Here is a 70,853-nt window from a genome sequence, read left to right on the forward strand (position 1 = left end):
CATGTCACTTTGAAATTCCTTTTCAATCATATTGCTAGCTTTCTGGTTTTTCTTTTCTCCTGTACTGCTTTATGAACCAGTCTGAGTGAAATGGAAGTCAAGGCAAGTCAAAACAGGAGGTGGAGCTCCATGGATGAAAAGGGAAGTGGAATTCTATACCCTGATGAGTGACTGCATAAAAGCACCAGTCTCACTGTTCTTTCTGTGTAGGGAAATATTTGCACACATTTGAGTTTCTGAGCCTGGAAGGAGTCACTTCTGAGCACTCATTTCAGTCTGAGAACAGTTTGAGAGCAGTTTGCAGGGGATGGGTGGTAATGGAACCTCTGCTCAGCTTCATGCAGTTGCAGAGTACTAAGAGGATCCAAGTCAATGGTTTTCCAGGCTGAGCCAGGAATGTCTATTCCAGCTGCCCTCCACGTGACTTCACAGATGGTGATGTCTCACAGTTTACAAAGAAGAGTTACACCCCCACACAGTTCTTACTCAACAGGCCTCGGAGTGAAACATTGAGTAATAAGAGTGAACATTGCTGGGGCATCAATGCCACAATCTCAGCTGCAGTGCACTAGAGCAAAGTTAGATGCTCCTGAGCTGAAACTAAAACTGGAATCACAACAGCTATTCCACTCTTTCAGTTTTTTGGGTCCCTTGTGTGAACACACATCTCTGCATCTGTCTTCAAGCAGCTGAGAAATCCAATTCTTCACTAGGTGTAAAAATTTATACACCAATAAAAGCAATCCTTCTTTTTAAACAATCAATATATATTTTATTACTTGGGCCTGTGGATTAAGATGGGACTAGTAGAACATCTTTGCTTGATAGCTTTTCATGAAGTGGTGTCAGTCAAACAATACTCTTAATGTTATGTTGCAGCACATTAAATGCATAAGCCCACAATATGAGTAGAGCCATGTAGGTGTTTCTCCAAGATTTTCTGACTGAAGTGTCTATTTCATCAAAAGGGTTGCAGACATTGGCTGAGAGATTACTGTAAAGGATGGAAATAAAAAATAATTTAAAACCATATAAAAAGTTATGGTGAAAGAATCTATGTTTAGGCTGTTCTGGTGATGACTGTGCACTAGACACTTTGGGATCCTAAATTCTAAGAGATCACAAGGGCATCAATGTAGCTGTTGCCTGAGGGATCCCATGGACATGATTAACAAGCTCAGATTATTTACTGCATAAATGCTTCAATTATGTTAACAAAGCACAAGGATTAAGACAATCAAAGGAAGGAAACAAATGTGCTTGGCACAGCATCACTAAGTCAGCCCACGCACAAGCCCTCTCTTGTTTGCGATCAGCAGAACAATAAAAATGTCTCTTGGAGAAAAAATAGTGATACAAGTGCTGGGATGAAATTTTCAGCTTCCTTCAAGGCATGTCAGAGGATGCAAGACTTGCAGTCTGATTCCCATCTGGATACAGATAGCTTCTTCCTGTTGCTTTTGGCCCTGTCTGCCTACAGCCTTCAGATCTAAGCTAACCCATCTTCCCTTTCCAGACTTTAATCAGATAAAATATTTTAGCACCAAGACTAGATAAATCAGAGCACAGCTTTGCCTTCTAATTAAGTCAGGACACATGGAGTCATCTTAACCTCCACTGAGGGTTAAAACAATTTCCTCAGGGACAGCCAAGGAATAATCAACGAGTCAAGGAGTAACTGACCTAGCTTCAAAGTTTCCTTGGTATTGAGTGGGAGCTGGACCAGGTCATTCCCAGAGGTCATTCCAATCTAAATTATTCTCTGATTCTATTAGAATTAGCATGTATGCCATGCTGTACCTCAGAAAGGGGAAAAAAATACTCTAATGAAGTATTTCTGAAAAATTACATTGGTCATACAGTGGAATTAATTCTTCTCTAATGATAGTCCTTGATTGATGCATAAGAATTGATCCACAGAGTTAACTTCTCTCAAACTGGTTTGTAACTAAGCTATCACAGTGAAATGAAAGCCAGAAGACAGTGTTATGATGCAATAGGGTTTTAATACAAACAAGAAGCAGAACACATTCTTGAAGAGTAAAGCGATGCAGAGAGAAAAAAATGTAATTTCCATTTCAACAGGACTGCAGTTCATCACTTGGTCAGGGGAGCACAGGGCTCACAAGACGTTCTTCTTTCAGCTGGACACTTTCACACTCAAGTCCCATTACTTGTTTTACTCTCTTCAGAAAGAACAAAACGTAACATGCACAAACAACAAAGTGAGGCAATGCTGGGATCATAAGCCTTAGATGAAACACAGTGCAAAGAGATCCCAAGCAACCCCAGCTCCTACTGACATTGGCTGGAGCAGAGGCTGCTTGGTATGTCTGATTTCCAGGTCTATATGACATCTACTAGTTTCTATCTTATAATTCCTACAGTCATGACAGTTTCTGGAAGGTTTAGAATGGCCCATAGTTTCCATAGCGATACCTATAATATCCTCTGGAAAAATAGGGGTAATAATTTCTACCACATCCTGCAAATGAGTTGCGGTAAAAGCTTCCAAAACGGTAGATTCCAACACCACATGAGCTTTCCCCACCAATACTGCTGCCTCCACCACAGGAACCACCAGAGCCCATTCCTCCACCCCCAGAGCATATTCCTCCACCCCCAGAACCCATTCCTCCACCTCCAGAGCCCATTCCTCCACCTCCACCTCCAGAGCCCATTCCTCCACCTCCAGAGCCCATTCCTCCACCTCCACCTCCACCTCCAGAGCCTATTCCCATTCCTCCACCTCCAGAGCCCATTCCCATTCCTCTTCCTCCTCCTCCCCCTCCACCTCCTCCTCCTCCTCCTCCTCCTCCTCCTCCTCCATGAATTTCAGGAAGGACTGTTCCCACAAGACTGTGTTGAGGGCAGGAGCTGATAATGGGTCCTGGAAAAGTCACGACAACAGGTGGTGCATACACAATTGCTCTTGAGTCTGGGCAGGAGCTGATACAAGGTTCGTTGCAAGCCTGGACATTAGGTTCTGGGCAGCTCACTTCACATGGATTAGAACAACGGGCACTAAGCAGCTGTCCATACAAAGACATCTTTCCAGAAGGCGTCAACCTGAAAAGTTGTAGGAAACAAACAAAAAAAAAAAGTTGCAGAAAGTACACCAGGCTGGTAAAGTCACAGCCAGAGGAGAGAAAGAACAAGCTATGTTACAGTCATGTGAGTTACTTAGATGTGTTCAGTGATATTCATCTGAGCAGCTGAAGATACAGATGTCTGAGTCATCTACACCAAACATAAGAGGTAGTGATTGAAAATTATCAAATAAAAAAAATAATCACCATTTCTAAGGCTCAATCCATCCGACTCTAAAGTAGACTCTGCGTTACAGAGCTCACCAGTCAAATGAGGTGAATTCTTGGGAAAAAGCTTCGAAGTCTACTCTCACTCCTCTCTAGTGCTCCATTGCCCCAAAACTGATCCCCAAAATGAATCCTGGGAAGAATGTCTCTCTGTACTTTTCTCACAGAATTGTTTTTGCTGTTCTCTTTCTCTGGCAGTCAGTCCTATGCCAAAAATATCTCCTGTCTCTGCAGACAGATGCTCACCTCCTAGGAATCTACTTTTTTTTTAAACTCCCATTAATTTTTTTCCCCCCCAAATGGTGATGCTGAGATCTCCCCTACTGGCAAGTTGTAGTTCTTAAGTTTCTTCATTTGAAAGAATAAGGTCCTACCCTAAAATAGGGCAGGAGTTAAAATGTCATCTTAATGCTCCCCATAAAACCACATCTGTAATTAGGAACTGATTCAGTTAAATTCGACTTACCCAGTCACCAAGAATAAGTCAGCAGAGTCAGCTCCAGAGACTTGAGTTACAAGCACTTTTATAGGCTGTCATAGAGAACAGAAATTGGGAGATACCTTTACGCAATCATCCTCTACATCTTGTGAAAGAGAATGTTTTCCCCTGGTGATGCTTCCTTTGTTGCAACTGTTTTGATAACAGCTCTGATTATTAGATAACTGCCAGTCCCACAGAGCACGATGCACCCATTTTACCCGTTTTGTCTTCTAGTTGGAAAATCTCATGGTAAATTGAGGTTGCTTTTCCTCTTCAATAGTTGCTAATACTTGTGCCAGTGGCTCAGAGGCAGGCAAACTACATGCTGGCAGTAAGCACAGGATTCCAGTTTATCATCTCAGTAAGAATAACCAGTGGCCTTCTGGATTTTTCTTCTTTAAAGGCAGGAAAACTTTTTAACATTAAATAGCCATTAGGGTCCATGACCATTGTGTAGCCACTCCAGGGGCCTTGGGACTGTAGTTCATGGCTTAGGACCATCCTTTGGACAGATGTTTTCCTGCAATGTCCCAAGTAAGCAGAAAATAAGAGATACCAAAAGCAGTTCATGGACTCTTCTTTGAGCACTAGGGTCAGGCACAACAATCCAATTAGAAACTCAGCTAAATAGAAGCATCTAACCCAGCCTTTACATTCATCCCTTTCCAAGGTGCTTTCTGAATAAAACCAAAAAAATACTAATGAATACAAAGAAATTGAATTTTCCTTTCTCAGTATGCTTGTTGGAGAGGAGAGGAACAACATATACTCCCTATGTGACCAGAAGACCCAGAGGAAACATTACCTGAAGTACAGGTCTATAACCTCAGCTGGAATCAACATGAGGTCTGATAAATTCCAATACTGTGATTCACCTATTCACATTTTATAAGTAAAATACTCCTAGCTATGTTACTGTGGACAACTATGAAAATGAAAGCTAACAAAAATAAATAAACAACTAAAAAAACCCTGACAAAGCCCCAGATTATTTAATTTACACTTCAGGACCATGTAGAGATACGACAGCAAGCTGCACAGAATAATATGACTCACCTAATTTGTGGGAGAGATGAACCCAGTAATTAGAGCAATCGACCACTGAAGCAATTAAAGGAGACACCATGCCAAATATTTTATAAAAGTTAATGAGGATCTCGTTGTTGCTGAGGTTTTTTTCCCAGTGTAGTGAAAAATGATTTAAACACATCTTCTTAATACACACACAGGGCAGAAAATCACACCAGGCTGACCATCTGTACAGTCTGTTTTTTCTAACTGATTCTTTTCCCTGGCAGCTTGAAATAAGGGGAATTCATGTTTTACATAAGGCAGAAAGCCATAGAAGCAGATACACTCATCTAAAGTCAAGCTGTAGTCAACCTCTACGGATATTCTTTTAAAAATATAGGATACAAAAGAAAAAAAAAATGGAGTTGGCAGTAGGCAAATATCTTTTTCACATCACTTGAACCACAGCAAATTCTTTTAAAGATAAAGAAATAAATATCCTTCCTCATCAGGTGAAAGCTAAATACATTTGAAAATCACAAGGAAAAAACATCAGGGATTATGCATTTTCCTCTAAAGAATTTATAACTTCATCTATAGGAGCAATGAACTCATATAAACCAGCACTTTGGCCTTGCTGAGGAATCCCAGGCTTGGTTGCTACAGCTTTAATGTTAAGTTCACCTCACATAAAGCAATTTGGAAGCATCGTCTGCAAGATGCTTCATCTTGTTTTCCTTCTAGCATGTCCTTGTTGGTTGTTGTTGTTGTCTTTATTGATTTTCTGGTTTCAAAAACCCCGGTGCTGTGCTCTGATCCTTACAGAGCTGCTTTGCATTCTAAGATTTAATCTTCAAGAGGAAGCCGGTTTAATTGCTATTGCTCTCACCTGTGCCATGCTATAATTTTCTAAATTGGTCTGAAATCACTTGTTTGAAGGGAAATAGACTATATTATTATCACAGATTGTAGCAAAACATTATCTTTCATCTTCATTTTTCCCTAGATTTCATCATTGCAATTCCAGGCCCAGTGTGTGTGTAAAGAAAATAACAAAACAATACGAAGCAAAATAAAGAGGTTAAAACATGGGGAACATTGTGCAGGAATCCAAACTTAAGGCTGCTTCATCCTGGATGATGGATGATGCCTGGACATCCACATTTTGGCATCGGTTTCCCATGTGGTCTAAAGAAAATCCTTTTAAATCTGTTTCCAAACCTCCTCAGACTGGATGGTCAATGCTACCAAATGGAAAGACTAAAGATAAAATAAGGAACTGGATCAACCCTGTCTGCTCTTTCATTATCTAGATATCCAGGGCTATAATATTGCTAAGACCAGAGCAGTATCTCAGCTTTGTATTTTTATGTTCAAATTATGTTCATTATAAGTTCTATATTATGCTTACTTTTTTCTCTTAATTCATCCCTATAAAAAATGATGATTTTTTTTTTTCTTTTTTTTTCTTTTGTTTTTTCTTTTTTGCAGCCACCTCTTCTCCCTCAGTGTTTGGAGCTGTTGGAGATGATTTACTCAGACTGTATTATTGTAAGTATAGGGAACCTTGTGACTGTGGGCTGAACAGAGCATGACAACAGGAAAAAGAAGAAAAAAAAAAAAAAAAAGAAAGAAAGAAAAAAGTCTAAATTGACTATGGAATTTGTGGTTTTCCAGAAAATAATGGATGCTTCCACCAGCTTTCAAAAAAGGAACTTCCTAGCTTCTTAAAATCACACCCAACCCTACCTTCCCTTTCTCAGATGTTTGATTCATGATGATCTTCCCCAATCATCTTTTATTAGAACCAAACTCCCTCCTGCTTGCTTGTCAATCACTCCATAAAGCAAAACAGGCCTGAAATCTGGACTTGGTTGTGTAACTTTGTGGTTGTCACAGGGGAAAGGAGGAGGTAGGGGTTAGATTCAGCTGGAGATTGAGACAGACACACTCAGGTGTCCAAAAATGCACATCTGGCTTTCTCCTCCTTCAACAGACACTTTTGGTGGAGCCTGGGGGTTCATCCATGCGTTCAACCTTCACATCAACACTTGTGTTTTATCAAGGGGGCAGTTTTGCCACCTCTCTGAAATCCTGTCTGTCCTTTGAGGGCACTGGAAGTTTATAAAAACTCCACTGGCATGGAGCTCCTGTGTCAGGAACAACTTCATGTTTGTTTCCATCAACACTGAGGCAACTTCCTTCTGGTTTCTATCTTTCCCACACTCCTCACTTATTCCCCTTTCAGCAAAATTCACTCAGATCCCAGGGGGAATTTATAGGTAGTGAACCCACTTTACTCATCTCAAAGTTGCATCCTGACTACCTGGTCTCACCTTCTGTATTCAATGGCAAAATGCAGCTCTCTCATTAGATGGATTTCCTCTCTTAGGGACAGGCTTGGTTATGTTTTCTACCTACGGTTCAACAAAAGGTGGTGATTAAATAATTATGCACACAACTAATTCCGAAGCTGAAGAATTCTTCCCCACCACTAAATGAGATTTGCTCAGAGCTCAGAAATAATTACACTATGGCAATCTTGCCAGGAATCTTAAAACCAAAACAAAATGAATGCTCTTTAATCCACCAGCACTGCTCTGTTCCATAAAACCCAAGGGTATGGGAAATTGCAGCCCAAGGTGTAAGTACAGATTGCATGTTTGTCTATAATTTAGCTTTGTATCGACCCTGGCCCCAGGGTGCACACCACATACTGACCACCCAAGCATGTTCTTCAGGTCAGAGCCACCTTGCTTGACCAGAAGCTGGGGGACTCCAGGGTTCCCAGGTCACCTGAAGTCCCCAGATGTGAGTAAAGCTGATGTAACCACATTGATAAAGCTGCTGAGTTGCTCCATAAATCAGCCCAGCCCTGCTCTGCCCCACCTCACCCCACCCCATAAGACCCAGGCTCTGAGGAGGAGGCCTGTACATTCTTCTCTGAGTTGCTGCAAAGAGGTGAAGGACCTCAGTGAGAAGCAAGAGGCTTGTAGAGGTGAGGAGGACACAGTGATGTGCACTGGTGTGTATTCAAAGAGAACCTGGGACAGCACTTTGGTCCCCTGACAAAGGAAATGGAAGGGGTCTGGGGTTAGTTGGGCCTTTTTAAAATGTAAGTATGACAGAGATGTGTATGGACTTGTTTCTTAGTTAGGTGGGTACTCACCAGTCCAAGTTTTGGGTTATTTAAAATTTCCACCCTTGTAAATAATCCAATTTTAAATCTTTGGTAGTACTTAAGGTATGTGCTGATACTGCCAGAATGGATTCATGTTCCTGTATTACCTCATGGCTCATAGGGGTGTGGTGCTAATATCCAATTAATTATTTTATTAATTCTAAAACTATTCATTAAATCTTCATTCTAGTTCATTACTTAATTAAGCTTGCTAATCTCAGCAAGAAAAACTGACAGCTGCCTTACAATTCCTTTGAGGCTATGAAACTACCAGAGTGCTGATTTGGTGCTACAAAACTCTGTTAAGTGAATTTATGGTTGAGCTTAGAGATCAAGCCTCTCCTCACAAGAAGAAAAGGGAAAGCAGAGCTCTGGTAGCCAGAGGAAACATCTGAATTATGGTGCCAGGTCTTCTTCTGCTGAAAATATCTGTACAGCACTGATTCTTCCAGCTCAAGTCAATGGGGCCGAAATTTCAGCTTGGGCAGAAAACTGCCACAAAGGTCAGTAAATTCCTGCCTTGTTCCAGATAACTTAGGTCACACCTTGAAAAGGGATTTCAACAGTAGAAGCAGCCCTGCCCTAGCACCTTTTCTGCGCATGCCATGCAGGATTCATTCTGCTCCTTCTTCTGTGTCAGTCCCATGCCTTGGTAAATTTGCTTAGCATGCAATATTGTAATTATAATGACAGGTTATAAGTAATAAAACTAATAATAATTAGGTGTGTCTAAGCCTTAGATCCACCCTTCCACACAGAGTATCCTTAGACAGGTTCAGTGACTTGTGGGCAGCAGTTATCCCCTAAGAAGATGATAATTGCTCCATGTGACTGCAAAGAGGGTTTACAAGAAGCAGTGAGAAGATGTGTGGGATTGTTGTTGTGGCATCCTTTAAAATGACCAAACCAGCAGGAGAAGGTAGAGGAACAGATGGGCTCCCACATGGGTGGAAAGCATTAAAACAGTCTTAAGGGAAAGAGATGAAATGTGCTCGTGGGAAGCCAGTAAATAGCAGGCAAAGGAGGAAAAAAGGGTGAATTGTAAGTGAAGGGTGAATTGCCAGAAAAATTCAGCATTTCCAGAAATACCAGGGGGGTTGCTAGGTTGTTATTCAAAATGTCTTGAGCTGTGGCTTAGGCAGCTGAGGAGAGAATGTTGATGGTTCTTTGAAAATAAGATGTGTCAGCACACACTGCATGGACCCAAATGACACAGCAGAGCACTGGGGTGCATAGTAAGGATAATATCCACAGATCCTTCAATAAGGATCAGGCTCCAAGTTTTTAGGCTGAAAGGCTGATGGTTCTTCTCTAAAAAAGGATCTTGGAGGACAGATTACCTTGGGAAAACTGCTTCATTCTCAAGAACCAAATACCCTTCATATTTCTGAAACTACTCTCAATTCAGACTTCACTTTTGGTCACTCCTCCTTTTTACTTTTAGGCCTGTCATTTTAATTTATTTTTTTTTTTAAAGGAATAATTTACAAATTATCTTCAGCAGGTGAAAATCACTTCCCAAATTTCATTACACAGCTAGATTATTAAATTCCCTGTACTGCTGGGCTGGATGGGCTTGAGATAATGAGTCAAGATGTGGTTTTTTGGGCTTGGAGGCTCCACCTTGCCAATGACCTCATTACCAAATTTTTCACAACATTTTTTTTTTTTTTTTTTTTTGCCTGAGCCAGGCAATCAACAAAGCTTCTATCTCTGCCCTGCCTCTCAGCTTATCTGAGGTGTGACACTGAGTTCACAGGCTGATCTTCCACGATCTAGTAATTGCATCTTCATGCTGGATTGATAAAGTAGGGCACATGCTAATGCCTGCAAGATAAACAAGCAGATTTACAGGAGTTTCCATCTTGTAAAGGGGAAAAAATTAAATGTGTGCCCAGTAAATATGGGAAAGGCTCATTTTAGTAAAAAAAAAAGGCTTCCACAGGGGGAGCATGCATGGATGCTCATCTCCCAGGAAGATGTCTGGGTGAGCTAGCTGAGCCAACAGCAGATGACAGCAAAAGGGACACCCTGGGGGCTGCATGGGCAAACTGGCTTCACAGAGGCTGGAAGCTGCCCAGGCAGACAGGGCAGGAGGAGACTGGCAGGGCTCCAGGCTGCTTAGCATATTTTCCTGTGATGTTTGACCCTGGTTGTAAGTTTTCTGAAATCGGTTTTCTCTTTGAAGAAGCCAATGGGAAAGCAGAATAAGATGCAGGGTCTGATGTTCATGGGCATTTTCTCCACAGAGGAGGAAAAACTGAAGTGGCAGCTCTTAGGATTCACCATCCCAACCCTGGGGAATGAGTTTAGCCATCTCCACGTTTCATTTTGGGGGACAAATTTACCAATTGAATTTTATTTTGCTTCTGTTCAATTGTTTTTGCAAAGCCTGGCAGAAGTGACCAGACAGAGGTGCAATAGCATTCTTCTTGGGACCAAAAGGGTCCCAGGTTTCCAGGTTTGCAGTTAAAATGTGTGGAAGACTTTAGAGGGGAAAAAAAACTTAGAATTTGATGGGAGGTAGAGGGAGGAGGAACTGGAGGGGTTTTCCTGTACCAAGGTAAATAATAAAAATGTCTCAAGGTGCCATTCTTGTACGACTACTAATTACTTTTCAAGCTACCAACTCTTTAGATCACAAGTTGTATTTAACAGGAGTGAAAGCTGTGAGATGAAAGTGAAAATGAAAGTGTCTCATGCAAAGGCCGAGTGGAGAGAACTGAAGAGGGCAAGGGGGATGTGGGGGTTTTTTTTCACCTCAGGGATGAGCAAGACAGACTTGGTTTTGATATTTGCCACCTCAGTTTCACTGGCAGGTACCTGAAAATGGAGAGTGCAAGAAAACAAGGAAACCACAGTGATAATGCAGAATAATTTTAATGGGAAGGGAAAGGACAGAATGAGACTGCTAGCAAAAATAACAGCTTAAAGGACACAGTTAGAGGTGCAGATCTGTCACCTGTATCCTGCATTGACTTCTCCATGCAAGCAATACATTTTATCAAACACTTTTTCTTTTTCTTCAGTAAAATTCAATATAGAGAGGCTCAGTTTCTTAACATCCCCACCCCAGACTTTTTTCCTGCAGTGAAACTGAAAGCCAGAAACAAATTACATGGGTGTGTGTATGTGTTTCTCAAAAGGAAAAGTGAAATCCTCTAAAGTGCTAAGCCCAGTCTAATTAGGTCTAGCAGTGAAAGAAGTTTGTCATGCCTCAGCTGACCACATGTGGGGTGTCCTTGACACAGGTGCTCGTCTTCATCCTTCTGGAAAAAAAAACCCAACACCCAAACAAAAACTAAACCCAAACCAGACTGTTCCTGAGAATTGGATCTTGTATGTTGCAAAGGTTGAGTTAACATCATTTAGGGCAGGGTCGTTTGATTAATCATCTCCCTGAGAATGTACATGAGGAAAAAAACTAGGAATATCAGGTAAAGCATAACTTAAAGAAAACAGAGGTAGCTTTGATTTAAAGAGGCAATAGGAGCCTACAAGGCCTTTGAACTAGGACTTGGGGTTGGTGTGATCGTGTTACACTTCTAAGGTCTCTTTGTCCTCTTTTGCTGTATTTGTGGTTTCCATTTCTGGCTTCTCCTTCTCTGGAGCATTCTCTTCCTTCTTGCTCTCAGAGCGTTGGTAACGTCTGTAGCTGGGTCTCGTGCAAGGGTGCATCCAGTGGGAAGAAAACACATAGGAGCAACGTCGTGAATCCTGAGGTGTGTATTTGGGGATGCAACTCCCTGCAGGTGGCTCTGAGCACAGGACTTTTGCCCCCAAAGACGTCGCTGGGGCTGCCGCGCATCCTTCGGGGACTGGAGAACTTCCCACCACGGCCTCCTGTGGGCACGTGCTGAGGATTGGCCCCGGGAAGGTGACAACCACGGGTGGGGGGTATATGATGACTCTGGAGGTGCTGCAGGATACAACACATGGCTCATTGCAGCTAGTAGCAAGAGGCTGTGGGCACTGCACATCACAGGAGTTGAAACGCCGTCCTGCATCCCATTCCCCACCAGAGGACATCTGGAAGAGATGGTGGTGAACCTGCAGTAGACAAGGGAGAGCAGACAGAGGTGTGTTTCTCAAAGCCTTTGCAACTCACACTTCGTCCTTCACACCACCAGAGGGACTCCTGCTCCTCTCCTCTGCTTCTACCAGGGAGGGTGAGGCATGGTGCTGTGAAGAAACTGCAGGAGGCAAGGGATGCAGTTCATGTATTTTATTTCTAGAGATTGTGCAGGTAACACAGGGCCTGTAGCAGAGCCAGCGTCCACCTGTGATCTCAGAAAATGAAACTTATGGGTTAATACAGGTTCCACTCACCCCATCCCCATCACCCCGAGTCTTTCTAACCCTACCTCCATCCTCTTTAAATGGATCCTTGGGCCTCTGGGTTTACACAGAATCACAGAATCAACCTGGTTGGAAAGGGCCTCTGAGATCATCAAGTCCAACCCATAATCCACCACCACCCTGGTTCCCAGCCCATGGCACTCAGTGCCACATTCATTCTCTTCTTAAAAACCTTCAGGACAGAGAATCCACCCCCTCCCTGAGCAGCCCATTCCAATGCCTGATCACCCTCTCTGGAAAGAATTTTTCCCCAATATCCAACCTAAACCTCCCCTTGGCAGAGCTTAAGCCCATGTCCTCTTGTCTTACTGAGAGCTGCTTGGGAGAAAAGCCCGACCCCCCCCTGGCTCCAACCTCCTTCCAGGGAGTTGTAGAGAGTGATGAGGTCTCCCCTGAGCCTCCTCTTCTCCAGGTTTAACCAACCTCCATCCCTTGCTGACAGACCACATCCACCTCTGCCCTTCCACAGGCCTCTTTTCCCTCTCCTATTTACAGTTTCTGTCCTGGGCAGCCACCAAGAACAACTGGAGAGTTCCTGGAATGGCAGCCAATGACCAGCATAACCAGTGCTGGTGCCCCAAGGTCACTGGGCATACAGGAATGGGTATTTTCTAGCCCTGTACTGGGGAATGTCCTTGCCTGGGATTGTTTGTCTCAGAGATAGAGCACACCCAGCCTTCATTAGGGTAATCATGTCTAATAGGATTCCTGTGTCTCTGCCTTGATAGGATGGAGCCCAGATTAGGCAGAGCAGGGAGGAGAACACATTATCCCAGCCCTTCAAGATGGGATGGTGGGAAGACCATATTTTGGTGCCATCCTGTGTGTAAGCCCCCAAACTCCTAGGGAAATCTTTCTAGCTGCTTTGCAGAGACCATTCATGGCAAAGGCAAGAACTTCATAGAGATTTTTGGTCCTTGCCTGTTTGCCTAGATCCTGAATCCAGCTTGTAGGTGCTCCAGCTGGAAAAAATTACAAAAACATACTGTGGGATTTACCTGTCCAAGTTAAAAGCTGTGTGATATAGACTATCACCTATAAAGTATCACTTTATTTCTGTCCCTGGAGAAAAACAGGCACTGCAATCAAGCTGATTCAGAGGTAGGTGCTTAAATAAATGATGTGAAATGTCTGTTCCTGTCCCCCAGTTTTGATCCCATTATTTATCTGGTTTAGCTTTTTATGTCTGTTAATGCTCAGCATCAGCTGCTCTCATCAGAAAACCTCTCAAGTCAGTGAAACAATTGTCCTTGCAGAGTTTCTTCTTCCTAATAGTGATAAAACGAAGGTGATAGCTCCAGCCATGAACAGATCTCCATGAATGACTTGCTGAAAATTGGGGAGGTACCACTTCATAGTGAAGGAACTCTTTGTTTTAGCTGTGTTTGGATGCCAACAAGATCATTCTGGCAGGAGAGGAAGAAGGCAAGAAGATTTGAGGCCGTTTTTGTCCCTTTGAAAATTAAAAATTGGTGATTTACGAGTAAAAACTTTGGGAAAAAAAAAAAAATCAATGTCTCATCTTCGATTTAAAATGAAAAAATACTTTTAGTAATGTTTCTGAGCAGTTGGATTTAGTTAAAGATGCCCCTGCTCATTGCAGGGGGTTGAGCTAGGTGGTCTTTAAAGGTCCTTTCCAACACAAAGTGCTCTATAATAATATATAATAATATAATAATATAATAATATAATAATATAATAATATATATCTAAACGCCACCTGCGTAGAGCTTAAAATGCCTTTTATATTGGATACCACATAGTAATATACAGTGCACTGATAATAACAGAATTTATTCTGTTATTTATTTATTCTGCTCTACTTTATTCTGTAATAAAAATGCCAGTCCCCAGAGACATAAAGACATAACTTCTAAGAGGGTTTGTGAGAAAGAATCTCACTAATATCTTTAGAAACCACAGAGTGGCTTCTCATTAAACCCCAGCTCACGTTCAAGCAACGTTTTACTCCATTTAATTAGTTTGAGGTGAATGGGACTTACCAGCTGGTCAGGAAGAAGTCAAGAGAAGTGGTCAGGGGAGCCCTCAATCCTTGGAGTTTTATAAGCTTTCTTGATCTTCCAGAAAGATGAGACAACCTTGTGCATGAGGTCTTAATTGCTTTCCAAACAATTTTTCCTGCATGTGTAACACCTGTAATTACTATAATTATTTTAACATTGTTTACCAGCAGCATCCAGCTTTCTATGGTACATACTGTTACATGCTGGGGGGATCCCTTCCTCCCAGTTTTTGTTATGATCCCAATTAATTGATGGGATTTTAGCACTTCTGTTTGTACCAAAGCAGGGATGCAACCTGCTATGGTTTTTTCAGCTTTGTCTTAAAACACAGGCCAGATGAGTGGGGGTTTGCAGGGCACAACAAATGCACTGCAGACACCTTGGCTGCTGGGTGGGGGGTTTGAATTCCTTCCCCTACATCATTTAGTTGGAGGCACCATGGGATCCATCCCTGTAAGGGGCTCAGAGGAGTGAAGAGGGTTTTGCAGATGGCACATACCTCGTTTTTATTTATATTTAAATTGTTTTCATCCTTGTTTCTGTGGCTGTTTTCCTACCTTCAGCTGGAGGACCTCGTTCTGCTTGAGGATCCCCATTCCTACTCCAGGTACTGACCAGCTCCTAAGTGTCTGGCTCTGATCACTGGCTAAGAAATAACCTCTGAAGGATGCCTACCTACAAAAGGAGATAAGGTAATGGATTATGCAGACAAAAGCTGCCAAAGTTAAAGAATTTAGCTGCCTTTTCCACATGTTGAGGACAAGAGAAGTCATGGACTAAAAGTGCATCACGGGAGGCAAGTTTGGGGAAAAAAGTATGGTATAGAAATCACTGAATTTTGTGGAATCTGACTTAATTTCCATGGCTTGAGGTGGATTCTCAGAGTGAAAGGTCCTTCATCCACCACTCCCAGGCTTAGCAGAACCTGCCTTTTAGCCCATTTCAAAATGATTTGGTTTGAAGGCACACAGCAATGGGTTGTTTCATGGAAATATGAACCACCTTAATCTGCCAAAGCTGTAAAACAACATCCTGTTTATGAGAACCACTGAGACACAGCCATCAGAAAATGCATATTATAAAGTTGCTGTTAGCCCAGAGGTGTTTGTCTCAGATAACATACTATTAATATTATAATGATACAACACTTTGCATGCACGAACCACTAATGAATATTTTTGAAATGTTTTGACATTCCCTGTTGTGTGGAAATCTCATCTCACCAGCTGCTAATTGATGGGATTATTTTTCCCATCCTCTTAGAAAAAGCAAGGAAAAGTTCACATAAGGTTATCCAAAAAGCCAGGCCCCAGATTCACAGCTCATAACAGAAGCTAACTCCATTGAGATCTGGTACTACAGATTGCTGGCAACTTATGTTAAAAATCATATTTCATGTCCTTTAAAAAATTCAGGTAGTTTATGAATCTCCTTGTGTACTCTGAACCAATTTCTGATCATACTCTTCCTCCTTAAAAGTGAGAAAAGTGTCTGGAAAGATAGGAATTCCTTTTTCTGTGCCATTTTTCCTGCTGAGCATCCAAATACCCCAAACTCATTTGCACCTCCCAGTATCTTCATAGGAAGACAAACCAGCAAGGTTCCCATTCAGTTCCCAGATGTTATGATGTAAAAACACCTCTGGAAATGAGAGTAAAAATACAACCCTAAGCATCTTATGCCTCTTAACTTGGACAAGGTGGAGTTTGTCCAGCTGGGAGAACCTCTATCCATAGAAGGTTACATGGAAAAGCTGTGCAAAATAAGCCCAAAAAAAAAGAAAAAGCCTCTTTGGTAGCTCCACCTTCTCACTGTCCACCTTGGAGTGGAGCTCAAAACACTGATTTGGTGGGTAAAATTAAGAATAAGTTGACCCTTAGTTGTTTTCTTCTCCATGGCACCCATTCCCAGCTCTCCATCCTTCTGTCACCCAGTGCCCTTCCCACCCTGCAGCCTCCCTTGGGCTCCCCATGGCTCTTGTGCTGAGCACCCACAACTGGACCTGGAGGTCTGTATGGGACCTCTGTAATGTCATCCAGAGGGGAACCAAGTTTTTTCTCTCCTGGCTTAGCTGTGACTCAGGCAGCCCGGCCTGCAGTTGGCTTTTATTGCCACAAGGATGCAGCACTGCCCCATGGCATCTTTTGGGCCACCAGGTCCTTATTTTTTGGCAGCTCTAGTGACCTGTCCATGAACTGATCCCATCTACTGATCTGTTCGATGAAAGAGACCAGGGTCAGATATCAGAGCAGGGAGAGAGATAACAAAGTTCATGCACCATTTAGTGGTTGCTTTAAGATACTTTTATATGATCATGTTTTTATATGATCAGTTGTCACATCCTCCTGATGAGGAGCAAAGTCACAGAAACAGAAGCTTCGAGTTATAAAAGGAACCCTTTTCTGTTCATCTTTCCTAGAAAGGACAATCTGGATCCTTCGGGGACCAAGAGCAACTGAAATCAGCAGAACCTCTGAAAACATGCAAGTGGGATGAATTCAGGTAGGAGAGTTTGCCCCGGGCCTGGGCTGAGCCAACCTGGTGCCTTTAATTATAAATCTCCATCACGTCACCACCCGTCCTGAGGGTGCTGGTCCCTGGGGTGAGCAAGGGCAGGGAGGAGCCAGGTTTGTAATAGACTTGGTATAAAAAAGGGATTGATCCCACATGAGGTAGTCAAGAGGGAGCTACTTGCTCAGGTAATTCCTCTTCTTCAGCTCATTCCCCAGAGTTAGTGATTTACCAGAAGTTAAAATGAATTTTCTCTCTCCAGGGGGGAGCAAGACTTCTCTTAATTATGGAGAATACTGGTAGCATCAGGCTGTGTTTTTTCAGGCAAATCTGTCACTTCATTAGAAAAAAAAGGAGTCTAGAAATCCTGGTTGGACTGTTTGGATGCTGCAGAGGAAGCCAAGAAGCCAGGAACTGGTTCTCCTGCTGGGATTTGCCCAGGGAGCTGTCTGAGAAGAGCAAGGCACCAAAGTAGTGATGGGAGGAGCTGCTGGGTGTCCAACTGCACCTTCAGAGGGTGTCAGAGCTTCTGCTTCCCTGGTGCTACCCCAGCAGCACCTCTGGGGAGAGGCTGTGGTATAGGGTGGGTGTGCAAGGACAGGTGCTTTGTGATGTTGCACTTTACCATGTGCATCCAGCAAAATCCCAAGTATGAGAGCTATTTCCTGCTGTCTAGGAAAATGTTAGTGTCAAGCTTTCCCTCTGGTGGAAACTGTGCAACCAAAAGCCATTGATGTGGATCACCTGGCAGATGCAAACAGGGCCAGCTCAGGGTGACAGCATCAGAAGCGATCTCCTGGGGTGTCCTCCTGCTTTGCCAGCAACCACCCAACCCAGTTCATCATCTGCTGGCCAGGGCTTTGCCCAGGGGCAGGGGACACCTGGGGAATGCTTGCCCTGGTCCCATGGTGAAGGACTGGGAGCTTTCAAACATGACCTGTGTACAAAGAGGGTGGAGTGTGACCTAAGCCTGGATTGATGGTAAATTCCTGCTCTGAGGCTGCTCATGAGCTTTGTTACTTTATTCAAGCCTCCTCCTCATGAGCTTCATTACTTTATTCAAGCCTCCTCCTAAACACCACCCTTAGCTGCTGCTTTTACTATGTTTCCAGGTAACTTTTCAGCACCAAGATCTGTTCCAACAGATGGTAAATCTAGACCTAGAAGTGCAATTAATTCCTTTATTTTATACAGTGGGGAGTCAAAACAGCAGGGGATAGTTGTTTTTTTTCTAGTAATATGCATTAGAAACAGGGTTTTTTTAATGGAAAAGAAATCAGTCAGAACAGAAATCCACCTGCAGCCTGTGTTTAATATGACTGGTACAACTGTTGAATATAATTGATCCAGTATCAGATAATACCTTTGGGGGGGAGACAAACACAACGACCTTGTTACAACAAGGTTGCATTTGTTTAGAGTAAAAAGCCTGAGCACCTGCTCAGTGTTAAATCACTTGGCACCAACAACTTTTTCGTTGCAGGAATAATGTGTGGTCAAAAAAGAAAGGCAATACAGCCTATGAGTATAACACGGATGCAATAAGGGGTAAAATAAGGCCAAATCTTCTTTAGGGGTTAGAAATGGGCATAGGTGGAGAGAAATAGCTTCAGACCTCTGCTACATAGCTTGTTGTTCTCACAACTGCTTCTTTTTTTCTCTCTTTTTACCACAGGCATTTATAAGCACAGCGACTCTTCTTGGAGTGGCCGGAACGTTTCACTCCCCCCGAGTGGTGATGGGACGAGTGCTGGGTGGCCCGTGGGTGGAGGCACTTGGACTTGCTTTGGTGATGTGTTCCTGAGCTCTTGTGCTTGATGCCCTCCTGAGGCTGTGAGCTCTTGGTTGCACGGTACTTGTGGGAAGACTCCTTGACTTCCTTCCCTGGAGGACACTTGGTCTCGCATGGTCTCGGGGGGCACTCGGTTGCGCAGCGCTGCGCGGCGTAGGAGGTGACACACTCCTGAGTGGGGTAGCCCTTCATGCACTTGTGCTGGGGGAACCTGCTGACGTACTCCTGCAGGTAAGACTGGGTGACACACTGCTGTGGGGGACACTCCGTGACACCCCGCAGGGGTAGGGAATAGCCACTGCTCATCCCTTTCATGGACCACAGCTCCGCGCCGTACCGCTGCGACGAGCGCTTGGAGATCTTCTGCGATCTGCACTCATCCTTGCACGAGGAGGAATATTTGATCCCACATGGTGGAAACTTGAGCTTGGTCGGTTCTGGGTACCTGGGTGCACACGGGGGGAGACTCTTGGCCACCCGTTTTTTCACGGGGAGGTTGGTCTCACAAGGCTGGAAGGTCGACATGCTGCTCAGCTTCACACTGGGCTTCCTGCAGGGCAGGAGGCGAGCGGTGTCACAAGGATCAGGGTAGAGCAGGACACATTGTTGGACGTAGGGCTGGCAAGACAGCTGGGGTGTCTGAGTGATGCTTGGCTGTGGGCACACGTAAGTGAGAGGCTGAGTGTAGCTTTGCCACCTTGGCACTGGGCTCTTGATCACGCTGATGGGTTGGCACGTGTTGCTGCACGCATCAGGCTGGGGTGTGCAGCGTTGGATGTTTTCGGTGCCACAGCCCAACCCCGGAAGGTACAGATGTTTATACCTCTCCCCATAATAGTGCATGGTCGTGCAAGGCACTTAGGACTGAAAAGAAAAAAAAAAACAAAAACAAAAAACAGGAAGAAAAAACAAACAAAGAAAATAGACAGACAGTTCACATAGGCATTGCCTGTTTTTTCTGGTGTCTAACCTGGAGTTTGCCCACAGGCAGCTCTACATGCTGAGCCCACACCCAAGCTCTCCTGCAGGTCAGAGACTCACAATCAGGCTGTGAATGGTGAGATGAGAAGAGGCTGCTCTCAGCTCCTACCCTGACTTAAGAATCCAGAAACAAGGAGCCAGAAAACCCAAGGAGTTTTCACAAAGCCTTTCAAAGACCAGCTAGGTGTCCATCAAAGCATTTCATTAATCAAAAGTGACATTATGACCCTCTGTCTTCTTAGAAACCTTTGTGTCTCTACTGGGAAAACCTTTCAAGTTTTGTCCTGCAACTCCCAAGCAGGAGGGATGAAAGACAAGCCCAAATTAAAGGTGTGTCCATGCTGTAATCCTCAGGTGTGACTGCAGTTCAGACAGGCAAACCCAAGCTGAGGTTAAATTACCTGGCTAAGGGTAAGGTGAGGGTTGGCCAGCACAGAGTCCAGCAGGTACAACCTGCCCAACTGCTAATTCATGGGCCCACAGGGGCTGCTGGGCTGGTAGGTTGCAATTACAGGCTCTGAGCTCACTACCATAGCATCTGCTCAGCTGCCCCTGCAAGCCTCACAGCCCCTGCATCATCCTATTTTGGATAAAGAAAGAAAAGAGGAATTACAACAGGCTTGGTGGAACCATAACAGGGAAGGAGAAGGCAACATCTCAGCTGCAGTTAACTGGTCAAGTTTCACTGGGGTGAGGAACTACACCCAGCCTCCAGTCCTGTGCTACAGTCCTACCAAGCCGTAGTGTCCTGGTTTTGGTCTGGTAACCCAAAGACCCAGTGTCAAAACATCTGGCACAGCATCTCTGATAGTGAAATGTCCTCCCAGCAGCCCTGGTGTGAGCAGCATGAAGGGGAATCTGTAGAGACCGCAGCCCTGGGGAAAGGACAGGGAGGCACCACCTGGAGCTCCCCACTTTCCTCCTGAAAACACTGTGAAATGTCTCACTTTGCCTTGACCCCCAGAGTCATAGGAGAAACCACCCCACTTGATTCCCCAGTCTGGAAAATAACAATTTCAGGAGGTTCTCTGAGTTTTTAACTGGATTATTTTGAGTATAAGAGGTACTAGAACCACCACATGTGAAAAGTACTCTGATAAAAAATGTTTTCAGCACTATTTGGAGATTAAGGCATATAATTAAACAATTCTGGTAAAGAAACTGCATTTTCTGAGCATGCTTAGTTCTGACTATAATTACAGTGAGGTGTTTTATCTTCCACAAGCTTATCACTGGGTGACTATTAGCAACAACAATGCTGTGTGGTCCTATCATTAGGAAAACTTATTATCACTACAGGTATAATAATCATCAACTAATAAAAACAACCCATTGAAAAACAATTGTTGCAGTTGCTAACACTGAGTGTACAATGCTAAACTATCTGGTGGTGCTCAGAAAAAAAAAAAAACAACAAAAAAACTTCTATATAGTAGGGGGGTTTATTTGTTTCCAGGGTGTTGTTTGCATAGCAGACTCATTTTTATCCTTGTTAGCCTAGATCAAAATTTAATTTTAACATGTTCAGACTCAGCTAGAGAGCCTCTCTGCTGGCTGTCACATTGGTACTGAGGTTGATCAGATTCTTACACTTATCTGAGAAGCTGCTTTGTTTAAATCCCACAAAACAGAACAAAATTTCCTTTAGAGGAGTTGCCTTTGTGTGAAAGGTCCCACCTGAGTCCTGCCAGCATCGAGCCCTTTCTGTAGTCAACAGCCTTCTTTGGACTAGAACTAACACCAAGTGGAGCAAAACCCACACATCCCACTCCTGACTTCACAGTCCATCTGGAATTGCTTTCCCAAGAGGCTTCAGTTTGGGAGATGCTCCAGCTGTTAGAGCTGTGCTGGTGCTGAAGGCAGCATCCCCCAGAAGATGTTTCTCTGCCAGCACCCAGGCAGGACCTCTGCCTTCTCCGGCCACCCAGCAATAAAACAGCATTTCAGGAGCTCCATTAAAAGCCAGACTTACCCACTTCATCAGTGAGAACAACCGGAGAGAAGTGCCTTGGAGAGCCCCGGGATGGCAGAGCTTTTATACAGTGAATAAATGCCCTAGGGGAGTGAGGTGGTTTGGCTGCTCTTTGGTAATTGCCAGCCCTGTCCCCAGCCACGTGCAGCTTTGTGCTGGTGGGAATGGCTGGCCTCATTCTGTAGGGTGGCCATTGCCACCTGGCACTGCCAGGACATCCAGATAACCTGTGAGCTCTGGGAGAGGGAACCTTCTGATCCAACACAATGAACTGGGAAGCCCCTGGGAGGCCAAGGACTCCTTGTGCCAGGGCTGCTCCTGGCCCTCCTGCTATGGATCCCATGCATGGTGCCAAAGCATCCCTGTCTACCCCTTGCAAATCCAGACCAGCAAAAACCCCACCTTTCCACCCAGAAAAAGGTTGCAATTGAGCCCACCAAAGGGACTGCCCAAGGGACTCCAGGGGAGCTGCATGCAAAGTCCTTTCCGTGCCTTTGAAGGTCCAGGAAGGACTTTTAGTGGCTTTTGCAGCCCATAATTACTGTGGCACGCAGACTTCCTTCACTCAAACAGGGAGCTCAGTGAAGGGACAGATGATTGAGGCTGAGAAAGCCTTGGGCTAAGGGCAAGCCAGCTCCCAAAAAGGATTTGCCATGAAGTGGTGACGCTTTTCCGGCACAACAAAGAGGGGAGGGGATGAGCAGGAGCTCTGGGGTGGCCTGGGGAAAGGTGGCTGAATCAAACCATGTCCTGAAAACACAAAGCCCATTTCCTGCTCTGCTGAACATCTTCTGCACCAGTCATCCCTCTCTTTGTTCCCTGTTTATGCCATGAATAAACCCGAGAGAAAATTAACGAGGGCACGAGCCGACAGGGAATAGATTTTTACATAGTCACATCTGCATAAACAGACTTGGTATTATTTTCTTGTTTTGCCTTTAATTTAATACCTAGGAGCTGGGTGCCACCCTGCTGGGAATTCAGACAAGGTCCCACACATTAAACTAAAAAAGAGGTAAAATAAGTTAACTTCTAATGAAGTAAATTATGTGGGAAATCTCTCACCCATATGAAACACTGGGGATGCCACAGGGTTGCCATTCCTGGACATATTTAAAAGATGTGGCCCTGATTTTAACATGATTAGGACATGATTAATTGGTGGACTTGGCTGTGTTATATTTAGGGTTGGAGTCAATGATCTGAAGGTATTTTTTTCCGAACCTAAATAATGACTCTATGAACTGAAGCAGAATATTGGTCTCTGGCTTATGAACTGCTGAGTCAGTTTTCTATTTCTGTTGTCATCCAAAAATGCAGAAACCTGAAGTTGTTCATTATTTAAATTTCTGATTTCCCAACCAAAAAAATCTCCCTTGGTAACACAGAAAAAGCCACAAAGGAGATGTTTTCCCAGTTAATTCTAACGTTTCAAGAGCTCCATAAAAACAAAGAGGAGAAGCCTTTCTCTAGACAGATCTTATCTTCCACACCTGAAGACAAAGATAAATCCAACATGGATTTCTCTAACTTTTATTGCATTTCATTCCCCTGAACTACAACGCCCTTTTTAATGTTAAATGATCTGACCCAAGATTTTAGGAGTCAGGCTGGCATCAGAGAGCAGGTAAACAGATTAATACAATCTTTATAAGCTTCTTAAATCCCTGGGCAAGCTCCAGCTCAAGTAGCCTTCAAGTAATGCTAATATTCAGTTTAGTGTTTCCAGTGAGGTAAAAAAACATTAACCTGATGATAACATCATGCCCTGTCATCCAAATGTCCTTAATTAGCATCCTTCAAGTCCTTTCATCCCAGAGAGAGACGCACAGGGCCACATGAGACATTTGGGGGGGGGAGAGGGGGGGGGTATTATTATTCCAAATTAAACACAGGGGAAACTGAGGCACATTGCACCGTGGTCACTTAGTGCCACAGCATGAGTCAGGGGCAGAACCAGACACGGTGACAACCACCTCCAAAATGAGGACTGTGCTCTGCTGGCCACTCCACCCCTGTGAGATGAGGATTTATGCCACCCAGCTACCCACCACCCAGGAAGATTTTTCCTAATTTTTCCTGGACTCTGGCTCCTAGGGGGATGCCACGATGTTGTGGCACCTCCTCAGAGGGTCCCAGAGTTGACCATTTCTTCATTTGCAAGGGGACAGAAGACACTGGGTTTTGAGAATAGCCTGGAGAGAAAATTTGAGGTCAGGAGAGCATACCTGGAGCTAAAACGTGGAAGGAGGGCCATGGTCACTGCTGCTCTTCGAGGCTGCCTCTCTGGACCAAAGCATCATCACTGGACATTTTGGGAGAAGATGTGGAAAGGGTCTGCTCTGCCATGACCCACTGAGCACCCTGAGGAAGCAGCCAGGTGCCACCTCAAGGTTGTTAAGTGCTCAGGCTGTGGTCACCCTCTTTCCTTTAGAGGGCAACCCATAGAGACACCCCAAGGTCACCAAACATGGGTGGAGCAGGTCAGGATGCCAGGCATTGGTCACACCCACCTCTTGGTCTTGTGACACTTGTTTTTGCCCTCCAAATAGAGATGTTCTACTTAGTGTGAGCTACTACTCATTTTCCTAATGATAGGGCATATCACAAGATTTTTCTATTTTTTCAGACAGGAGTTCACTGTATTTAAGAAAGAAGAGCCACCAGAGGGCAAAAAACCAAGATATTTAATCAGAAGTCAGACAATTGTGTTTATTTAAGTGTGTGCAAGGGTAAGTATACATATATATACACACATATGGTTTGGTTTTGATACAGTGTAGAGTACAATCTTCAGGCAGAATAGAGAATGGAGTTACTTGCTTTTATGTCTCAAGCACTTATAAAACAGTCATGCTACAACTTGCAGCCTTATGTCAAAGCTTTCTTTTTTTTTTTCTTTTTTTTCTTTTTTTTTTTCCAAGTTGTGGTTTCAATATTAATTCAAGCAACCAAGTGAATAAAAAATATTGCAGGTATAAAATTTCATGGAACCAGCTTGGTGGACCAGCTATACTGAGCCAGGAATCTTGGCTTGTTTGGGGACTCTGCTGAAGCCAGAGTCAGGGTAAGAAACCAGGAGGGATTTCTGGCTGCCTTCTGAAATTAAGGTTATTGGTGTCTGATTTGTGCACCACTTGCTTGGCAAGTTTACCTTTGGCTTCCAAAATTTACCTTTGGCTTGAAGGAAACCAGTTGTTTCATCGAACTTGTAGCCTCGTGGAATCCAAGTTAACCCAGACATCATCACCCAAGGTCGAGCCTAAACCTGGAGCTGGGCATTGGTCAACCTTCCACTGGCTGCTCTGCCAGTCCTCTTGATGAGTCCTGGAGTCCTTAGTCATTTCTATTAATTTTCTTTGCTTTTTTTTTTTTTCTTTTTGTTTTTTTGCTTGTCTCAGTTTTGTTTGTTTGTGGTTTTTGCTGCTTGTTGTTTTGGTTTGGTTTGGTTTTAATCACAATTTGCTTCAATTAGGTGAGCATTTCATAGCATCCCACTGAACAACACCCTGTAGGAGGTTACAAAGAGAGCCACAGATGCCTGGAGGATGGCTGGGGAACTATTGTTGTGCCCTTCCCCAAAATCAGGGGAGTAGTGGAAACCAGAGACAGAGCAGGATGAGCAGCAGGTGGTACCAGGAGATATAAAACCCCCACCCCAAAGCTCTACCTTGGTCTTCTCCTCTGGACCTTTCCTCCCCCTCCCTCCTTACCAGGGACATTTGGACACCGAGCAATATTTCTGAGCATGACTTGAAATTTTTACTCCCCCTGAGTGGCACTGCTGGGGGACACATTTGGTGGCACACAGCTGCTCTGGGACACACTTTGTCACACACCTCTGTGGGACACATTTGGTCGCACGCTGCTGCAGGACACACTTGATGGCACACTGCTGGGGGACACACTTGGTGGCACACTCCTGCTGAGGGACACATTTGGTGGCACACTGCTGCTCTGGGACACACCTTGTCACACAGTTCTGGGGGACACAGTTGGTGGCATACTGCTGTAGGATACACTTGGTGGCACATTGCTGCTCTGGGACACACTTTGTCACACACCGCTGCTGCTCTGGGACACACCTGGTGGCACACTGCTGGGTGGCACACTTGGTGGCACGCTTGGTGGCATGCTGCTGCTCTGGGACACACTTGGTGGCACACCGTTGGGTGGCACACTGCTGGGTGGCACACTTGGTGGCACACTTGGTGGCATACTGCTGCTCTGGGACACACCTGGTGGCACACTGCTGGGTGGCACACTTGGTGGGATGCTGCTGCTCTGGGACACACTTGGTGGCACACTGTTGGGTGGCACACTTGGTGGCACACTGCTGCTCTGGGACACACCTGGTGGCACACTGCTGGGTGGCACACTTAGTGGCACACTTGGTGGCACACTGCTGCTCTGGGACACATTTGGTGACACCCAGCTGCTGTGGGTCAGAAGTTGTCTCCAACTGCTGTGGGACACACTTGGTGACACACCTGGTCTCCCACTGCCACGGGACACGAGTGGTGGCACACTGCTGCGGGGTGGCAGAGGTCACAAAGTGGTGTGAGACACACCTGGTGGCACGCTGCTGCGGGACACACGTGGTGACACACCTGGGAGCAGACTGCTGATGTGGGGAGTACAAGGTCACACACTGCTGGGGGACACACCTGGTGGCACACTGGTGCTGCCGGATGCCCCTGGTCAGGTAGGGCTGCTGTGGTACACACGTGGTCACATCCCGGGTGCCACGTGGCTGCTGAGGGACACGGGGGGGCAGGGGCTCGGTCACACTCTCAGTCCCACTTTGTTGGGGCACACACTTGGTGACCCCAAACTCCTGTGACACCTCCTCGGTTTCACGGCATGGCAGGCAGAGGGTGACACACCGAGGGACACGGGGCCGCTGAAGAGTCTGCTGCTGGGTTACCCACTGCAGCTGTGGCACACATCTGGGTGGGCACGGCGTGCACTGGGTCACACACTGCTGCTGAGAGAAGCTGGAGGAGCTGATCTGCTGGCGGGGGACACAGGGGGTGACACGCTGGGGGATGCAGAGTGCTGAGTGCCAGGTGGGTGCTGCTGGGCGTCTGGCAGCGTACATGGGTGGGTGGGTGGTGGGGAAGAGGTCCTGATAGGCTGGAGGGAGGCACTGATGGAAGTAGCACAACATCTTGAGGAGGTTTCATCAGGACTGGAATGACAAGTGAGAAGGCAGAGCCTTTAGACAGGCACCTGGCTGACTTTCTCCCTCTCCTCTTCCTGCCCCTGCTGCAGGACTGGCTCGCTTCACAGGGTGCTGGTGACACATCACACCCCTGCCACCATCTCAAAACCACTCCAGCAGCAGATGAGAACCCAACCCATCGGTTGAACCTATGAAACATAGCACTAAGTCAACCAGTGGGGAAATCCAGACACATGGAGCACTAAACATCTCCCCAGACTCCAACACCCTCCTCGTCACCTGGACCCTCACAGAGAACAACCCATCTTGAAGGCCAGCAGAGGAATGGCTGATCTCATCCCTGCCTTTCAACCATTCAACCAAGTTTTCTCCTCCTGCTTTTGGTTGGTGACTGCCTCTGACTGTTTGCTGACACATCAAAAAAAAAAAAGCCCAACCCAGAAAAAAAATCTCTGACCACATTTGCCACAGCAGAGAGGTGAAGAGCACCCAAGGCACTGCTGCTTGGTGATCCCATCACACTGCGGGCACGCATAGGGTCACAGCTCAGCCTCAGAAGCACCAACTTTATTATCATTAGGGAACCAAAGCCAATTAAAGGGTGGTGATACCACAACTGAACACAAACCCAGTTGCATCTCTTCTGGCATTATGTTCCTTGATACACCAATGCAGCTCGGACTGCTGTCAGGCACCCCAAAAGCAAACACCAGCAGCACCCCAGCACTCCAGTTACTGCTGACACCATTCCCTCCCCTTTATCAGGGGGTCTCAGGCTGGAGAGACCGTGGGGCTCTGCATTCTCTCTCCATCCCAACAACTGAAACCAACTACTTTTAAAAAATGTTACCATCAAGCAATTTTTATCTGTCAAAAACCAGAAATAAACCCCCATTCCAGCAAGTAGAGAGGCTCAGCATGAGCTAGACTTACCCAGCTCCCTGGTGAGAACAGCTTTGGGATGTGACAAGTGAGCCCTAATGGAAGGGGAGCTTTTATACAGCTACTAAATGTGCCTAAGGTATGAGGTACCCACAACATATCCTATTAGATGCAAAATCTGTCCTGTGTGCAACTCCTGTAGTGACTCCCATCAGTGTACTCATCCCTGAGAATGAGTAGTTGGCTGTCAGCTTCCCAGTAAGAGTAATTAGCTTTTGTATAATCTGAATGGTATTTTGAGAGACAGCACCAGGGGCATCCCCTGCTTCAAGGGTTCTTCAAGGTCAAAATGCACCCAGTGACACACACACTGTGGTGGCTTTCCTGAGGTCTCACAGGCCTGGAAAAATCCTGGTGGTCCCCAGAAGGACTTGTCCTCTTTCTGCACCACATGTGGTGGTAACTATTTGCTGTGTGAGTTGAGTTGACCCCTCCACATCCTTCACTAATTGTAATCCCAGGTCTCATTTGCCCTCTGGTGCCCAGCAGTTGGGCTCAGATGTGTGGTTGTGCAGTCTGGGCATGGGGCACCCACTCCTGGGGTAGAACAGGAGCTCCTGGTAAAGCTCAACTCACCCCTTGGGTGGGTGCAGCTCAGCCTTCCTGGAGACCCTAATCTTTAGCTCATGGAGAGCACCCATTTTTTGGTGTCCTGATGTTCCTGGGATACCAACTGGAATCGGAGTGATGGGAATACCCTGCCCAGTCACTCTCAGATGAGCAGAAGTCACATTTCACTGTAGCCCTTGCACAACAAGCTCAGCTGCCAAAGCTGTGACCAGTGGCCAGGACAGGCAAAAAGAAGCACCAGGAGCAGAAAAACTTCCTCCACTTCTGTGTTTGACTTTCTGTGAGTCAACTTGCTCCCACACACTGTGCCCAGATTGAAGAAACCAGTTAGAAAACTGGGAGATTAATTCTTTTTTTAAGTCACTGAGGGTCTAATAAAATCTTTTATTATGGGCAGTGCCCCAACCTTCAATGAAATCCTTACTTCATTCCAAACTTGACTGAAACACTTCATAAACCTGCTCATTGAAAGCCCAGGTAAAGTTCAGTTATTTCATCACAGCAATAATTCCTCTTTCATGTTAATACTCAGTTATATCTGTACCTAAATCCTCTTCATCCAAAATCACAGAAACAAAGCAAGAAAAACCCAGGGAACCCAGTTTTAACCTTGGCAATGGAACAACTTTGGAGACTTTCACTATCTAAACAATTTACATGAGTGTTTCACTTTCACATGACACCAGTTTAAAAAAAATGGGTGCTCCTGTTGTCATCTTCTGTGGTATATCCTGGTAGAATCCACTTTCTGCCCACATGGAAGCCCTGCCCCATGGTGGTTGTCAGCTGAGAAAACCTCATGTGCTTTTTTTAACATCCCTGACTCAACCTGGGAAAGAGTCTGAGATGAAGGGGGGGGGAGAAAAGAAGTTAAACCAGAGCTGTGGCACTGAGAAGGAAGAAGAAGGAAGCTGAAAAACATCCTGGAGGGGATGCCAGGTGAGCCATTAGGGAATCCAGCACCTTCCTTTTAATAAGTGAGGAATGCAAAGGAGCAGCATCACAGTGCAGCAATTTTGGAGCATGAGCCAACCCAGCAGGAATGCAGAGCTCTCTGATGGCTCCAAATATAGAAATCAGGCAGAAGAACAAGCCAGTCAAAAAAAAAAAAAAAAAAAAAAAAAAAAATAGAAGAAGATAAATTGGCTAGGTGTGATCTGAGAGGTTGGGTTGAAAAATTAACTTCACACCATTAATGTTGACCAAAAAAAATACCCAAGGTGAAGAGGTGCAGAGCAAGAGGGAGCTTCAGTAGGGAGCTGCTAAGCTTGAGAACCTGTGAGTAGTGAAGGATGCTACGTGTGCTCGGCTACAAGAGCAGAGGAAGCAGACCTAAACCAGAGCTCATCAGCCATTTTTTCCAGCCTCACCAAGGCAACAGAATCTCCTCCAGCTTTGCCAAGACATAGCCATGTCTTCCAGCCTGCCCAGGGCATGGTTCTCCTCTCCCAAGTCGCAGGGCACGGACGTTTCCTCCGAGCTCTGCAAACCACTAGAGCGCAGCATCCACACACGGAACCACCTCCTGCGAGAGCCTCGCAGAATCAGATGCTGCCAGCTGGAAAGCTGCCTCCTTGGTGCACTTTGTCTCCAGAAAAAAAAAAAAAAAAAAACAACTTAAAACTGGCAGCCTGCAAACTAGACCAAACCCAATGCCTTTGCTTTGTGGGACTCCAAGGACTGGCTGCTCCTCCTCGCACCGAGGCACTGGTTTGGAGTTAAATCTGAGTTGCCAATGCTCCTTGCAGCCCTCCCCATCCTGTAAAAGTGTCTTATTCCACCTGCTCACATGGAAAGATGCTCCTGGACATTGAGAACACACGCTGAGATATAGCTGGGCTTCACATCATGCTCCTCACAGGGCAGTGGGTCAGTTACTGCAGGGCAATGTGGTGCATGGAGGGAGGGGAGGGTGAAAAATAAAGGGAAGATGAGAGAATAAGAAGAGATCACACTTGTATTGTATCAGGTTTGTAATTAGAAAGCAGCACACAGGCTGGAGATTGTAAAACTTAATGTATTATTAGCCCAGCAAGTAGTAAAGTTGCAGTCTTGCTGTTTCAATGGTTTAAAAGTACTGAAGGCAAAATCCTAACCCCAACACATGAAATGCTCCTCACTTGGGCTCCTTCTTGCTTCATTTTAGAAGTTTTATTACTCAATGAATTCTTGCTGTTCCACAATTAGTAGCCCCACATACCTCTTTGTTCTGGTTGCTACCAGACTCAGTGGAGCTTGCTGAAAATCTGCCTCCATGATCAGAAAAAACCCTGATGACTTTTAAAATCCTTAATCAGGATTTTCAAGACAACTGGGGCTCTCCCCAGCACCCAGATCCATTTCCTACACCATTCATTAGCTGGGATTCCACCCGGAGAGACACTTGGGCATTGAGGTATGGACTCAAAGCCTGATGGCAGCCCTGGTTGTCCCCTCTGCACCAGCACCAGGATTTAATTCAAAGCCTTTTGACTCCTTAATCTTTTAAAATCCTTAATCATGTCTGTGGATTTTCAAGACAACTGGGGCTCTCCCCAGCACCCAGATCCATTTGCTACATAATTCATTAGCTGGGATTCTACCTGGAGAGACATTTGGGCCTGATGGCAGCCCTGGTTGTCCCCTCTGCACCAGCACCAGGATTTAATTCAAAGCCTTTTGACTCCTTAATCTTTTAAAATCCTTAATCATGTCTGTGGATTTTCAAGACAACTGGGGCTCTCCCCAGCACCCAGATCCATTTGCTACATAATTCATTAGCTGGGATTCTACCTGGAGAGACATTTGGGCCTGATGGCAGCCCTGGTTGTCCCCTCTGCACCAGCACCAGGAATTAATTCAAAGCCATGAAGCCTCCAGCAGCACAGCTCCAGGGCACACCTCATCCCCACCTCTGCTCTGTGGTCCCCAAGGCTGCAGAGGATGAACCTGGGAACTCCAGCTTGTGGAGGCTCTCCAAGACCAGCAAGGAGAAGGTGAAGTTACCGTGACACACCCCAGGTTTTGTTCCTCTTCTCTCCCTGTCCATGTGCAGCAGCTCCTTTGGCTCAGGAGGTCATTGACTCAGTTTCTGGTTTCGCTGTTACAGGTGTGGCACAGCCACCAGAGCTTGCAGGGCCTTGGCTGATAGTGGGCACTTCTTGGCTTCTGATTTTGAGGTTAAAAGCTCCATCTCTGGCTGCTCCTCAGGTTTCTTTTCTTCTTGGCTGCTGCTGGGTCTGGTTCTGCCACTGCTGGGTGAATGGTGCTGGCTCCAGCTTGGCTTTGCTTGCCAAGCTGGTAGAGGGGCTGCTTGGTTGCAGTGCTGCTGGCTTAGATAGGAGGACATTCTTCTCTACAAGCCAGAAAATGAGAAAAATATCATAAGAAAAAAGAAAAATCCTATTTTTCTGAAGAAATAAAAATCTACACTTTTAAAAAAAAACTATTCATAAAGCACCAAACCAAGAGAGGAAAGGAAAGCAGCAGCAAAAGCTGCACTTTTGTATCAGAAACACCAGTAGTTTCACCTTCATCCACATCTAGGTGTTAGAATGAAGCAAATTGTGAGAACTCAGGATTGTTATGATTTTAATGACTTCTAAGTCAATGCAAAGAAGACCCAAGATAAGCCTCACTCTCTCTCTCAAGCTTCAAGACCAATAATTGCCCCTCCCAAGCTATCTTTTTGCAGGATATTCATCTGCTCAATGTCCCCTTTATTACTGCTGCCTTTTGCCAGCATTCAGCTGGTATTGGTTTAAAGTCCAAACACCTCTGAGGACACCAAGGTTGGGTCAGAATTTGTCAGTGCCAGCACTCGTGCAAGGCTGAGACTCATCCGAATTTTTCCTGCTGCTCTGGGATTTATTCTTTCCTTTCCCTGGGAGCTTGTTCCATCAGCCAGAGCATGTTATTAAATCAGATGCTCAGGACATGCTAAGCTTTTAAAAAAAATCCTCTTTTCATAGCAATTCAGCTAATAGAACAGGTTTAGGATCATAATGCAAGGCGTCTTTTTATAATCTCTGAGTCCTCTGGGCCTGATTCTCTTCCTATAATAACCTTGTGCAATGGTGTGATGCCATCAAAGTCACAAGAGTGGCAGAGCTCTAACCAGGAATATCTCAATCAATCTGTGGCATTACACAGATGCAGAAATGGTTGGAGCAGAAACAGTTTAATTCCTAGAGCCTTCAGGTCCTGAAATTTAATCTCAATTAACTCTATTTGCAAATGGCAGAGGTTGAGTTTGCCATCACCAAACTCTAATCTTACAGTAAATCATATCACAGGAAGTCTAATTAACACTCTTTAATAGAATTATCAGGATCAAACTTACCCAACCCACCAGTGAAGCAATGAATCAATGCAAAACCAGTGTAACCAACCTGAGAGTCAGGGATGTCCTTATATACCCCAGGAGCAATATGTCCCAGAGAGAAGGGCCTATGCTTCACATTTTTTCACATCTCCAGAACTGCTCAATTTGGAGAAACAGATTTCTTTTTTCCTCACCTTTAAGAAAAAAAAAAAAAGCCCTCCCAATTCTTAGGCATATTCTATTTTAGCAGCTGTTGTGTCAGCCACACCTGAAGCATGAAAGATTTGTTCTTATTTGGATGTTTTCCAAATACTCTGCTCCAAAGCCCCATGGTTTTGGTCCTACCAGATAGAACAAAATCAACACAGGCAAAGAAAAAATCATCCAGAAATTCAAATGGTGGGGCTTGAACTTCAAGGACAGTCAGGGTCTGTTCTGGCTTGGAACCAGAGAATCCCAGACTGGTTTGGGCTGGAAAGGACCTTGAAGATCACCCAGTTCCACACCCTCCCACCAGCCCAGGGTGCTTTAAGCTCCATCCAACCTTCAACACTGCCAAGGATGGGACAGCCACAGCCTTTTGGTGCCACCTGAGCCAGGGGCTCCCCACCTCATGCTGAAACATTTCTTCCTAATATCCAAGCTCCTTTTCCCTTCTTTCAGCTTGAAACCCTTCCCTCTCATCCCATCCCTCCAGGCCCTTGTCCAAAGTCCCTCTGCAGCTTTCCTGGAAGTTTTTCAGAGACTGGAAGGTGCTCTAGGGTCTCATAGCATTAAGCAACCTGAACCTGCATATAAATGGTGTCCTGAGAATCTCCCTGTTGCAGCAGGCACCTGCCTGACCACCACCCAGCTGATGCTCCAGCAAACTGGTATTTTATCCCCTTCCAGGAGTGCAGGGAAGCCTGAAATGGGGCATTGCACCCCATTTGCTCCTTGTTCTCCAGCAGCAGTGCTGCCAAGAGGAGCCTAAAGCTACGATGACCCTCAGGCTTCTCTACTTTTCAATTGCATGGCCTGGTGTATGGGCTAGAAAAGGCTGATGAGAGGCTAAACTCCAACAAGTTCATTCCTGAGCATAAGTGAAGCAACTCAGAATTAGGCTCTTTGATGTGATGGCTGACAGGAAAGTGTTCCTGTTGTGCCCATTGGGTTTTCAATGAGGCAATCCAGTGTATTCCAAAAAAGCCCAGTAATTCTGCAAAAGCAGTGAGGAATCATTTTAGAAAGAAAATTAGAAGATTTTTCAAGGAGCAGTGCAAGGAGACTCTGGAAGAGGCCTCCAAGTAAGAAAATTTGAATCAAAAGTCATAACATCTTGAAGCTGGAGGTTTGCTGAATGTAGGGAAGAGGTTTTAGAAGCATGAATGCAGAGTCATGGGTTTCACACAGTGATTCAGCCATGCACATCTGTTGGGGTTGTTAAATTAATCCCTTGATAACAGGGCAAGGAAACCTGCAGGTTCCTGGGTAGCTCAAGTACAAGAGGAATGAAGGGGAATCATTCCTGGAATAACAGATAGGAAAAACAGGCTTGAAACATGAAGATGTCATACCCAGTACTCAGGACACTTGGCCATCCCTGGTGGTGACCAACTTCTCTTTCAGCACTAGGACAGGAGATGTGTTAGTGACTCCTCTCACAGGCAGACACACCGATACTAGGAAGCCCAGTAACAGGTAATTATGTCTTTTGTCCTGGGAGATGAGTTAGCCAAGATGTCCACCCTAAAATGATGACAGACACAATAATGAAGAACAAGATGGGGTGTTAACAAAACAGCGTCTAATTAAGCCATCAGGGCGAGCCGTGTCTTGAGAGATCCAGTTCAGCAGCTATTGAATCACACCAAGACATGAAATCCAGGAGTGGATAGCAATAGTTCCCTCTGATCATTTGCTCTGTGCACAAAGGTTCAAAGTACAGGATGGAGAAAAAAATCCAAGAGCATCCATGCAGGTGGGGAGTGAGGATCACAGCGAGAGTTTCACAGTCTGAGCTGAGTTTCTCTGCGGTGGTCTCCACTTCAGGCTGAAGCAATGCAGCTTCAGGACCTTTGGAGATATCAAGACATCCATATCAGTGATGAACCACATAGAGTAGGAAGCTACAGACCTCAATTCAGAGCTGCCAGCATAGCTGCTGCCTGTCTACCAGGGCATCTTGGATTTTTGGGGTCTTCATTATCTGATCAGCACTTGTAAGGCCACTGGTGGGCTGGTAAGAGTTCAGGATCTACCCAAGTTTTCTGGGAGCTGGAGCAGCATTTTCTGTCTAGAAAGGACAGGCTGGAACCAGTAATTTTTCTCACTTGTGGTGTCACTTCCCTGAAATTAGTGGAACAGCTTCAGCATTGAGTGGGAGCTGAGCTGGGATCCACCAGGTGAGAGCTGAGGAGCTGCTTAGCTCCACGTTTACTGTAAACTCACCTTCCTAAATGCACGTTTCTCCCGTAGTTTTCCAAAGGTTTCAGTAAGGCAGGTTTCACTGCAGATGGTATTTGCCTCTAAAAATAGTCTTTGTGCAACTGGCATGGAAGGGGAAAGCAATTACACCTCTACTATGGGAAAAACATCCACTCCCTTTCCACGGGCTGACTTTAGAGTCTCTTCAATGATAATTACCAGGATTTTTCTGCTGAGGTTGCTGACATGGAGGTGAAGTGACCTCCCCAAGCTTCTCCAGACCTGGATCCAAACCAGTGTTTAAGGTCAGGACAGCCCCACCTTCTGATCTCCAGACAGGGTTCAGGTCGTCTCCCTTCCAGCTATGGAAAGTGATTTTCTTTCATCACTTGATGTTGCAAGTTGAGGCTGGAAATTTGACACCTAGGTATTCCAGAAACCTCATTGCTTGCTTAAATAAAAGCAATGTCTCAACACAGAGCCATGGCTGTAGAGCCCAGAACAGTTTGCCACAACTCTGCTCATCAGCTGCTACGTGCCCTGCTTCTCTTGGGTGCTTCAATTGATGGCCAGAGCAAAGGTTACTGAAGCTTTGACCCAAAAATGCACATCCACAGATGCAATATTTGAGCTGATGAAATCTACTCTCTCCTTTCCAACCCAGCTGCTCTTGTCCTCTTCAGGCCAACAATAATGATAAAAACCACTCTTTACATGAGTCTGAGCTTTTTTTCCTCTATTGTGCTGCTCTGAAGGGCTGTATCTCAGAGGTGTATTTCAGCAGAAGGGCTATTTTGATAACCACAAAGCATGGTGCTACCTAGAAAGCAGACAGGCAGGTTCTCCACTGCTGGAAAGTGTCCTGGTTCCTGCCTTCAACAGAGCCACGACTGCAATTTGCACCCACAGAGCAGCAAGTGAAGCCTGAGTTCGGGTCAGGTCTTGGGTTGGGATATTTCTCTCACCAGCAAAGGCTGATAACTCAAACTGAGCATCTTCCAAAGGCAGGCAGCAAGGCTGGACCCCACCTGCCATGAGGTAAGAAAGGAAGTTGCACAGATGAAGTCACACTGTAGGAGATGTGCCTGAAAATTCAGGTGTTCTGCCCTTCCGTTGCCAAATTATCATTAACAGAGGAAGTTACACCACAGCCAGAAACAGCTCCTTGCTTTGCAGCCCAGGAATCCCAACTGGGGATGGGTACCAGCTCAGCCTGTTGCAACAATTCCATCCTAGGGTGAGGGCTCTGATAAGAGTTCTGGTAAAACAGTGGAGATGGGGCAAAGCTAGTCCCAAGAAAACCAATTATGATGAAATTCACCTCTGTGTGGGACACGTTGTCTCTGCTGCTGAAAATAAATCCACCATCAGATGTTTGGTTTGTATCCTGATGGCTCCCTGAGATTTTGAGGATAATTATCAGTGAGCTATTCTAACTCCATAAACGTTTCTTCCATGGAATAATGCTTAGGGAATAAATTGGATATGCTACAAGATCTCCTGATTTCACATGGAGATTGAAATATCTTTGCAAATGCTATTCTGGCACCTAAATGAGACCCGTGTCCCAGTTCCACTTGAATGGGATAAATCTTGCATACTATGAAAAAAATCCCTTTATTTTTCACGTGATACATGGAGATAAACTCAGTTCCTTCTTCTGTTTCTTTTAGATGGGATCTGCGTCTGCTGTACCATTCCAAACAGCATGCATTCAAAATTATCTGTGATCAAATGAAAGAGGAATGAAACCTTCCTAGGAAAAAAAAAAAAACCAAACCAACCAAAAAAAAACCATCACGAGTTTATAGAATCCCAAGAAAGTCAGTTTGGAGAACTCATTGATGAAAAGTAAGTGAGAGAAGTACAGATTAAACCACAAATACCCATCTTAAACCACAAATATCACCTAAGAAGTGGAGGGTGAAATGACTCACGCAGAGGCTGCAGAGGAACCACCTTGGCTCACACCTCCCCAAGACCCCTGTTCTTGATGGAGTTTGCAGCAAAGGTATTAACCCAAGGGTATGACCTTTATTCACACCAAAAATGGTTTTTGTTGAATCAAATTAGTCAGAAAGGGGATTAAAACTACACCAAAAGGTCCTCTTCAGAGTGCCTACGTGTAAAACAAGTCTGTGGAGGAAACACACAACGGTAGTTGTGAAAGAATGAGCTCATCACCTAGGAGGACTCATTCCCAGAAGGCAGGGCTTTGAAACCATATAAAAGTTCTCAAATCTCCGTGCTCCACCATCCTCCTGACTTCGTGCTTCTCCCTCTTGACTGGTTGGGTAAGTCAGAGAATTCTATGACTTTTTTTGGGGGGTGTCTGTAGTTTTACTGCTTGGCTTAACGCATGCAGGCTCTTTCGAGAAAGTGTTTTATTTGGGGCTTTTGAATATGTAAAAGACTTCTGCAAAGAAAGGAGGTTGTGGGCATTGGGGTTGGACTAGAAGGCTTGGAATGACTCTGCAAGGCAAATTCAGATTGCATGTAAATCTGAGGATACTTAAAAGTGAAATTAGTTCCTCTCTGAGGATGAGATTAGATAAAATTCTGTTGGTTGAAGTATAACTGAGCCTGCCTCCAGGGACAGAGAATATCTAAATGACCTCCCGAAACTCCTGCCAAATCTATTTTCTGTGATTCTGCTACTTATAACAAAAATATTTTAAAAACATCCATTTCAATGGAGATTTATTTTGGGAAGATATATAGGGGGATATGAGGAGCTGTAGGGTGCAGAAGGATAAAAGCATTCTTAGTGTGCTGGCTCTTTCATACCAACCATGTCAAGAGCAGTATTTGGCTTAAGATATTATCAGGTCCTTAGAAAGAAAACAACAAGAGAGAATTGATATTGATCCGGGGGATCTAGGAGTATAGAGAAGAGAGAAATTAATTTACTTTGAAGATATGCTAAGAGGAGTAAGCAACACAGGGGAGAGAGAATGAACTTGTATGGTCTCCCATGATCTGTGCTGGTGCTTGTCCTACATGGAGGGGACTTGAAAATTACCCTTACAAGCAACACAGCTATGATTCTAACTTTTTAATTGTGCCTTTAGATTGTCTTTAGAAAAACAGCAGCACAGGCTTTACCCAAGACTCAGCTCAAGGCCAGCTGAGCCTGGAGCCCACAAAACAGTGACAGGAAAACCCAGTTGCCTGTAGCATCTTACTGGCCTTGGGAGAAGAAATCCCTCCTGATGACTCTGATTCACGTGCAAGCTTTAGATTATTATTAATGGCCATGATAATCCAGAGACACAGGGACACATTAGCACTGCTAATTCCTTCCATGACAGCTGGGAAGACAGTGACACAGGTAACCTCAATCCATTACATCACCCATGGAGTTAGAGTGAAACCAGAGCCAGAGGAGGAGCTGTATCTCCTACAGAAAGATCTCAGCTTGCTGGTGAGGTCCACTTTGAGGCCTTAGCACCCCAGCCTTCTAGCTCCAAGTAAATTCTGGGAACCACTTTAAAAGGGGCAAAATCACAGGAACTATTTCAGTTTTGTCAAAGTAAAACAACCTGTCAGGCCCAGATTTCTATTTTTCTACTTTTTGCTACACCAAATGTTTTGAGGCTCACAGAATCCAATTCTAAACATTTGTCTACGGGATTCATGATTTTTTTATTATTATTTTGACTTTCTGAAACCGCTACCAACCCAGCAGATCTGTTATTTGCCAGCTCCTCTCATCAATTCCCCAGGACAGAAATGAAAGGGAATTAACACCTTTGGAAAAGCTGAGCAACAGAAGGAAGAGCTCTGAAGTGTAAATCAGCAGCAAGTTCAAAGGAGTGGCTCTGCCTCAGTTAGACCTGACAGGGCTGTCCCACATTGCAGAACAGAAGGGAGGAACAAGATAAGATGGAGTCAGAGCAGGAGCTGAAAGGCAGGATGAAAAAGAAAGAATCAATCATAATTCTTTTGGAGCCAACCTGCCTAAGAAAACTTTCCTCTTGCAGGTGACTCGTGTTCCTTAGAACCTTTTCACACTTCTCCCAGTGCAGTCCATTTAGCAGACACAATAACACTCTGCCATTTCTTTCAGATAATCTTGTTTCCTGCCAAGATGTCTTTGAACCAAACGCAAATCAAGCAGGAAATCACCCTCCCACCTGGCCTGAGCAAAACAAAGCAAAGCCAAGAGCCTGTGCCATACACTGACCCAGTCCCATGTCCACAGCAGAAAACTGAAGCCCAAGTCCCAACACCTTGCCCAGAACCAGTCCAAACAGAAGAGGTACCAAGCTCAGAGAAAAAAGTGCCATTGCCAGTACCAGTGGTGGAACCAGGCAAGGGAGAAGAACCAGTGGTGGTAAAACCCAAGTGTCCACCACAGGAGCAGCAGAAGCAGCAGCAATGCAAGGTGCCACCAACTTTCCCACCTGTGTCACTTCCTGAGCCTGTTCCATGCTCGGAAGAGAAACCAGCAAGCAAAGAGGTGCCTGTTTCCCACTCTGAACCAACTCAGTGTGTGCTGGAGAAGCAGGAGTGCAAGGAGATCCCTGTGCCAGTTCTTGTTACATGCCCTGAACCTGACCCATACCCTCAGGAGAAGCAGCAGCACAAGGAGATCCCTGTGGAAATCCCTGTTCAACACCCCGAACCTGCACCGTGTCCCCAGGACCAGCAGGAGGTCAAGGAGATCCCTGTGCCCATTCCATCCCCTCCAGAGAAGCAGGAACACAAGGAGACCCCTGTGCCAATCCCTGTCATATGCCCTGAACCTACACCATGTGCCCAAGAAAAACAGCAGCACCAGGACACCCCGGTGCCAATCCCTGACCCTCAACCTCAGGAGAAGCAGCAGCACAAGGAGATCCCTATAGAAATTCCTTTACAACACCCTGAACCTACCCCACTTCCCCAGGACCACCAGCAGCAGAGCAAGGAGACCCCCGTGCCCACCCCGTACCCTCAAGAGGAACAAGAGCTCAAGGAGGTCCCGGTTCCAACCCCTCCATCCTACCAGGAGCTGGGGCAGCACTTCCTTCCCGAGAAATGTCCCCCCCTGGAGCAGCACCAGGTGAAGCAGCCCAACCAGTGGCCCCCCATGCAGAAGTAACTTCCAGCTGACCCCTTGAAGAGAGCTGATTTCAAACCCCGACCTCCTCTCCTCGGGGCTCACAGCCGGAGGTCATTTTTCAACACCCTTGATGTTCGCTGCAGAATTGCTGTTCCGAAGCGGAGCTTCCACCTCCTCAACCCCCCCTCTCCCCCCCCTTTCCCCCTCCACCCTTCCAGCTAATTTAACGCTTGCAAAATCCTCCACTAACACCCACCCGCGAATCGCCACCTCGGGGCTGCCGGGAGGTACCAAGGCTTCAAGCGGTGACATCGGCAAGTGCGTTCAGCTCCTCCAGCAGCCTGAATTCCTCCCCTCTCCCACCCATCCCACTCTTTTGTTTTGTGTTTTTTTTTTTTTTTTTTTTTTTTTTTTTTTTTTTTTTTTTTAAGGCCCAGCCAGCTTGATAACATCCCCGAGTCAGGGCTTGTTAACATAAATATTCAAATTTAACCCAAAATGCACTCTAGGTTTTCCTGCCTTCTTCCCCAGCTCCCTGCACACATCTCCCACCTTGCATTTAGGGTTTTTATTGTTTTGGGTCTTTTGCCTGTTAATAATGGAATCTGAGGTTTGTGCAGAACCTACTGCTAGGAGGTTCTGGTCAATGGCAATAAGAGCTCCTGAATCTTGAATCCATAGTGCTGAATATTGTATGAAATTAAAAAAAAAAAAATAAAAATCCATTGGGCTAGAGGAAATAAAAAGGTTTTTACAGTTTTAATTAGCTGCTTAGCAGAACTGGCAGAAAGCAGCACGTTTCTCAGAGAGCTCACCTTGGATTTTCTAGGATGTGTAAAAGAACAGCACGAGCTTTTATTTATGGAAAATATATAGGTAATGAAATCCAACCCAGACATATTTTGAAATAGATTAACCTCAGGCGTGGCTTCCCTCTGTAAGATAGGATCAAGGATGAAGCATACACAGTGCTGTTTCACTTACACCCTGGAACATGTTTCACCACACGGGGTTGTTGCGTATGTATTTGGTACTTACCTCTAATTATTTTAGGCTGATATTGTATCCAGGATTGATTTCACTGTGAAAAATCAGCAATAAAAGTAACTTTGAATACCGAGTCGTGGCAATTTTTATGAGCTTTGACTTTAAAAGATATCAAGGAGCTGCAGCTTGCAACTGGCAGTGATTTTTTTAGGCTCAAAGCTACGGGAATCAGGGTGAGGAATGTCCGGTGCTCATGGGGGACCCTGGGGCCACTGCTCCTCTCTGAGTCTCTAGATGAGAGGATCTGCAAGACACCATGGGCTGGCTGATGGCACTGGACCATTTCAACACCCTGAACCTGCCCCATGTCCCCAGGACCAGCAGCAGAACAAGGAGACCCCCGTGCCCACCCTGTGCCCTCAAGAGGAGCAAGAGCTCAAGGAGGTCCCGGTTCCAACCCCTCCATCCTACCAGGAGCTGGGGCTCCTGATGAGACAGCCCATCCCAGAGAAGGGGACATGGTGTCAGCCCACACTGAGACATCTTCAGGGTCAACCTGCCCAGTTTAAGCCCATGTGTGACCTTCAGCAGCCATAAAAGCCCAAAGATGGCTACAAGGCAGGTTGCAAGCCCAAGCAAACAAGTTTTTCCCACACTTCAAACAAGCCAGGAGCAATGCAATCTCACCTGTCTGGCCTCCTACCTCTTAGATGGGTGTTAGATACATCCAACCTCATCATCTGATCAAAGAACCACACCGAGACACTTCTGGTTTGCAGAGCAAGCTTCTGTCTCTGCCGGCACCAGTATCACATCACTCCCCAGTTTCTGTCTTTATCCTTGTCCTCCTCCAGTCTCCCATAGAGCTGACTGGAAATGAGTTCACCTAGGCAGTAAATCCTGCTGAGAATCCAAAATATTATATAATAATAATATATAATATTATATATTATATATATAATATAATAAACTATATAATATAGTTCTCTAACACTTTTAGAATGGAAACTATTTGTTCTGAGCAAGCAAAGATAAAAACTTCCAAAGATTATTTTCCTCTCAGCAGCTGAGATTTTAAAACCACAATTAATTGCTTTGATAGACACACACAAGGATATAGCTCAGAAAAGTTCCCCCTGTTTAGGATGAAAACAATTAAGGTGGGGATTGTATTGATCCTGAGACAATTTGGATACCCAGGAAGCAAATTCGCACAAAAGTCCCTAAATTAAAATGGTCTTTCTAGAAATTGTCACTATTTTGGGTCCTGTTTGCTCTAGATAGTCCACATTTCTGTCCTACTTGGTTATTGTACTGATAGCTGGGTGTTTCTGGATCTATCTGCAGTAAAAATATGGACATATAATTCCTTGAGAAGGCAACAGTGCATGGACCCCTGCATACCCCATGTGCTTTTTATATACAAATCTATTTGAAGGCAATTCTTCAGCTAAGAAAGCTGAAGAGAATGCCACTACTTAAGTGGAAAAAAAAACCCAAAACCAAACCAGGAAGAAAGTAATGAGGTTACTTTTTTATTGTAGCATGTCCCATATTAAAGATCAGAAGAAAATAGCCCCACAACATTTTTTTTTTTAATTGTAAAGATTGAAATAAATCCATATTAATGAATTGCATCTCTTTGTGAAGTAATTTCTGCTTCAAAACAAAGGAGGGATGCTGCAGGAATTTCTAGACAGATGAAGAGCTGGGACAGGAGCATTTGCATCTTCCAGGGGACTTTGTTGCCATTGCTACTTCTGCTTTGGGCATTGCTGCTGTTGCTGCTGCTGGGGGATGCTCTTGACAGGACATTTGGCTTGGCCTTTGGGGAGCTGGCTTTGGTCCACACACTTTGGAGGACACTTCTCCTGGCATTGGGGAGGTATCTGCTGCTGCTGTTTCTGCTGGTGGGAAGACATCTTTGCTAAGCCTGGAAAAAAACCAAGGTGCCATTTCAGTTATTTGAAGCCCTACACATTTCTCCTTGTGATATCCCTGTTTTGGCGAGTTCTTCAGCTTTGACATCAAACCAAGAGGAAAGAACTTATAGAAATTAATCCTACCAGCAAAGCCACACAAAAAACCTCTTGGAAATCTCTAAGGGTGCTCCTGTTCAACCCAAATTTGGTTTGAATTGGTAGCTGCCTTATATCACTTCACTGGCCTCCCATCAGAGTTGCCTCCACAGAGGTCAACCACTCCCCTGAGGCCTCAGGGCATAACTGTGTGTAAGCATAAATCAATACAAGAGCCAAGAACCATCCTAGCAAAGTTGTGACCCAAAGACACTTAAAAGCTACAGAAATGGAGGGAAGAGATATAATCCTATTTCCTACTTTCCCAATACTCTTTTTTTAATTATTGGTTTAAAAAAAAAAAAAAAATAAAAAGATTTCATCTTTGACAAATTTTCAGGGAAGTGTAATCAGGTCAAGGAGAACCTCAGAGCAATATTTTAAAAATATATAAATAAACTAAATTAAAAAAAATATTTAAATATTTAAATCAGCAGAAAGCTGATGACCTTCAATATTGCAAATGGGCTGGAAACACAAAAAATCATTTGACAACCATCCTTTCTGATAAGCCCCATTTCTCCTTAGTTGGAGATCCTCAGAGAAGGAGCAATGTCTCTGGCTGTTAAACACAGATGAGCTCTGCTCACTGATGATATGACACCAAAAAAAAAATAAGTGGGGAAAAAAAAAAGCAGTGAAAACTAAAAAATTTTACAAAAGTGCAACTTGAAGCTCTGGAGATCCAGGACACTGCAGAGATCAGCCCATGACTGCTCACCAGATACAAACCAAGCTGCTGGTGGGTGCCCTCCTTTGGCAGCTGGTGCTCCAATGGTTATCCACAAGGATTCTTATCAGGTGGAAAAAAATTGAGGGTTGACAAGGGTTTGCTGGTCTGAAGGGTCAATAAGCCCCTCTGGAGCCTCAGAAAGTCTCAGAATAACATAAGATGGCTTTCACCTGGGTGGAAGTGAACTTGCCAGGGGGATGAGCTAAAACTTATGGTAGAGAAACAAAAAGAAAATCACCCATCTCCCAAGAACAGGGCACAGAAAAACCCCAAAAAAACCCCCAAAGCATCTAGATAGCTAAACATGCATTGAAGCACTTACCTGGTGTCTCCTGGTGTTAGAAGGAGAAGAAGAAGCAACCACTCAAGTTAAGAAGCCTCCTGAACAGGAGCCTTTTATATCCTTTCAGAAGTCAACCTCAGTAGTTGATTACAACAGATTAACTTGATGACCAGAATCTTTCACAACCAGAACTTGCTCCACTGACACCTCCATACACCTGGACTTCAGTCAAGGTCTCTGAGAGATCCCTCCTCTTTCAGGTGCGGGGGATTTGTTGTTTTTCATGCAAGGCACACCCAATCTGGTAATAACTGGCTAATTTATTAATAATCCATCTTGATGCTGGGCAAAGATCCCACAGGTGAACTGGGATTTGAGAGATGACTTAGATTTGTTGTGGTGTTAGCAGAACATGTCTTAATGAAGCTTAGGTGCTTCCTGAGAGATTTGTCTGTGACCACCAGGCCTGGTTTCCAGCTGCCATAAATCTGAGTGTGTTGCATCCCAACTCCTGGGAAGGCCACCAGGTCTCTCCCAGTTCTTGATTTTCCTTCTCTTCTGCCAAAAAATTAGAAATCTTTTTTTCCTTGCACTTTGACATAGATTTTCAACTAAGAAACTAAAATGTAGGGGTGTTTTTTGTTTGTTTTTTTTTTTTTAATTTCAAGCACTGGGTTTGGCTTGCTGAAGTCATGGCAGGATTTCTTCTTTCTGGGGATGTATTCATGTGTCAGAAATATGCTGAGCCCTTGAAATTTCTCCAAGGAAGGAACAGACAGAACATTTTGACAGAAACATTGTCCATAGCTCTACTGGAAAAGGGATTTCAAGCCTCCCTTGACTATTCCTCAATGCTGGGCCCTGTGGGCCATATTCAGCCCTTGAAATTACAGACTGGTGCCCATTACAGATGGGTGATACACTGAGTTCTGGTGGATGAGGTTCCATGGGGTACATGTGAGCAGAATGTGCTAATGGAAAAAAAAAAAAAAAGCCATCATCCCAGATCTTGACATCCCTCACTCATGTCTGATTTACCAAGGGTCTGAATAAATCTGAAGCTGAGCTGGACCAAACATCATTTGCAAATGTTCAGGGGAATCTTAGCAATGCTCAGAACTAACCACAGGTGCATACGGGAGCTGTGTGTCAGGGCTTTTGCAATACGTTTTCCTACAGGCACAGGAAGCATGATGAGCACAGAGCCACAGGTTTCTTCTGCCACTTCCTCTGAGGTTTTAAGAGCTGGGTGCTTCCAGCTGTGATTACTGCACCTGGCGCAACCCTGGCAGCAGAGGCAGAGAAGAAAAAACTGGAAATGACTAACAGCTGATAGAGCTGGATGAAGATACTTGGAAATCCATCAGGGGTGACTAACCTATGGGATGGATCCCATTAGTAGCTTCATATGACCTCCTGACTAAGACTTTTTCCATGCTTGAAAGTGGGCACTGAGTTATTAGCAAGGCAGAGCTTGTTGCTGAGGCCCCAGTGGGTTGCATCCTACTGTAGGGAGTAGAGATGCACATTCCTCCTCTCCCCTTCTATTTTCATGCTGTTGAATAGCTGGTCCACCACCCCCTGCTTTGTCTACCTGAGCTGAAAGGTGTGTTCAGGTGTTGAATTTGTTTGCCTGACTGAGACATGTTTTGCTTATCATTATCCCTGCTTTATGGTGTCACCTTTTGGTGTCGACAGAATGAACACAAAAAGTCCTCTGCTGTCAAACTCTACACCTGCACACAAGGCTTCATTAAAAGCTGATTTAGTAACAGTGTTTACACACGCCTAAATATAACTCTTTTCTAGATTAGATGTCCTCCACCCTTGCCCTAATGATATGGTAGGTGAAGAGTAATTCTTTACATCCCAGACATGGAAATTGTGTGGCCACCACAGAGACAGAGGTAAGCAAGTCACATGCACAGCATGGAAGACAAAGGAGACATTATCTCTGAAACTCAGCATTGAGATGTCCCTCCAGACAATGGGCCTCCTCCAGTTCCAAAAATCAGATCTCCAAATACAGAAAATGCACTGAGAAGTGAATTAAGATACTATTGTACCTGCCAGGCATTAATGAACGTAAAATACCAACCAACATAGCAGTCAGGGATGTGACTTCTTGATAACAAGAGGGAGACCTGCCCAGAGCCACACAAAGTGTCTGCAGCAAACCTGGGAACACAACTGCAATTTTGCAGGGCTCAGACCTGTTCCTGAACCACAAAAGGATTCATCTCCTGAAGCCAAATCCCCCACTTTCTTTTTCTAGTCAGTGGGGAGCATGGGAAGAATTCATCCAAAATACCATTTTCATTTCTATCAGAATGTTTTTAAGAAATAATTAAAATCTCATCAAGAATGTTCAAATTCCTTCTCTCTTGGATTCTGGGTTTTCTTTCACTTCAGTTTACCTTTTAACAGTTTCTAAGTTTTGCCTCCAAAATGTAGAGCTATAAAGACCAAAATTCTATCATTAGTAAAGATGGAAATTATTTTTCCAGTATTATTTTCAAGTAGGACAAAGCCAATTTTTTTTATAACTGACTGGATGATGTTTTGCTTGTGAAATTAGAAGACACGTTACAATTCATACTCTGTGTTTACAGCACAGCATTGCAGGCACAAATCCTTCCCAACCATAGCAGCCTTTGACAGAAAAATGAAAGGAAAATGGTTTTGTACCCAAAGACATGGAAGAAGGGAGATGAAATAAAGACAGAAGACAAGTGATGCCATCGATGGTCAATTTTATTGCTGCACAAAGACATTAAAAGAGAAGAGGACATACATTAAAGAATAGATACAAATGAAAGAATAGAAGGGGAGACATCTTCCAACATCAACTGCTTACAGCACAACCATTACTACATAATTCCCAAGATGCCCAGCAGTGTAATGTTGGCCAAAACTGCAGTTACCATGGAAATTGCAGTAGCAGAAGTATCACAAGAAACAAAGATACAGGCTGGAAAAAACATAATCCAAAACAAAGAGAACATGGATTAACCAGGTCGAGAGAGGTCTTGGCATGTTGCAGGTGAGTCTGTAATCTGTTTTTCAGTCCGTGGGTGCCCAGGAGCCTTATGCCACGCAGGGGGCTGTACTAAGGCTTGGGTGCTCAGCAGGGCTGCAAGCGGACGGTGCTGCAGGGCTCCAGGCACACGGTCTCGCAGGGCTCAGGGCACTTGGTGGCACAGACCTCCACGCAGGGGGCTGGGCAGGGCTCCACGCACTGGGTGGCACAGGACTGCCCGCAGACGTCGACGCACTTCGGGGGGCAGGGGTCCACGCACTGCTCCACGCACTGGGTGCTGCAGGACTGGGTGCAGCAAGACTCGACGCACTGGGTGCTGCAGGACTGGGTGCACTGGGTGGCACAGGGGGCCGGGCAGACCTCCACGCAGGGCCCAGGGCAGGGCTTGACGCAGACATCACTGCAGGGCTCCACGCAGACCGTCTTGCAGGGCTGTGCGCAGCGGCTGCATTTCTGCATGCAGATTGGGGGGGGCAGGCAGGGCTGCTTGCACTGCTCGTAGTAAGACATGCTGAGGAGCTGGGGAAGCTGAAGGTAGAGATAAGAAGAGTGATAGGAAGTCAAGACTTTTTCTTCTTCAGCTACAACTCAGAACCTGAACTCTTGAAACACCTGTACTCTACCACTTGGCTGACAGACTGGGAAAAGGACTGTCAGAAAAGATGACACCCACAAAGGATCTGTGGGGTGAGACGTACACAACTAGCAGTGCCAGTTGACTCCTTCCTTCTTCCCTTCCTTGGGAACCTGCAAACATCACTAGAGCCATAAACCATGAACTTTCTCCAACTGCACAGACTACGTAGAAGCCATAACTGGGAGAGTTAATTTCCTCACTGTCTTAATCAACTCAGCAGATGTTCCAAGGCCCAGCTTTTGCTTCTCTATTCTTCAGTTCCTCACACACACCACAGAGCTCATCCCCTTAACATGTAGACATTCAGCTGCTAATGCTCAAGGCCAAAACCTAAACCCCACGAATTCAGACACTATCCCAAATCCTCCAGCTGTAGATGCTGGTACATCAAAATCATGGGCTCATCCTTTCATGAAAGAAAGGCTCTCCCAGAAGCTGCAGCTCCTATTTCCAATTGATTTCTTCATCCTGACTTCTCCCAGAAGTTTCCTGCAGGTTTGCCCTCAGGTATTCTGCAGCTTCCTTCTTCCAGATAATGCTTCTTCCCACCCATCTCTTTGAAGTCCCAAGACTTACACTGCAGCTTCCTCTAATTTATTTAATTCCCAGACTTAATGAGGTACCAAAAAATGAATGACAATAGAACACAAAGTAAGATGAGAGAGAGCCTCAGTTTCTGAAGAGGTGACAGGACATTTGCAATCTACTAAAGGAAGAGCAAACTCTAAATAAGAGTCAAACATCTCTTTCATTCCAGGATAAATCCTGGGCTAGAAAGACCAGAAGCAAAGCTCTCTTATGATCAGTAATACATTATATAGACCAAACCAATCAAGTAGTACAACCATTGCAATACTCCTTGAGAAATCCAAGAAAGACTTACCAATTCACCAATGCAGATGAGTGAGGGAGAAGTCAAATGAACTGGTGTGAGCATCAAAATGCAAACCTTTTATACAGCTTGCCTGGCGTCATCTCCGGAAACAAGGGAGCCCAGGGGTATGGACATCTGACCACTAACTACCTGAACAGGCTCCTCCTATACATGCTTTACATATTTTTTTGCATCCTAATTTTTGATGGAAACCATCTTCAAGGAAAAACGTGATCCTGAGCAATTTCTGTTTCCAATTAATAGCCAATGGGAATGACACAGTAATTAAAAAAAAATCAAATATCAGATTGTTTTTCAAAAAAGATTTAATATGCTTGGTTATTTTCATCTCCTTATTTCCATAAATGTCTGAAGAATACCTGGGGGGGTTTTTTGGTGCACTAAAATGGATAGCTGTTATTAGGGAAGACTGACAATTTATCTGATTTACTGTGAGAAATGTCAGATCCTAATTCTCATGGTAAGAAACAGCTAATCCTACAGTGGGCCGTCAGTGCTTCCACAACCTGTTGAGGTATCTGAGTGTATAACAACTTTTTAACCATCAAATTGGACCATCCCATTCCTCTCCACCCTCTGCTAACAACATTCCCACTCGGCAGTGCCAATGGGGACACAACTCCTGTTACTTTGACAACTTCTTCAAGCCAAGAGGCAACAATTTTAGAGGGATTTTTCACTTCCAGAGAAGTGTAAGGGCTTCAGTTCAAGTGTGATTTAGGCCCAGGACTCCATATTAGTCACAAAATCACACAATGTCAGGGGTTGGAAGTGACCTCTGAAGATCATCGAGTCTGGTGAGCATGATACCTCAGCTCCTCAGCACAGAAAAATCTTTATTGCTGAGATATTCTAATCAAGGAGGTGGAATGTGATCATCAGACTACATTTATGTGAACAAACTCACCAATGAGATCACTTAGAGAAATGCTAAATAGGCAAAACCCTGTGAAACAACCACCAACCCATTTGGCATTAGCAGTGCATCCTGTTTACACTGGAAAGCAGGAGGCCTATTGAAGATCTGCAGGCAGTTATCCCTACAGTCATAGAATCATAGAATAGTTTGGGGGTTGGAAGGGGATGTTTGAAGATCATCCAGTCCATCCCACCTGTAGTGATCAGGGACATATTTTACTAGATCCAAGACTAGAGGGGGTCCATCCACTAGAGACCCATCCAAGCTGGCCTTGAATATTTCCAGGAATGGGGCATCCACCACCTCCCTGGGCAAACTGGGCCAGGGTTTCACCACCCTCGTTGGAAAATCTTTCTTCCTTCTGTCCAGTTTACAAAGTCTGGGCTGGTTTGTGAGCCTTGGGCTCCAGGCTCACCTCTAAAACCAATGCTGAGGACCAGTCCTAAATGTCTCTCTCTCTCTTGTGAGAGATCTCTTGTGAGATGTCTCTCTCTTCTACACCCTGTTGTTATATTTGATTGGCAAGAAATTGCAAAGACTTCTAAAAGAAATAGACATTTTAGAAGATAGCAATTAATCAGCATCTGTAATATGTGGGAGCTCCAGAGGGCTGAATTATGTTTATTTGACACTTATTTGTGGAACTCTATTATATTTCTGAGCAATTTGGTCATTTGATGTGTCACATTAACTTCAGTGAGTCAGAACCCCACAGCAACATCCTTTCATGGCCATCTTACCATGGTAAAAAAAGCTGAAAAGAAGTGATTTTTCCAAACCTGCCACTTCTGGGGTCTGTTTCATTAAATAGCACATGTTGAGGTCTCTTGCAGAACCAGAGGCTGGTGTGATGGGTAGCATTTGATGAAAAGAAGGTGAAAAAGTTCAAGTCTGAATCACAAGAGATTCTGGAGCCCAGGAGGAGACAGACTCCTCTACCCAGAGGTTTGTCTGATACTGCAGAAGAGAAAACCAGAAGTATTCTGGTACTCAGAAGAATATTTCTGAAAAATCCAATAAAAAGGGACAAGCTCTTTTGGCTTCAAATAAGCCAAGAAAGACTTACAATTTCAGTGCCAGGAGCTAGCAAACATGAAGATGAGAGCTGCTTTCCTACAGATCTAAAAAAACTTGCCTGCAGACATGATACACCTCATGGTCATGGACACATGACTGTCAGGATGTGCAGATGCCATGATTTTTGAAGGGAACATCTCAAAGTGATTTTTTTTTCCCTGTGAAGATCTTTGGATATGTACCATTTGGGGTTATTCAGCTGGATTTCTACTAGAAAAAAAAAAAAATTGCTTAGAGCCCCATCCAACCTGCCCTTGAACACTTCCAGGGAGAGGGAAGTCCCTGGGCAACTTGTTCCAGTGTCTCACCACCCTCATAGTAAAGAATTTCTTCCTAATACCTAATCTAAATCTCCCCTCTTCAAGTTTCAAGTGATTGCACTTTATCCCCTCCTAACAGACTTTTTCTCCTGTGGCATCCATACTGGTTGGCAGCAGGGATTTCATTTGATGTGCAGCACTCCATAGAGGACACCACCCATATTTTGGTGAGCAAAGCATTTTGCATGGAAATTAAGGATGATTCTCTCCATATTCCCAGCACCTTGAGGTCTTCCCAGCCTATTCCCCCGTTGCAATTAAATCTTCAAATCTGGGACTCCATTACACTGGACTTTCCCTTCTCATCATTCCTTACCACAACGAGCTGGGGAAGGTAGGAGGGTGTGATCCAGCTCCAAGGGCAGCTTCCAGGTGGGGTTGATCTCCAGAGCTGCTCCATGGCTGCTCCTGCATTGCTGAGATGCCAGGAGGCTGAGTAGAGAATGCAATCAGTCTCACATGAAAACAAGTGGCTTGTCTAGTCTGTGCCCTAGGGACTATTTGATCAAGTAATTAGATCATTGCTTCAGGGGCTGAGAGGAACCCAAATCCAGCACTATCTGCCTCTTTTCCTGTTTACTCAGGAAGGTGAGTGCTCCTTGAAGAATGACAAGTGAGCATCTGAACACAATTAAATCTGGAAAGAAAGAGGAAACTAGCTCTGCTCATGAAAAAAACCAAATCTCATCTGCTTTATCTTTTCCATTCTGACTACTGCAGATATTTGCTTTGATTTCCCAGAATAGGAATAGGAATTATTCAGAATAGGAATCTAGCTTTCCTTAGGATTTTTGACATTAATGAATGAAACTGGGTCCTGATCTCTAGATTACACATCTCAGAGCACATTGCTGAAACTGTGGGCCTACCACATTTGCTTATACTGAACAGTAGTTTTCTCCCAAAACTGCTACAGGTTTCATAGATGCAGGAGGTGAGGGAGGAAGGATTGGTGTTTCTCTTCCTCCAGCCCCATCTCATGGTGTCCACGAGGAAACAAAGAGTCTGCTCTCTGCTAATGGTCTCAGCCTTTTAAAAATCTGAGTTTTTTACGTTCATGTGAAACCATGTTGCTGACTGTAGAGGTTCAACGAGATGATCCTTGAGTTCCCTTCCAACCTGTCATCCTATGAGTCTAGGATTAAGCATAATGCAAGCATCACACCACCAGAAAAACGCTGCAGAGAAATGGTTGAAGCTAAAATCTTATCTGAACGCCACTTTTTCAACCTACTCTTTGTTATTTCCTGAGGCAGTACAATCTCAAACTGTTAGTACCGAACAATTGTTGATGGAACAATTCGACCATAAGCCCTGGGCTAAGCGCAAGGACAGCTCTGCGTAAAGCAACTTCTGTAACCGCAGGGACCAGTACGTTAGAACACTCGAAGGTTAAGGAGTAAGCAAGGCGATTAGATTAAGGGACTCGGCACGATTGTAATGTCTACAAAGAAGCTCAAATGTGTGAAAGACAAGCTTTGTTAGTTAATTGTTGCTAAATGCTTTGTAACCAATCAAGTTAAAACGTGTGTAACGAGATGTAGAAATCACCAATCAGCAATATGCATACGTGGCATTAGCTCTTAGATTAGTGTATAAATATCGCCTTCTGATTCAATAAAGTAGGACATTTGTTTGCATCAAACTGGGTCCCTGTCTTGGACTGCGACAATTTCCCAGAAGATTGTTCCTGGGAGCAGGAACAAAGGAAATAATGCCTTGCACAGAACATTTTAGTGAGTTTTCAAAAAGTTTTGGAGCCAATTCAGACCTCCTCCGAGAGGTGAGGAGGAAGCCTCAGTTGGTTTTGTAATTCTATTGTGTAGCATTTGTGTTTAGGTAATGCCTGCAGCACCTGCTGAAGTCCAGGCCCAAACTGTGGTGAGATCCAGAGTCTGCCACAACCTGCTGAGAGAGGATGATGGAAAGAGAAGAGGTGTGAGGGTGACTCGTGCGAGGCCAGCTCTCCCCAGCCCACGTGCAATGGGTGTGATTTGTCACGTTCCACTATTGGTTGGATTCCTCTGCTTGAAAATGTGAGACAGAGAAAATTGCAGGTGACTCAGCAGCCACGTGTCCTGGAGAGTCCTTAAAGATGGAGCCAGTGGGTGCTCACAGACAGTGCTGCACCCACCTCTGCTTCTGCAGCAGCTGGGCTGGCTGGCCCTGCTCCATCACTCCCTCCTCTTGCTAAGCCTGCTCCTACTCTTCATCTTCTCTGATCTGGAAATCTGCAGAGCATCACCCCTGGCCTGTCAACAGGGAGTCTTTGAGTCCTCAGGGATGTTGCTAACTCCTGGGTGAGAAATTTGCAAAACAAATCTCATGCTAAGGAGGAAGTGCTAGGATCCTATGAGAAGATATTGATGGAGGGTTACCAGAGTTGCCCAAGACCCCTTGGTAATCCTGCAAAGTTTTCTGCAGGGTTCAGTGGTGAGGGAATCCATAGGGATCCCCCAAGCTGATGGGGTTTTCCCACCTTCCACCAGAGACAGCAAAACAAGAGCCAAAGGCTGAGACAGAACCTTTTGCACATGGGTGGCAAAGGCAGAAGGTGCAGTTTCCCAAACCTGCTCCTCTTCACCTTGCTACTGGCTTCTTTACCCATTCCTTGTGATCCAAAGTATGGAACACTTCCTTTCTGCCTGGGGATGCAGCCACAGCTGGCCCTGAGCTCCTCCAACTCCAGAGGAGCACTTCAGCAAATGGTTTTCCAAGTCTTTTCATAACCCTGGCAGAGAAGCACTTCTTGATGTGCAGCATCCCCTTCTCCCAGCAGTGATCTGGAATATCCCAGATGAATCCCAGGTCTCTGGCTATTGCCTTCGACCTTCCCATGGATTTTAGCAGGAACTGCCAGACTACAAAGATCAAGGTTTTAGGAAGAAATGAAAAGGAGAAAGTGTGAGGCTGGGAGAATGCAAAAGTGAAGGAAACACTTGCAGACAGCTGATGCCAAGATACTATTTTTATTGCTTTATACAAGAAAAGGAGAAGATGGCAAGAAAGGACAAACAGGGAAATTCTGCCACCCCCAATTAGTGCAAAGAAGTACAGACTCTCTCTCCCAGACAATATTTCTGGGGGCACAAAATCCATTAGTTACGTGTTACAAGGAAAAGTGTTGCTCTTGAGGTAAGTACAGTAGAGATAATGAAGAATCTACGGAGAACCATTTTTCCAAAAAGGATTTACACTTCCTAGGACAGGAAGGGCACTAGGATATAAAGTGGTGAGGAAGATGCTGGGAAGTTGAGGGACTTGAAAACCATTTTCTTTCCTTAGCCATTGGAGACACCATAGGGCAATGACACCAGAGCGTGTGCTCTCCTTGTGGTGGGATCCCACCACAGGAGTCTCCCTGCAACCCCTCAAGGAGCCTCAAGGAGCCCTGCACTTGTATTTACGGATACAGACATCTGCACAGGGGACGGAGTAGCAGGGCTGGCAGGCAGGGGTGCGCAAAGTCGTGCACAGGGGGATGGGACGGATGAGGCAGGGGAGGGGACAGCTTTCCACACACTTGGGAACAAGCTGAGCACCCCTACAGCAGGGATCCACGTATCTGGTGGTGCACCTGGTGACATCCTGGCAGCAGGGGCGCATGTATCCGGTGGTGCATCTCGTGACATCCTGGCAGCATGGGTCCGGACATCTGGTGATGCATTTGGTGCTATCCTGGCAGCACGGGTCCACACATCTGGTGGTGCACTTGGTGATATCCTGGCAGCAGGGGTCTTCACATTTGGTGGTGCACTTGGCCACTTCCTGGCAGCATGGGTCTCCACATTTGGTGGTGCACTTGGTGACATCCTGGCAGCATGGGTCCTCACATTTAGTGGTGCACTTGGTGACATCCTGACAGCATGGGTCTGCACATCTGGTGACACATTTGGTGGCATCCTGACAGCATGGGTCCATGCATTTGGTGGTGCACTTGGTGACATCCTGACAGCACGGGTCCACACATCTGGTGACATATTTGGTGACATCCTGGCAGCAGGGATCCCCACACCTGGTGACACATTTGGTGACATCCTGGCAGCAGGGATCCCCACACCTGGTGGTGTATCTGGTAAGCTGCCCACAGCACGGGTCTACATACTTAGTAATGTTCCAAGTCAGACGTCCACAGCACGGATCCACGTACCTGGTTTTGTATCTGGTTAAAGCTCCATAGCATGGATCAAAACCCCTGGGGATGCACTTGGTCACTCTGTCACAGCGTGGATCCACACATCTAGTGGTGCACCTGGCGACACCTCCATAGCATGGATTGATGCACCTGGTGACGCATTTGGTGAGATCCTGACAGCAGGGGTCTGCACATCTGGTGACGCATTTGGTGAGATCCTGACAGCATGGATCTGCACGTCTGGTAGTACACTTGGTGACATCCTGACAGCAGGGGTCTGCACATCTGGTGACACATTTGGTGGCATCCTGACAGCATGGATCTGCACATCTGGTAGTACACTTGGTGACATCCTGACAGCAGGGGTCTGCACATCTGGTGACACATTTGGTGGCATCCTGACAGCAGGGGTCCGCACATCTGGTGACACATTTGGTGGCATCCTGACAGCATGGATCTGCACATCTGGTAGTACACTTGGTGACATCCTGACAGCAGGGGTCCACGCATCTGGTGACACATTTGGTGGCATCCTGACAGCATGGATCTGCACATCTGGTGGTGCACTTGGTGACATCCTGACAGCAGGGGTCTGCACATCTAGTGACACATTTGATGGCATCCTGACAGCAGGGATCTGCACATCTGGTGACGCATTTGATGGCATCCTGACAGCAGGGGTCTGCACATCTGGTAGTACACTTGGTGACATCTTGACAGCATGGGTCCACACATCTGGTGGTGCACTTGGTGACATCCTGGCAGCAGGGGTCTGCACACCTGGTGTCACATTTGGTGACATCCTGGCAGCAGGGCTCTACACACGTGGTGGTGCATTCGGTGACTTCCTTGCAGCAGGGATCCCCACACGTGGTGGTGCACTTGGTCACCTCCTTACAGCACGGATCCTCACATCTACTGGTGCACTCACTGATTTTGCAGCAGCAGGGATCCACACGCTGGGAGCTGCACCTGCACACATCCTGACAGCAGGGGACCCCCAGGGAGCAGGGATCCAGGCACCTGGCAGCCTGTGCTACACCCAGGTTACCCAGGTTCAGGTAAGTGGTGGTGCCCTGAGGAACTGTGGCGTAGCAGCAGGGATTCAGCTGTTGACCCAAGTTCTGGATGGTGCAGGCAGTGCCACAGGGATCCCGGCAGTTTCTCCTGGGGAAAGTCTTCAGCAGGACAGCGGGAGGGGGGATGCGAAGCTGTTTCAGATGGCACCCATGGTGGCAAGACATATTTGAGGGGGGGGTGAGGTCTGAAAGCAGGAAGGGAATAGACTTTGTGGGAAAGAGATACTTGGCTTCTGCAAGGCTGTTTTACACACAGAGGTTTTCCAAGGGAATATTGGAAATATCCTGGGATAACAGCCTGAAATCCATAGCACTAACTTCACAGGAAAGCATTTTGGAGAAGTTTGTAGCTAATAGATACCTTTCAAACAGCCTCTCAAAACAGTAAAGAAGAGGGGTGTTACTTGGACTCAGCTAGATGATACTGCAAGGTCTGAAGACAACCCCCACCCGTCCAAAGCTCCCCTCGGACGTCCAAAGCTCCAAACCAAGCTCCCCTTGGTTTGGGATTAACTCTTTGACATTACTTCCCTATTTCCATCCACAAAGAAGACTACCAGGCTTCTGCTAGTGCCCTGTCCACACCTGGATCCTCAACCAGGGGACATGAGTGGAGGCTTGGTGCCAGAAAACATCCTCAGAATAAAATCTGACACTCACAGCTGCTTTCCTACCTCTCCCCCAGAAATTCACCTAGTTCTTCTCAGAAGAACCCAGAAGAACCCAGACTTTCTTCCAGGCATCGCTTACCCTTGCAGCCTCCAAGTCTGCGTTTCTTATCTTCCCTCCCACTTCTACCCTTTGAAGTCCCAGCCTTGCCTTTTGATCTCTCTCAAACCCAGTAATTTGCTGGTTAAGAGAGGGGAGCAATGTCAGTGGGGAAAGAGGGAGGTTAGTCCACCCTCAGCTACCCTGAGACACATCTTGATGGAGAAAGCAATTGCAAAAGAGACAACAAATAAAGACTGGTAGAAGGTGGAATGAATATTTACCTTTACCTCTTCTGCTTGATAAATACCACACACAAACCACATTAAGCAGAAGCACTCATACATCTTCTAAGTTGCTTTTGGAGATAATATTTAAAAATCAAATAATCCAAACCACTACATTGCTAACTAGTAAACCAAGAGATACTTACCCAGTTCACCACCAGCAACTAGCAAAGGAAAGAAAAATGGTTTGAGAAACACTACAATATGAACCCTTTTATATGATTTCAATGTCCGTGTCTCCGGAAGTGAGACACCTCAGGGGTATGGAAATAAAATTTGTAATAATCCAGAGTTGCTCCACCTCCAGTCCTTAAATTACTTGCTTACATTATAATTTTTTATGAAAAGTAGCCACTGAGGTAGCACATGCGACACTATGACTGCTGCCTGCAAGCTTGAATTCCAGATCCAAATATTTCCTATGGGGGATGGGGAAGAAGGAACCAATGATACAGGCTGGAAACAATTCCCCTTGGGATTAAACTTGGTTTTGATAAAAGCTATTTTGGTACATTTTCTTGCACCTTCCCCTGAGCAGCCATCCAGGCCAGGATCTCAGCTGGAATAAGACTCAGAAAGGGGCTTTGTTCTGCTCTACTGTGCAAGTTTGCTTGCTCTTACTTGCACACAATATCCCCCCTACCAGGAATTTTATCCCAAATAATCTGGTCAGAATTTCCCTTGTTTCAGTTTGTGGTTGCTACTTCTGGGTACTTCTGAGTAGAAGTTCTCTACTAATACCCTGTAGATAACTGAATGGGCCCAGCTCTGCTCCTCAATTAAGTGCACTACAACAGCACAACCACAATTTGTTCTGATTTTGGCAGCCAGACAGCCAGGGAAGGCTGTGGTAAAGTCTTCAGTGTCACTTAGGCTCCTTCCAGGACTTGCCCTGTGGTGGCCCGTCTCTCTGCTGTGACACTCTTGTGGTGACAAACTATTTGTGTTGAGTGCCCCAACCACAGGGTCTGGTGGTGGCAATTTTGGTTTGCTGGGCACATGGGACAAGCTACACCAAGACTGAGACACAGCATCCATGAAAGAACCCAGGAACTGGGCATGATTGTGTCCAGGCTTTCTGCCTGCCATAACCGAAGTTAAGATCTTGTCTGAAAATCCCTCTTTATACAAGAGAAGGGAGAACCGACGAGGGCAATGCCTGTGAGAGATCAAAGACTCTGGAACTTCCTTCTCTGGTCACTCCAAACTTGCCTTAAGTCACTTGGTGACACAAACAGTGAACCAGTATTACTTGCATGCAGAAACAAAGGCATAAATCATCTGAGATGAAGGTTCTTGTGTAGTCTATGTGCTTCTCTCCCTTTAAACATGTGTCCAGGCTGCTGGTGGTGTCCAGTCCAGTGGCTTTATGGTTATTTAAGTTGAAATCAATAAATCCGGGACACGTAACCACTTGGGCTGCCAGTTCACTGCTGAGCACAATGATTTGGATTAACGCTATGGAGTCCAGCTGATTTTGGTCAACCAGTGGGCTGAAGGGAAGTTGATGGTGGTCACTCAGCTGCTCTTCAGGGGTGTAACTCCACAAGGATAAAGCCAACATCACAATGATGGAGTAGAGTTGTGTTACTTGAGTCAGCTTTGGGAGAAGATGCAAAACATCACGAGACTGAAAATGGTATCAAAGTTTCCAGAAATATGTCAGGATGCTACCGCCAGTGACAAGCACCACGTCTGAACAGGACAGCAACAGAAGGAGGTCAGATGTGTCTAAAAATAAATAATCCCCCAGATCCCACATCGCATCCTGCCTCTAATGGCCTGCATGATGTGTTGGGCTGGAGGATGTTTTATTGTCACACAAAAACTGACCCATGACTGGCTGACTACTCGAGAGCAAGCTGAGAGCCCATTCATTTCCCAAATTCCTCTCTGACATCAGCTCCACTGAAGGGACACGTGAATTCCCCAAACCATCTTTGCTCACTCCAGGTTATGCTACAGCCACGGAAATAGCTGGTTTCCACTAAAAATAATTAGTCAAATAATCCATCACGGGGCAGAGGTGGGGCAGGTTGGGGTTAACAACGGGTACTTTGGCTGCGTGCTTGGGGCACCACAACTCCGGAGGCCAAGCTCTTGAATATACAAAGCAGGTCCCAGGTTGTAGTAGTCAGGTCTCCTCACTGCTGCCTTTATTTGCTGATCCTGAGCTGGGTGAGTATCTCTGGGATTGTAGCCTACTACCTGTGTTAGTTTTCTCCTATTTGCTGGAGCAGGTTACTGCTCCCAGGTGCAGAAGGGAAATTGTTCGCTGGCTCTCCCCCCTCCTTGGGGATAAGGGTTTGAAAGAGAAATAACTTTCTTCCTTCACGCTTGCTTTGCTCCGTGTTCTCCCATGGATGCTCTACAAAATCCTTCTTGGTGCCTCCACATGGGATTTAGAAGGCTGAACCTCCACCTTCCTCAGTGAGCACCTACACAGCAGCTGGGAACTTATTCTGCTCTGCATGTAGTTATTGTCTAAGTGAAGAAGTGACTGCAGCAGCTGAGATCCCAGGTAAGACTTGAAGGTAAACCCAGAAAACTATGTCTTTCTTTTACCTGTTTGGCCTCTTGATCCTTTTAGCAATGGTAGAGGTAGGACTGTGACAGCTGCACCTCCTGAGATGGGTATTTTCCATTCAGGATGAGGAGAAAACAACTGGAAAAGGGAGGGGATTAACTTGAATTTTGTAAACCTGCTAAAAATGTTAATTGAATCCACAGCTTTCTGCACAAGAAAAAGCTGCTAGGGTGAAATTGTTTGGCTAAAACCAGATTTTAATAGGGAAAGCTGAGTCAGGAAGTTTATAGAGGAAAAGAGAATGACCAGGTTCCTTTACATAAGCAATGGCTGCAGAAATTTGTGGGGGGAAAAAGTAATAAATGAGACAAAACTAAAAACAACCCCCAGCAGATTTTTTTTTTTTCTATATTCTTTATCTCAAGAGCAAATTGAATCATCAAATCACAGAATGCCAGGTTGGAAGGGACCTCAAGGATCATTTAGCCCAACCTTTCTAATTAAAACTACTGTTTAAACGAGGTAGCCCAGCACTGAGTTCACCTGCCAAGAAAATGAAACATCTGATGTGTTGTGTTAATAGACATCAAATTGCTCCCTTTTTTTTGTAGGTTTGCTCACAGTGCAGAGATGTCTTCCCAGTCCAACCTGCCCTGCCTGCACATCATGCACACCGAATCTCACCCATCACATTGCACCATAGTGGTGAACCTGGGTGATTGCCCCGTGCAGGACATGCAACCCTGTCCTGAGCAGACTTTCCAGCTGGGGCCCTGCCTGGATGATTGCCCTGAAGTTCTGCCCTCCTGCCCACCTCCTGCTGTGCCTGCAGCCTTCTGCTGCCCTGAGCACCACTCTGCCTGGGGCCCCTGCCCACCCCTGTGTGCCACCACCTTCCTGTACCCAGCAGCCATGTACTGTGACTCCCCTCAAAGCAAGGGAGGGGCCCAATTCCCCTTCCCATCCACAGACTCTGAGTCCTGCACCCTCGAGACAGCTGAGGACTGTGTGGAAAGCTTTCCCCTTCAGCATCAAATCTCCCCGTTGGATGACTACATCCCTGAGACAGCTGGGACCTGCCTGGATAGCATCCCCTTGCAACGCCCGATCCTGACTGCAGACCCCAGTACCTTTGAGGTGATCAAGATCTGCTCAGAGGAGCCCTGTGATGCTCAGGAGATTCTCATCGGTGAGCCCTGCCCTGCCCAGTGCTCAGTTACAAGTCTGGATCCCTGCACATCCCAAAGTGGGATTTCTGGAGAGCCCTGCATGCCTCAGGGTACTTTAGGGACATGCACACCCCAGGGCACCGTGGAGCTACGCACACCCCAGGGCACCGTGGAACTTTGTGCCCCCCAGGATGCTGAAGGACCAGTAGACACCAACTCGTCCAAGGACACAGCCAAAAAGTCCAGCAGCCACCCATCCCCACGAGCACCCTTCCGCCTGAACACCTACACCTCCACCATCTTGGAGAGGTGCCTTTCCAGGTGCCAGAAGTGGCTGCATGGCATGAAATAAGGGTGGGAGCAGGGGGGAGCAGGCAGTAAAGGTGTTTTCCTGCATGGACAAGACCTCCTCTGGTGAGTCTCTTGGTTTCTCATCTGTACCAACCAGAGAGAAGCTTGCCTTGTGTTAAATAAAAAAATAATTAAAATAATAAAAATTAAAAAAACCCAACTTTTCAATCATCTGTTAATTATGGGTATTATTATTATTATTATTATTATTATTATTATTATTATTCTTGCAAAATGTTAACTGCAGTAATATTGGCAAAAGTGCAATGCAAGTATTAATTGCATTCACAGGGACCCATTTCATCATCTTCAACCTTTTTACTTCCCACATCCAAGTAACTACTTTCATAATCTCTCTTAAATTCAGTTATGATTTTGCCTTTGGGTTTTCTAGCCTCTTTTTTTTTTTTTTTTTTTTTAATGGTCTTTTAGATTAAAATCATTATGAGAATATTGAGAAAAGTAGCTCAAAGACATCATTTGAATATAGCTTCAGAAAGGTCTTTTAAGGAGATATAAAATGAGAGACGACATCTAGGGTGAGGAAAGAACAAATGCTGATCAGAAAGAAGTTGCAGAAAACAGCAGGAGAAGAACAGGGCTGAGAAATGCAAGTTTTGTTGCACAATGTCCAGTTGCAAACTCTCTATAATTAAAAATTGTAATCACCTAACAGCTTTCTCCAGAACCCAAATTCTCTCTCAATATATTAGCAGCAGCTTGATGCAATGGGTGGATAAAACTTTTAAAAAGTTCTAGAAAAAGCAGAGGGAGAAGATACATCTCCCTTCATGTAACTGGTAAAATCTGACACTTCTTGCTCAGCCACCCTGCCTGATGTGGTGGTAGCACCCACGGCTCTCCATACTCCTGGTGATCATGAGCTGCTGTTTGCTGTTGTTGCAAGAAGAGCTCAGAGCAGCCTGGAAAAATGATGAGAAGCAGCCCAGGCATCCATAAACAGCTGCTCAATGAAAGTGATTTTCATTGGATTATGGTACTTTATTTGCTGGCTCTTTAACATCTGCTTTTAGAAAGAATTTTTCTGCCTCTGTATGCACATCAAATAAAATATCTCTACATGTTAACACTGTCCATCTATTTGCAAAGAGATGAAACAAGTCCTTAGAGTGCTGCAATAACCACAGTTTATTGGATTGGGGGAATAAATCTTGATGATTCTGAAGAGTTTGTCAGCTGGTTCCATTTTGGTTTTTTTCCCTCAGTAAATAAATCAAGAGATCTCATTCTCAAGACATTCTGTCAGATTACCCTGCCTGAAACTACATATATCACCCATTATCTTGTAATAACCCTCTTCAGAGAGTTAGATTAGATCTGCAGTATTAGGCTTGGGAAACATCTATAAATCAAACATTAGGGCAGATAGCCCAATAATAATGGCCAAATGACACCAAAAGATGAATCAGCAAAGATGAGAAGTGGAAGGATCCTGTTTACTGCAGTCCCGACTATGCCCTTACAAAGTCAGATAAGCTCAGCTCATTGCTGCAGGATGCTCTTTTGACACCATATTATTCTACAAATTGCCCTTTACAAATTGTCCTGCTCTCCCACATCATCTCAGCTGCTAAAATACCTTCCCGTTACCCTGCCCTGCCTGGCACTTCCCCTGGCAGCCTCCACAGTGTGCTCCATCCCAACACATCCAACATCCAAACGCCCATCTGATGATGTGTGTGCAGTTTGTTGGCATCATCCTGGGTGCTTCTGAGTGCTTGCAAGAAAACAATCTCTGAAGACTGAACCTTTTCCTCCAGCCCAGCAGAGGGGAGGGAGCAAGTTGCCTTTTCTCAAGGATCATTAAACTGGAGATGCTCATCCAGACCAAGGTGGGGGTTTCTTTAGCTCCTTGGAGGACTCCATAGCCCACCCAGGAACATGAGTATATCACGTTTTCTGTGCAAACTAAACCTAGAAAGCATATTTTTGGTTGGTGCACTGACTGGAGTTTCAATGAGCAATCATTTCATCCAAGCAATCTGGGCCAGAGGTGGTTTCTGTGGCTGGGCTGCTGTGCCCTGGTCCCAGTGCTGACAACAAAGAAGAGGATCAGACCCAGTTGGATCCTTTCACTGGTTGTGTCTGCAGCTCAGTCCTCACCTGTCTACTGCCTTCCCCCAGCTCTTCATTCCTTTGCTGGTTCTCCTGTTCCCTTTGCCATGATCTCCTCCCCTCACTCAACAGCCATTATTCCTGCCTTGTGACACCTCATCAGCAGCAGGGAGGAGTGTAATTGGTACAGCTGGAAAAGAGGCATCAGCTGTGATTGTGGCATTCTGAACATCTCAGCTCCAATTCAGCCCTTTCCTACAGAGAGGAAGCAAAGAAAACATCACCCAACCAGGGGCTGACCAAACTTTGCCAACAAAAGTCAAGGACCTGGTTTTTCAAAGCAATGGCTGATAAGGTTGAGAGGAAGGACCCCAGCCCCAGCAGTACCCCAGAGCTGGAAAAGCTTCTTTCATGGAACCAGGTCAGGCATTTTAGGAAGTGGATCCTCCAGAGCAGGTCACCTGCTGCATGTCTACACTTCCAAGCGGTGCCAGTCTGGAGTCCACATTCTCCTCACCTGAGTCACCAGCTCCACGAGGAGTCTCCAGACCTCCACGAGGTCTTCCAGACACAAAGACTGAGAAGTCCAGATAAAACCACCATCTTCCATCCGTTATTGAAAGCAGAGAGGTCAGCACCCCTTTTCACACCCACGGAACTTCAGAACACGCATGAGCTGCACTAAGTGGAGCATTTCACAAAAATAACAAGTTTGGCCACATTTGGAACCACTTTGGCTCCAAACTGCCTATTTCTTCATCTCATTTTTTCCCCCTCTGATTTTCAGCACCTTTCTGGGTTCAGCACCAGGTGACTCTTGCCCATGGGCTGCAAGTGACTTGGTTTCTGAGCTGGACAAAGCTCTAAACTTCAGCACAAACTTCGAGCTGGGCAAGGAGGTTCAGAGAAAGGCTGGGAGCTTGCCCCAGCCCAGCACACCTTCCCCGTGTCAACAAACAGCAATGTTGCTCTGAAACAAAGCAAGCCACAGGCAGAACTGGTAGAGCCTGGTTTCCACTGTCTGTCCTGTGTCCAACAGCCCCATGAAGGGAGAACTGCTCCATCCTTTCAACTACAGCAGCAGGAACCAAGTCTCTACTGATTTTCATTACACTAACAGGGATTTAGCATTGCCACCATCACAAACTTGCTTTGCAAATTATGTTTTTAATAACCAGTAAGTTAGGATATTAAAATGGGGAGCATAGAAGCTTTATTTCTTGGGAGAACCAAGCTGAAGAAAGGTGAACTTCTACAAAAAAAAAAAAGAAAGCAGGTGATTTCCCTGCCTGCAGATCTCTGAAAAAAAAAAATTAAAAAAAGAGGAGCAGACAGGGCAGGCAGGAGCTGCATTCCTGCATCAGCACAGGCAGCTCAAGCTGCATCAGCCTGCGTCCTCCTTGCCTTTCCTCACCCCACCAGCCTTGTGTAAGCAGCTCCCAGACCTGCACAGTTCACCCCATCAGGTGCTGCCAGATTTGTGTCCCTGCCAGGCAAGCTCCATCTTGCCCCAGAGAACCCACTCCTGTCCTCACCTGCCAGCCCCACACAATGCCTTGATCCTTCCCAGTGGCACCTTGCCCAGGCAGATCCACCCCTACCAGCCTGGCTGTGCTGAGGTTTCCATCAGGTCGTGTTGCCCAACGTGTCCTCTTTGCCCCCTTCCACCCTCTGCCCCAGACAAACCTCCCATTGTTGGAACACAGCCACCTCTGAGAACTTCTGGCACTCCTCTCCACCTGCCCTCGATGCTCCCATTATCGCCCGTGGGTAACCAGAGGGCAGCAGAAAAGCAGATTTCCACCCCATCCAGAGAAGACACTAAACATCAGACTTTAAGCCAATGCCCAAAATTGCCTCTTCCTCCTAAAACAAGAGAGCAAAAGGACCTGTTGGGGTTCTGTTTTTTCTGTTCCCCACTGATGTGCTGGGTAGTGAGGAAACTAACGGGCAAAGGCATCAAAATTGTCCCCACCACCAAGGGGAGCAGCTGAGATGTCTGCAGCCTGTGACTCACTTCCAGCACAGCCACAAGAGCTGACTCAGGTCTCCACCAAATCCCCAGCTTTCAAGTGGAACAAGGCAGCAGAGACTGCAACCGAGCCCCCTGCCCTGTCCCATCCCAGCTCATCCCCACGGACAGCCCTGGGATGAGGCAGAAATCTCCATGGACACAGAAGGGGCAGGAGCAAAATGCTGCTGCCTCCAGACCCAGTCAAGGTCACACACATGGCAGGACCAATGGTTCTGAGTCCAGAAGGGTACAGCAGAGGAAAAAAAAAAAAAATCACAGAATACCAGACTGGTTTGGGTTGGAAGGGGCCTTAAAGATCATTCATCCCACCACCTTTCCTGGACAGGGACACTTCCCACCAGCCCATGTTGCTCCAAGCCTCATCCAACCAACACTTCCAGAGATGGGGTAGCCACAGCTTCTCAGGGCAACCTAGGCCAGTGTCCCACCACCCTCATAGTCAAGATTTTCTTCCTAATGTCTAAACTAAACCTCTCCAATTCCAGTTTAAATGCCTCCCACCTCGTTCTATCAACAAAGAATCAACCAGGAGGGTGCTACACCTACCCAGCCTCTGAGCACTCCCACAAAAAAGCTGGTTCGTGGTCAGAGCTCTGCCCAGAAGTTGCTTTTCCAAACCTAAACCCTGTGGCTGGCTCAGGGAATGATTCTGAGCAAGGTTTGTTTGCAGCCAGCAGAGCCCCCAGGAGGGATGGAGCCTCAGGTGTGCAGACACAGAGGTCCTGACCAGGAGTCCTGGCCCCATGCAGCGTCCTCTGGTGGTGCAGGGCATGGAGAGGAAAGAGAACATTTTGCTGCTGGAGCCTGGAGAAGTGGAAAGGAAGGCATCAGGAATCGTTAAAAGTCATTTTCTTGATGACAGATAAAATGCAGGACTTGCAGTCTTCTGGGGTGGAGGTAATGAGTAGTAGCTGGGTGATTCATTTTGCAGAATACACCAATTAATTGTACAAAACACACAAATTAACTGTACAAAATACACCAAATTAACTGTACAAAATACACAAGCTTGTGAGTTCCTTTGCACTTTGGAAAAATAATTTATTCAATGATAACACTGATGACAGATAAAATGCAGGACTTGGAGTCTTCTGGGCTGGAGGTAAGGAGTAGTAGGTAGGTGATTCATTTTGCAAAATACACCAATTAATTGTACAAAATATACCAAATTATCTGTACAAAATACACAAATTAATTTTACAAAATACTCCCAAATTAATTGTACAAAATACACCAAACTAACTGTACAAAATACACAAGCTTGTGAGTTCCTTTGCACTTTGGAAAAATAATTTACTCAACGATAACTTTTAAGGTTTGAATGAAAACAGCCAGCTGGAGAAGTTATGAGCTAACCAAGCCCAGAAAAATCCTGCCTTCACAAGGAGGATGAGAGGAACAAGATAATCCAAATTACCTGAGCCCCTTTGTGAGTTCTGGGGCACAAATGGAAAGGAAGGGTTTAATTAACTTCTCCAGAAGCACAGTTCACATACATATTCAAACTGTCTCAAAACAAGAAAAGTATCCTCAAAAGCCTTGTTTCAGCCAAGAGATTAATTCCTGGTTTTAATTGTGGGATTATTCAAATGTGAAAAGAGTCTTTTAGATATTAAAAGCATTGGTAGCTGGCTTTCAGTGCATTACCACAGGGAGGCTCAGAATCCAATTATCTCTGAAGAAATATGTTAGCACATAAAAAAAAGTGGAAATTTGTATAAGAGAAAAGCTGATGTATTACACTTCTTAATGTCACAACGAATTAGCAGTAAGGAAGGTTGCAACAGTAATAACTTGCTGAAATGCATAGGAAAAGAAATAATTTTATTTCAACTATCTTAAGTCCTGATAATGACAAAGATGTCGTGATAAGACTCTCTGTATAATGGGGCTCCAGCCCTGGGAAAGTTTAGGACCATGGCAAATAAAAAAAAGAGGTAAGCCTGAATCTCAGTGTATATTGAATCATAGAATCATAGAATCATAGAATAGAATCATAGAATTGGCTGGGTTGGAAGGGACCTCAGAGATCATCGAGTCCAACCCTTTTACCACCGTTGCGGTTGCTAGACCATGGCACTGAGTGCCACATCCAGGCTCTTTTGAAATACCTCCAGACACGGAGAATCCACTACTTCCCTGGGCAGCCCATTCCAATGCCTGATCACCCTCTCCAGAAAGAAATTCTTTCTAATATCCAACCTATCTGCCCTAAGCAGGCAAAAGGAAGAAGGAAACAAGAGGAAGAAAAGGCAAAGGAGGGACATTAGGAAGAACATGACCACTGAGAAAACCTCTGGGTCCCAGTGCCTGGCACTACCCAGGCATTTGCTTTTTCTTTTAACCTCCCAAAACAAGCCCTCTCCACCCCAGCCCCCCAGAATTCCAGCTCTCTAAAACTCTATTTAAATGTTTGCTCCCATCAAACCCTCAGTGCAGCACTTTCCCTCCTCCATCAGGGTTGACCTCCACTTCTGCTCTTCCCTGCTGAGCAGGAACAAGGGGAGTCAGGCAGGAATAAACAGTAATTTCCTGGGGTTTGGGTTTTTTTGGTTGAGAAACTTGACTGCTCTGACCTAACTCCCACCCCCTCCAGCCTCACCCTTTAAACACCCATTCCTGGAGTCCCAACACCAGCTCAACCCCAAGCCCTGCCCAACACATACCCACCACACCACCCCAAATGCTGGTGATGCTTTTGCTGTGCTCCCTCCCTGGGTGTTAGGAAAAAGTTCTTTACCATGAGGGTAGAAGAAAAATGGCAGAGGTTGCCCAGGGAGGTGGTGATTGAGGTCTCATCCCTGGAGCTATTCAAGGTGAGGCTTGAGGAGCAAGCTGATCTAGTTGAGGGTGTCCCTGCTTACTGCAGGGGGATTGGAATAAATGAATTTAGAGGTCCTTTCCAACCCAAATTATTCTAGGATTCTTCAAGTGTGAGCTGCTGCAAAGCCTCCCCTCCTATTTCACAGCTTCCAAGGCAGCCCTGCTGAAGTTTCATCTAACTTTGTTAGCACAAGTCTCAGGACCACTCCACTCCCTGGACTGACCATGATTTATTGCCAGTTCTGTTAAAAGCAGGGTGGTTTTGTTGGTTTTTGTTTGGTTTTTTGTTGGTTTTTTTCTGTTCTGCAGTGCTTTTAACTTCTTCATGTATCCTTTATCCCATAAACCTCCCCTGCCCCATAAAGCATGTACCAAATCCTGTACAACACAAACCTGTTATTGTCTCTGGTTGTCTACAAGAGGAGAAACCGCCCTGCTTAGGGTCTGGGTGGTTTGGCTCAAAATAACTTTAGCAAGAACACCCTAAGCATTTCTGCCTCTCCAAGGTGCCCCAGTAATTGCCCTCTCTGCAGCTGGAGGAGAAGGTTGGCAGCAAACATCCCACACATTTGAGGAAAGAGGGATTGGTTTCCCACCAGAATCCATAGAGTTGGGTTAAAGGTAACTTTTAAAGCACATAAATGAAGTGGGACCCATTAATCTTCCCCCTGCCAGGCAATCCAGGGTATTTTCCTGAAGGTCAGACTAGCTGGTTAGAATTATGATTCTATCATTTTCCTGGAAGTGCTTTTTGGTTGTTTTTTTTTTTTTTTTTTTTTTTTGAAACACCTTGTATTTTAAAAGCTAAGTGGATGTCTGATATTTCTTTTCCCAGTCTTTCTTATTAACCACATCCTGGCCAAGAGAAGGCCTTTCAAAATGAAAGCTAAAATGAGGCTACCTAAAAGTCTTACTCAAGGTGCCCAGGAACCAGCTTTCATGTCCCACTCTATTTGGAGCAGCTGGGGATGCTAAGGCAGCAGAGGGAGATACAACACTGATTTTCCTGAGCAAACAGCAATAGCTGCCTTTAGCTCTGCAGGGCTCCCAGTTAAACCAGTGGGCCCCAGGACAGTGGTCTCACCCACAGGACACAGGGCTGCAGGAGGGACTGGTGTTAGACACAGAAAGAATTTCATTCCCTTCCTTGCCGTGTGCCTCAGTTTCCCTTTTGTCCTCCTCCAGGTGCCACTTGGTGGCACTGTTTGAAAAGGTTTCTTTGCTCGGTGCCTCCATCCCTGTCAGGATCCGGGAGATGCTGGAAGGGATCACATTAATCTTGGCATCACATCCTCATTTGAATTCCTTTGTTTTCTTTTCTCTTTCTTCCCATAAAGAGCTCCGGTTCCATCTCCTCCCCTGCCTGTCACTCACTGGGGATGTCACAAAGCACATTTGTCATGGGCGTTGCTCAGGTATCACCTTAAACTAAATCCTCCAGAGGTAAAAATAGATTTTTCTGTGGAATTCCTCTGAAATGGGTCTGCAGGTGGGGCCAGCTCAGGAAGGTTCAGGCATTAAGTCCAGAGAAGAAGTTAATGAGAAAGTGACAAATGAAGACAAGGGCATGACAATGTCATTGGGTGGGTGATGATTTGGGTGGCCCTGCTGGAGGGGTGTCTCCTCCAGGAGATGCAGACTGTGATCCTGAAGTGTATATAAAGACAGAAGAAGGTTGATGTGCTCCAGACTGTTCTTCAGAAGCTCAGAGTCCCTGCTCCTCACCCAGGTAAGCCTGGATGGACTTTTCCCACTCTGACTTTGCTACCAGGAGCTTTGAGGATGGCCCTGGAGCTGCCACTGCTGAGCAACCAACCCGAAAGGAAAAAAGAAAAAATATCTGGAATTACTATTCCATGCTTTGTTAGAGATGACCTCTGTTCCCAGCTCTGCTCTCCTCCAGGGAAAGCCAAATGGGATTCCTCTGGTTTGTTTTTTCTCTCCTCTGTGCACCCCAGGGCGGGTACATTGTCCTGTACCTCTCCAGCCATCACTCTGCTCCTCAGACCTGGCCACCTCTACAGTAGGGTTTCATTTTTTTCAGATTTGTTTTCCTGTGAAATCCTCCTTGCTCTCTCCCTTCCCTTATGTCATTTCATTTTAGCTGTGCCTTTCTCTGCCTCTTTTTTCTCACTCTGCCCGTCCAGCTGTGTTGTTTAAGAGGAACTTCTCTGGAAACAAAGCAAACAAACAAACAAACAAACAACAACCCCTTTTGTCTGTGTTTTTTGTTTTGTTTTTTTTTTCCTGGCAGACTGCCTCGATTTTGCAGAGAGATGGCACAGCCTCAGAAAAATCCTGATGATGGTATCATCACTGCTTTCTATGTGTGCACCAGGAGTGATGGAAACTGCAGCCCCCTGAGCCGGGAGGAGCTGAGGCAGCTCATGGAGCAGGAGTTTGGAGAGGTGATGGAGGTGAGGATCTGGTCCCACCAGCAGTGCCTGCCCTAAATGTCTCTCCAGGGCTGGGATGAGGAGTATGGGGGGGGTAGGCAAAGCCACATATCCCCATGCAGGTGTCTAGGATGCTGGCTCCCTGGGAAAGGCCCAGATGCCTTCAAAGGATGAGAAGAAATGAAGTTGTGTCAGGGGAGGTTAAGGTTGGCTACC

The 70,853-nt window shown here is 45.5% G+C and overlaps 7 protein-coding genes across 7 annotated transcripts in view; 2 read left to right on the forward strand and 5 right to left on the reverse strand.

Annotated features, from left to right (window-relative positions):
• Positions 1-2,408: 2,408 nt before the first annotated feature.
• LOC103534332 (claw keratin-like) lies at positions 2,409-3,050 on the reverse strand. The gene is made up of 2 exons (XM_008500277.2): positions 2,795-3,050; positions 2,409-2,668 (listed from the first exon to the last, which is right to left on the reverse strand). Exons 1-2 carry the CDS (start codon positions 3,048-3,050, stop codon positions 2,409-2,411), a joined length of 516 nt encoding a protein of 171 aa, XP_008498499.2.
• A 15,484-nt stretch (positions 3,051-18,534) lies between these two features.
• On the reverse strand, positions 18,535-19,519 carry LOC115599681. The gene has a single exon (XM_030465277.1). The coding sequence runs from the start codon at positions 19,517-19,519 to the stop codon at positions 18,551-18,553; it is 969 nt and encodes a 322-aa protein (XP_030321137.1). The 3' UTR covers positions 18,535-18,550.
• Positions 19,520-25,338: 5,819 nt separating this feature from the next.
• LOC115599638 (spore coat protein SP87-like) lies at positions 25,339-26,799 on the reverse strand. Its single transcript, XM_030464958.1, has one exon. It carries the CDS (start codon positions 26,797-26,799, stop codon positions 25,339-25,341), a length of 1,461 nt encoding a protein of 486 aa, XP_030320818.1.
• Positions 26,800-39,125: 12,326 nt separating this feature from the next.
• On the forward strand, positions 39,126-40,121 carry LOC115599685 (cell surface glycoprotein 1-like). Its single transcript, XM_030465285.1, has one exon. The coding sequence runs from the start codon at positions 39,126-39,128 to the stop codon at positions 40,119-40,121; it is 996 nt and encodes a 331-aa protein (XP_030321145.1).
• A 7,166-nt stretch (positions 40,122-47,287) lies between these two features.
• Positions 47,288-47,713, reverse strand: LOC103530505 (proline-rich protein 9). The gene has a single exon (XM_008496074.1). The coding sequence runs from the start codon at positions 47,711-47,713 to the stop codon at positions 47,288-47,290; it is 426 nt and encodes a 141-aa protein (XP_008494296.1).
• Positions 47,714-54,432: 6,719 nt separating this feature from the next.
• LOC115599639 (keratin-associated protein 10-4-like) lies at positions 54,433-56,430 on the reverse strand. Its single transcript, XM_030464960.1, has one exon. It carries the CDS (start codon positions 56,428-56,430, stop codon positions 54,433-54,435), a length of 1,998 nt encoding a protein of 665 aa, XP_030320820.1.
• A 14,087-nt stretch (positions 56,431-70,517) lies between these two features.
• Positions 70,518-70,853, forward strand: part of LOC103530506 (cornulin-like) — a 1,851-nt gene continuing 1,515 nt past the window's right edge. The window contains exon 1 of the mRNA XM_030465273.1: positions 70,518-70,658. Within this exon, the coding sequence (XP_030321133.1) occupies positions 70,518-70,658 (141 nt within the window). The remainder of the gene's footprint in view (positions 70,659-70,853) is intronic.

This window comes from Calypte anna, chromosome 25 (genome assembly GCF_003957555.1).
Source record: "Calypte anna isolate BGI_N300 chromosome 25, bCalAnn1_v1.p, whole genome shotgun sequence".
NCBI lineage: Eukaryota > Metazoa > Chordata > Aves > Apodiformes > Trochilidae > Calypte > Calypte anna.

Coding starts and splice junctions, on each gene's coding strand:
- LOC103534332 (XM_008500277.2), bottom strand. CDS start 3,050: ATGTCTTTGTATGGACAGCTGCTTAGTGCCCGTTGTTCTAATCCATGT. Junction 2,669..2,794: donor AGGAGGAGGAGGAGGAGGAG/GTGGAGGGGGAG, acceptor TGGGCTCTGGAG/GTGGAGGTGGAGGAATGGGC.
- LOC115599681 (XM_030465277.1), bottom strand. CDS start 19,519: ATGCACTATTATGGGGAGAGGTATAAACATCTGTACCTTCCGGGGTTG.
- LOC115599638 (XM_030464958.1), bottom strand. CDS start 26,799: ATGTTGTGCTACTTCCATCAGTGCCTCCCTCCAGCCTATCAGGACCTC.
- LOC115599685 (XM_030465285.1), top strand. CDS start 39,126: ATGTCTTTGAACCAAACGCAAATCAAGCAGGAAATCACCCTCCCACCT.
- LOC103530505 (XM_008496074.1), bottom strand. CDS start 47,713: ATGTCTTACTACGAGCAGTGCAAGCAGCCCTGCCTGCCCCCCCCAATC.
- LOC115599639 (XM_030464960.1), bottom strand. CDS start 56,430: ATGTCTTGCCACCATGGGTGCCATCTGAAACAGCTTCGCATCCCCCCT.